The sequence below is a fragment of the Haemaphysalis longicornis genome, unplaced genomic scaffold (genome assembly GCF_048455015.1).
Source record: "Haemaphysalis longicornis isolate Haplotype H1 unplaced genomic scaffold, Haemaphysalis longicornis Haplotype H1 scaffold_15, whole genome shotgun sequence".
Lineage (NCBI taxonomy): Eukaryota > Metazoa > Arthropoda > Arachnida > Ixodida > Ixodidae > Haemaphysalis > Haemaphysalis longicornis.
The window spans coordinates 9,357,945-9,430,033 of record NW_027526257.1 but is presented as its reverse complement, the minus strand read 5'-3'; the positions used below and the strand labels follow the sequence as shown (position 1 = coordinate 9,430,033).

Sequence of the window (72,089 nt, the reverse complement as noted above, 5' to 3'; positions counted from 1 at the left end):
GTTAAACGGTGACACGCTATGGACAGAACGGCAGCCGATATTTCGTTCCTGACAGTTTTCACTTGACGGATGACACATTAAGGTTGAGAATAGGAGAAGAGGAGTTCTTGAAAACGTGCCACGCGACGCGACGGCGACAAAACCAGTACAAGTGATCCCGGCGAAAATTGAAGGTTTTGGTGTTGAGAAAGACAACCCGCCTTCTGGTAGACCTGTAATGTGAAGAGAAAATATTAGGAGCCTAATAAGCCTCGTCGGCACGAGTTGTAGCTGCTTCGGCATACTCAGTAGTGGTCTGAGAAGGTGGTAGAAGGGAGTCAAGGGGTAAAGCTGAGTCGCAGCCCTAGGGCAAGTAGAACAGTGACGAGCCTGCAGCCTCGATACGGAATGAATTGTAAAGAAGCATTACGTGAGGTAATACGACGTCCCAATCGCGATGGTCGTTGGAGACGTACATGCACAACGTGTCTGTAAGCTTCCTGTGTAGCCTCTTCATGAGGTATTTGTCCGTGGTTGGTAAGCAGGTATGACCTTGTGTTTTGTTGCGCGCACATGAAGAAGGTCCTCAACAGCGCGGGACAAGGAATAGCGGCACTGATCAGTAAGAAACCGGTGACGTGCTTCATGACGGAGAATGACGTTGCGTAAAACAAAGTCCGCAATGTCGGATGCACACCTGACGAAATGAGCACGGTCAAAGGCGACAGGTATCTACGAGTTGTCGAAGGTAGATTCTCGAAGGGACCAAACATATCGACACCAACACGATAATAACATTGTGGTGACATTTACGTATGGGTCTTAAGATGGAAGACGCCATAGCGTTGCTTCGACTCATAGGGAAACGTTTAGGATGCAGTTACTGCATTTACGATACGAGCACTGAAGGTCCGCGAGGAGAGACTAGCAGCGAAGGGTTTTACGCGCCGTGGCCCAGGAGAGACAAAGTCCTTCTGCCTGTCTGTTGCTTAAGATGTAAGCGTAAAACGTTGCGGCTGTGGGTTGATTGTTGGTTAGTTTAGGCGGGAAGGTGTCAGTGTCAGTGTCTCAAAGTATTTATTCTGTGATACTTACCCCGGACAAAATATGTTTGCTTTTTGTGGAGAGAGGCACTGCCAAAGAGCAATGTGTGTATGAAGATATTTATAACCGAAGAAACAGTTGAGCTGTAGAAAAAGGAGGCAAAGAGATGGTGTGGCGCTGAACGGTGAAACCAGATGTCTGGGGCGCCAGACGAAGCCTTTCATTCCCTTTCCGTCTCATCAGCTCGCGCTGATATTGAGTAACAGGCTGCTCAAAGCTGCCTCCAGCGTCTTGATAGAAATGGAATTTGGCATGTCTGAGTTTTTCTCCCATGAGCCTACTGTTGGAAGTAGCTAGGATTCATGGAAGAGGAGGGATATTTCTCTGAGTTTGGCATAGTTAAGTTAATGTGTGATGTTCCCACCAAACATATTCACCCACATACATTTCTAGATACTTATGTTGGTTTATCCTACACAGAGTTTTGGATTCTTCATCATTGAGACCTCCATACAGCAAGGAAAAATTGTGTTCTTAGGCGTACGATAAGAAAAAAATTCTTGGCGTTTTTTTTGGAGGAAAGGGCGGTAGTCGTCGTCAAAAGGAGAAACGGTATGTGAGTTCCCGTGCCTCTTGGTGGGTGCTTCGTTCTCCTCCAGACCGTTGTGTCTTAGCTTCTAGGTGGATTTATAATTTTCTCAATTCTGGAAGGGAGTGGCTTAGGGAAGCGTTTAGGTATTCTGTTTACATAAAATAGTCTAGTGGGCTTTGAGAGCCTGAAACAATGCTTACACCTCTATTCGATACTTGCGCAAGCTGGATTGCCAAGAGGATGTCTCCAACTTCCACTTATTTGTTTCTGTACGTATAAGGGTCATGCAATCACTAAGATTGGCTATGTATTCAACTACGACAACTGCTGCCTCGTTCTTTTGTACGTGACGGAGTCAGTACTTGCTGCGGTCTCATGAGTTTGAAACATTCCTCAAGTGAACTTGATCCTGACATATGCCGGTTCTTGTGTAGGCTTGGATGTGCGCATTTGGCAGAGAAAAGATTTTATGCGGTGTCCTTGAAACGGTGGCCTGTCTATAAAGGCGCGCAGGCATTTCCTTTCAAAGGGGCAACCTGTGTTTCATACGATAGCCCGTCCTAATTTCATTCTCCCAGCCGCTCACTTCACGCTAGGAGAGTGGTCGCCCAGATTTTTTCAAGAACATTAGGAAGACCAAATTTGAGGGCCTATTCATAGTCAATATCATCAACATCATATTGTCACGATGCCAAATACGACGCATTGGTCTTGAAGGAAAACAAGTTTATTGGAGCGAACTTGTGCTCCCCTAACAACTCAAAGTATACACAGGCGGCGAAGCAGCGCTCAGCGAAGTGACGTATACCCAAGCGAGCGTCGGCGATCGAATGTCACTGCGTCTTTTCTGCAGGGTTTTATCTTTCAAGTTTTCTGGAACCATCGATTCACATCCAGAACATTGTAGATCACAGAAGATTGATAGCGACGTTAGGGCGAAACAGTCTGCTTATCTGAATGTGATAGCCCGTGCGGCATAAAAATAAAGAATGGAAGCCGCGCTTTGCTTGGACCGCAGATTACACAGCCGGGCGTGGCCCTGCAGTAACAACAAACAATAAATAAACAAACCAATACATGGTTCGCGGCAATATTTAGATCAACTGCAGGACTATCCTCTTCAATTGACGTTCGCCACTCTTGTCCTGCGCTGCCCGAGTCTATTATTTGCCTCCCAATGTTGCTATTTCTTCTCTCCATCAAGTAATGGCCTTCTCGCTTTTCTTAACCCATCTCTGGCTGTCCATTTTGTCTGCCTGGTGGACGACCGGTAGTCAGTTTGTCTCACGGTCAAAATTTCGACGTTGAGGACTGCCCTATTTGCTGTCCCGATGATGGTGTTTTTTATTTTCTTTGTTGCGGAAAAATTTGTGGTACGGTAAGCTCTGCAATATCCAGCTGATGATCAGTGGCTGAATGAGTTCTACCCCTTCTTCTTTTTTCCTTTCCGGTCTCCTCTTGGGTAGGTGTTTTATAATGTGGGTATTTAGCTACAGACTCTTTTTTTTGCGGAATGTGAGTTCGGCTCTGCCCCTTTACACTAGTGCCACGCTCACCATCCTTAAGTGACTGTTCTCTGGGAGGACATCCGTAAGTATTTTAGGGTGATTTTAAACTTGGCCGCTCAGCGATCTCTGTCGTTTGCCAAACGCAGACATAGCCACGAGAATGTTGCAACGTAGTTTGAAAATTCATGTGATTAGATACATGGGTTTTATTTTGGTTTGTTTTTACTCATACTCAAGCCCTTCCGTGAGTGCAGAGAGAGAGAGAGAGAGAGATAGTGAATAAACATTTATTTAAATTAACAGGGGGGATTGTACTGAAGCTTGAATGAGGCGTCTTCAGTCCAGAATGCCTTTAGCACGGGCAGCATCCACAGCCCTTTGAGCCAGCCGAAGCTGGTCTTTCAGGCTAATGCTCGCCAAGGCGCTGTCCCAAAGCGCGACAGTAGAAAGTTGCAGGTTGGGAAGAATCAGTGGGGATTGGTCACACCCTCCGACCATACGGCGTAGCGTTCCGGGTTCTCCGCAAAATCGGCGAGACTGCCGTTACTCATCTGCCCCCGTTTCCGTCAGGTGACAAAATGCTGGTGCTAGCATCACCCTCACTGAAAACACTCCAGGGTGGCACAGTGGGTAAGGTGTCGCGCTGCTGAGCCCGGGGATGTTGGTTCGGTTCCAGGCCTGGGCGGCCGTCTTTCTAATGGAATCAGAAAATTGAAAGGGGTCGTGAAGAGAAAATGCATTTGTCTTTGCTTAATTTTGTCTGCTTGAACGACCTTTTAAGAGCATAAATCCGAAATATTTTCACAATTCATTGCTTGTGGAATTTAGGAGGCGCCGTTGAAATTCTCGTTTTGAGACGCATCGCAAGCGACCATGCGCTCACCGTCGGTCGGCAGCGCAACTAGAATGACATCACGTCAAGTACATTCGGGAGTTCAACGTGGTTCAATGTTCTTTGTGTATAATGTTCTGCAAAGCTGCCAACCCGATATTTTAAAAATAATGCATCCTTTATTCGTGGTCAAAAAACAGTTTTCTAACTGCGTGAGTGGTGCCGTGACAGCTTCAGTTGTCTGGCAACCATTGCAGCAGAACTCAGACCTACTGGGTGTTTGTACAGTTTGTAGCCAGTTTCCGTGCCAAATTTCACGTTCTTTTGCCGAATTCTCTTCGGAACCTTATATTTTTTCTATGAAATGGCCCAAGACCGCTAAAAAAATTCCCCGCATTTCCCCGAGGGGAAGAATGTGAAAGTGCGAATGCACGAGTTGAATTTGCGCGGTTCGGTAATGTTCGCGAAAGAGAGATCACACACACACACACAATTACAAAGAAAGAAAGATGCATTTATTCACAGACACCTATTTGTGTTGTCGTTGTACTTGATTGCTAGAGCGGATCTCAGCTTTGAAATTTCGTGTCAGTACTCCTTTAAGCGGGTGCATTAGCCCTTCTCAAGCCCGATTCTTGGCCAATCCCCCACGTGGGTATGTGCCATGTCAGCGGCCAGGCAGCGCGCGCCCATCTCCCCCCGTTGCCAAGGAAGACGAGGAGATTCCTGGCCAATCCCCCACGTGGGTATGTGCCATGTCAGCGGCCAGGCAGCGCGCGCCCATCTCCCCCCGTTGCCAAGGAAGACGAGGAGCGCGCGCACCCGCAGCTGTAGCTATGCGGACGGCGGCGGACGCTTCAGGCTCGCTTAAGAAGTGCTTTCGCACTTAAAAAAAGGTGCCCCGTGCGCGATTCGAACTGGCGGCCTTCGGGCCAGCCTCATGTTACGGCCACCCCAGTCGGTCACTTTATCCACTGCACTATCGACGTGAGAAGTGCGCGCAGCGAAAAACTGCTGCGTAAAAGCCTCTTCGCATTTGTCACCCAGAGGTCTGTCGTGTTTACATAAATTCCGATCAACCCAGAGCTTTAACCGCCAACTTACTGTTGAGCGCTTCTGCAGTAAGCCAAAGCGGAGTGTATACAATCATTGATTTGATTGATTAATTGAAGGGTTTTACGCGCCGACGCAACGCAGACGATGAGGCGCGCCGTAGTGGAGGGCTCCGGATTAATTTTGACCACCTGGGGCTCTTTAACGTGCGCCGAAATCTCGTACACACGGGCGTTTTTGCTTTTCGCCTCCATCAGAAAAGCGGCCTCCGGGGCCGGGAATCGAACCCGCGACCTCGTGCTCAGCAGCGCAACGCCTTAGCCACTGAGCTACCGCGGCGGGTGAGTGTATACAATCAACAAAACAGCGCTAACAGCATTGGTTATTGCAGGAAACAGGAAAGCAATCGCCGAATTGCGTGATGTTTGCGCGGGAGTCGGGGTCGGCGCTGTATCGCTGCTTCTCGCTAGTTATTTTTGCGCTTGATGAATGAATGATGGATTGGTTTTAAGTTCCGACTATTCGAAGTTCCTCCGATAAACGTGTTTATGTAATAAACCCTAATTTAAAGAGTTCGGTCATGCATCTCGTCAGGTCAGAAGTTTCACGTTCGTGCCACTCACATTACAGACTACGTCAGGCAGACGTCGGCAAACTTGTGCAAGAATATCGGCTAGCAAAACGACAGTTTAGACTCGTGGAAAACAGCGTAAACAGTATACGAATGCCCAGTTTAGATTAAACGGAATTACTTCTGCCTGCGCCACTCGCCGGTGTTTTTTACTGAAAGTTCGACCATGTTGATCAGTCGTATCAGAGATCAGACATCTCCCGTTCAGTTGCACGGCGAGTTTCATCATGGCGCCGATGTTGTAGCTTTATCTGACCCTTTGCAAGCCCGCTCTATGCCGACATATTGTGCAGACGGGGGAGAACTATGATTGGCTTCTTACTGACTTACTGAAACGTCACTTCACCAGTCGAGGAGGAAAGGCACGGTGAAACCGTAACTGCATTTATTTACCTATTTGCCGATATCGGACGACGAAATGGGTATGCATTGTTTGTTTATCAAGATTCCACGGTTATAAGCGCACACACAACACAGTGTTTTTGAAAATCTGTTCACGACCCCTTTAACGTCCCTGTGTCCACTCTTGAGTGCACGTTAAAGATCGCCAGCTAGTCAAATTGTTCTGGAATCTTACGCTACGGCATGCCTCGTAACAATGATGCAGGTTCGGCTCATGAGTTACCGGAATATTGTTCTTATCTTCCGGTGGAAGGAAGGAAGTATACTACCACCAACTTGGGGTTGAGCTAACTTTACTGCGCAGGCGCGGCACGCGCTGAAAGTGCGTGTTCGTTCTTTCGTCTCCGCCGTAGTGTTACTGTCCTCCTTTTGACATTTCAGTGGCCCCGGTTCAGGCCAGCCCGCGAATCTTGTTGCTTCAGTCGTAGCTTCCGGCTTGCAGCGATGACGTATTTCAGTGGACACCTGATGAGCACGGCGGAAAGAGGAAGGATAGCAGCCACGGGGAAGTCGAAAAATGAGCCTAATACCGCTATCGCGTTAAAATAGTTAAGTAGGAATGTCCAAATGGTTTAAGGAGACCCGGCGGTGACTCGTAGGCTTCTGGTAGTGTAGGCGTGGGCAACACGATGCCACATGAAACTGGCAAAAAGCGAAAAGTCCGGGCCAAAGAATGAACGATGCACGCTGATGTAAGTGAGGAATATACCGAAATGCGAGCCGCAGCTAGGTAATGAAGTTATTGAGGATGTCTACGCAAAGGTGGTCCGGAACAACAACATAACCTCAGGGCCGTCTGGGCGGAGATCCCGGCGGAAAGGCTGTCATCTTCTCGTCGAAGCAAATCCGTGGTAGCTGCAGGGGTGCGTGTGGTGAGACGGTTGATAATGTATTTCAACTAGGGGTTGCGACGCTGCTCATCACCGATATGGAGCAAGCCTGATGTAGAGAGCAAGCAGGATTGGGGCAGATGATCGGTCGGGTCTACCGGATAATGAGAGAGACAGTGGGCGCGATGATGAAGGCGACCAGACTTTTAGACGTGAGAGAAAGAATAGTCTTAAAGGCGTAGTGCTGAGCTACCAAAGCGTGTGGTGGGATCTTTCAACGCGCAGAGCCAGCATAACATATGATGATCCGTCAATGCAGATAGGGGAGAAACGTTTACGGCGCACACAAGTGCAAGGCATTCCCACTCGTTGATAGAGTGGTTGTGTTCGGCAGGGGAAAAGAGTTGGCGGGAGAAGGGCGATGACGTAGACATGGCCAGCCTCGCCTGGACAACGCCGATGCCATGACTGCTGGAATCGGTTCGGTAGGTCTGACCGCATTGAAGTCGGATAAAATGGTGAGGGCGCATGGAGGAATTGTAGCACATGAAGGGCCTCAGCTTGGTCCATACCCCAGAAAAACTGGACGTCTTTCTTGAGAAGTTCAGTGAGGAGACGGACAATGTCAAGAAAGTATTTTTATGAAAGGTAGAAAATAATAACAAAGCCCGAGAAAGCTGCACACGGCGTCTGTAGAACACGGATTCGGGAAGTTCTCTACGCTGTTGGGTTTCCCGTGTCCAGGCGGAACTTCTTTACAAGCGACGAGATGGCCGAGAAGCGGGATACGGCGTGGAGCCAATTACGATTAAGTGGAGTGTGGTTAGAGTCCGGCAGGTCGGGAAAGGGAAATGATGTCAAAATGGTGAGTTAGGTGGGTTTCGAATAATGGCGAGAAGACAATAATATTATCCTTGTAACACAAGAAGTGGAATATTGGAATCCGGGGGGTAGAGAATTCCTCATATCTTTGAAGGTTGGTGGCGCAATTGACAACCTAAAGGGCGCCACCTTTAATTGGTAAAGACCATCGGTTCTGACAAAAGCGGTTTTTTTCCCTGTACATCTCGCCTGCAGTAAAGTGTAAATGGCCTGAGCGGACATCGATTGATGAAAACTGCTTGGCAATATCAAGGCAGTCAAGGGCATCGTCTATTCTTGACAGTGGGTATGCATCCTCCTAGCTTATTTTTTGATGTGGCGCTAATCAACGCAGAAGCGACAAGGGTCGTCTTAAGGTTTACCTAAAACTGCCGCATACGCCCAAGATCTGTAAAAATGATCGATGATGTCTTCATCGAGCATTTTACCTGCCTCATTATGAATAACTTCGCGTTCGGCATGGTACACTCGGTAAAGGCGCCTGTAGATTGGCCTGTTATCGCATGTGTCTCTCCAGTGCTTCACGTTATGTCTTTACCGAAGGGGCTGTCGGGAAAGTCAAAAATGTCCCAACAGCGAACGAGCACCTTGCGCAGTTCTTGGGTGTGTCCTTTTGAAAGTTCGGATCTCATCTTGAAACCAAATTTCTCCGTTAACTACGGAGTTGATATGAGGTCACGAGAGGAGGGCAATAGAAAAGTTTGGAAGGGTAGCGCTGAAATTTTGATGTCGTGCAGTGCCGAAACTGACGCAATTTCTTGGGAATTTCTTGGGAATTCAATTTAAAATTTACAAATGGAAGGAAGGCATGGCTCTCCTTTAAGATGAAAACAGAGTTTAGCAGGATTACAATGCGCGTTAGGTGAACGTTGATAGACGGGTCTTAAAATACAAGCCATCAGGTAGAGAGTGGCGAAAGGTCAAGGGAACATATTGCGCAGACGGATGAACTCACGTGAACATAACGACTGGGAATCTGCGACGTCGGAACCACAGGGCGATAGCGGCACCTCGAGGCGAAGTAAACCTGCCACGCAAACAATTTCTGTAGAACGTTCCTACAAAACGCCAAGGACCCGGATGAAACCGTGCGTGCACTTTTCTAAAACTGAGAACAAGACTATCGTTGTGTCACCTGCAATGGTTACACGAGCCGGGAACATTCCGGTAACTCACGGCGTCACTCCAAAGGCAATGGGAATATGCGACATGGCGGGCAATAAAATTTTAGGGAGTTGGCGACGAAAGTGAGTACTCAATACCGAGATATGATCAGGAGTATCTCTAAGAGCGGAGACCGGAACGCTGTCTATTTCATCGTCAATTAAATTGACTCAAGTCGGCAACGTCAAAAGAGGATTTTTGGGCTGAGGACGGAAAGCTGCGTCACCTTCTGGGCACTGCATCCGGTAGATTTCCGGTGACCATCATGGAGATGGTGCTGACGGTTAAACGTGTCGGGGCGGAGGAGAACGTGACTGGTGGTTAGGCGGCGGGGGTGAGCGTCCAAATCGGGAGGCAGAGCTGATGGCATTGCAGACGGATTCCAGCGGCCGCGAAGGGGCAATATAGCGGGGCACGTCAGTCGACCTACGATTTGCGGGAACTTCTTCCTGCAACCTCAAAGGCAATGGCTCTGACAGTACAGAGCAGCATGCCCACACAGCAGCAGTCGAAAACGATGGGGTTGCCGTCGGTAGATGTCCAGTCAACGGGATTCGGGTAACTCGGAGGGCCATACACTTTGAAGTTTCCGGGTGGCGCTAAACCATTGGGGATTGCAGGACGGCTCACTGCGATTTTTGGCTGGACACATATTTCTAATTACGATCCGGATGACCGCTAGAATCGGCGTTATGGCTGAAACTGGGCTGTCGACGGCGCGGGACATAGTATCGGCCGGAGCAGTCGCTTCCGATTCTCAGCACACTACACTTTGGACGGAGTGTACGAGGGAGTCGTGGTAAGAAATCTAGGGAGAATATGACTGAAGGGATGGTGTATGAAGGAAGAAGACGCAGTGGTGTATAGAATCGTTGGAACTGATGCGTGATGGGGTGACTTTTTGCTTGCTCTAAGCGTTAATATTCCTTCAAGGTGGTATCGACTGTTTCACAGTCCTTCAGGGTGTCGAACCAGAATTATTTTGGGTTCGGTTCGGGTTCGGGTTCCAACCTTTCGGGTTCGGTTCGGGTTTGGTTCCAAAGCACCATTCCCTTCCGGTTCGAACCGGTTCGAACCGGTTCAAATGGGTTCAAACGGGTTTGAAGAAAAAAAGCAGGCGTGTTTTTTTTCTGTTAATTTTTTGTGCTCGTTTTTCGTTTCCTTATCAAGGCGGCATAAAAACAAAGTCATATTGAATGTTTCTGTGTGCAAATATTTTGTTTTGGCCAAACTAAAGCGACCCTACAACACTTTCTTCAACTTTTTTCTAAATCTTGAGTGCTTGCAGAAAGTAGTCAACCAACACATCCCGTACTTAAACTAAAGGGTCGCAAAGTGCCTCAGCCAAAAAATACTGCTCTCTCCTCACCACATAACTTAGAAATTTGCTTTAAATATTTTTCTCTCCTTCCCGGTCTTGGCGTTCTGCGACCGCTGAGTTACGTCATTAGAGCGGTGTAGCGGCTATTTGCCGGCTTTCCTTAAGCTGCAGAATGGAACGCATTTATAGCCACTTCCAAGAGAAAGCCACAAAAGCGAAGCAGAAACGGAAGCTGCATCCGCAGCGACGAGCAAATCACGCACTGTTGCTCCGTGATGGAAATAGCTATGGTTTTCTCAGTGCTTCCAGATGCGCAAAGACTGAAAGCGTTTATGGAAAGTGTTGGTTGAATAATTGATTTTTTCGTTATTTATTTATTTATTTATTTATTTATTTTTTATTTATTTGTTTATTTATTTATTTATTTATTTATTATATTTATTTATTTATTTATTTATTGTTGGATTTAACGCGCCGACGCAATGCAGGCAATGAGGCGCGCCATAGTGGAGGTATCCAGAATAATTCTGACCACCTTGGTATCTTTAACGTGTGCCGAAATCTCGTACACACGGACGTTTTCGCTTTTCGCGTCCATCAGGAAAGCGGCCGCCGCGGCTGGGAATTGAACGTGCGTCCTTAGGCTCAGCAGCGCAACGCCTTAGCCACTGAGCCACCGCGGCGAGTTTATCTAAAGTGTTCAATAACTCCTTTAACTGTACAAGCTACTGCAAAACGTTTTCTATGGTATACTGTGACCAGTATGTGGCGCCCCCCCCCCATCCCTAATTTTCGTTGTCCGCTAAGATCGGTGGCCCTGACAGGCTCGTTGGGAAACATTGTACACGGCTGCCAAATGAACACCGATGAGCACAGCCGCTCGTCGCGGCCAGTCACCGTCGCCACCAGCACGCTTTGGTTCGTCACTCGGGGGGGGGGGGGGGTGCTACGAACCTCCCACGTTCACGAATGCGGACAAATCGTGACGGTAGGTCAACGATTACAACCATAACTGCAGCGAAACAAAAGGTTCGTTGGCCCACTTAAGGCTGCCTATTTTTATGAATGTGTAAGCATTACTATTAAAGGGACACTGAAGTGAATTTGTCAAGCTCCCGTTTTTGCTTGCACTGTGTAGACTGGCTCAAATTAACACAGTATTCAGCGTTTATCCGGTTGACAAATCGGTAATTATTTTACAAAGCGCGAAAGAAGAAAAACTACCATGCGCGGTTTGCGGCGGCCGCACCAACTAAAGGCTGTGACGTCGGGAGGTGGGGGCACCGTGATTGGACGATGCCCTAGGTTAGCAATCAAACAAGTTTCGGTTTCGGTTTCGGTTCTGTAAAACAACATGCTTGACATCCGATGGCGTTGTTGGATGGCCATTCTCGATATCTCAGTAATCGCCGTACCACGCTTCTGCCATGTTGTCGGCTGTCAAATGTCTAAGATAAGCCTCCCAGGGCGGCTTGGAATCGTAGAAATCATTAGACGAGGCCTACGCAGTGGATGAACGCCCTCCGCGTCACCACAGACTCTCAAATGCCATGCGCTTTTCCCGCATATTTGGAGCTTGCCTCACTCATGCCTGTTCGTAAAAAGCTAGTTCGCACCAGGCCAAGGGTGTGTTGATTCAGGCCTGGGCCCACTGCCCGCAAGCAGTCGGTGCTTGTGGCAACAGCACGCCAACGAGAACTCGCTAGCGCGTCATTGCCAGTATGCGCGCGTTCTGCGATCTCGCTCGTGGAGCAGTGAACGTTACTGCCCAAAAAGGGTGAACTCAGTTCAGAAAACATCGGCCGCATACGAAAAAATCAACTTAAAAAGTTAAAAAAAAAACATGCACCCTCAGAGATTCGAACTTGCGACTTCCGAAACAGTAATCCCAGCGCCTCAGACCACTAGGCCACGAGCCGGCGCAGGCGGGGCTGGATATATAAGGTCCATAATGTATAACCACTTTACACTTTTATTTATTTTAAGCATTTCAAGTATTTTATGTGACTATTTGTTGTATAGCGCTCCTGCAGTAAGCGTCCCCCAAACTTCCACAATATCTCACGTCCAGCAATTGCATTTCTTTGACGGAAAAGTGTTCGCAGATGTGCGGTCGTGCTGCTTACTGCTGTGCTTGTTTACCCAGCGCAAAAAGTGCTTCCCGCACCCTATTTTTACGCTGTACGGTAAAAGTTTCAGTTGATTTTATTTTCTTAGTCACTATATTGACTTCGCTGACTCTTCTCCCGCCTTCAATTGGCCTTAGATTTTCCTAATAGCGTAAAGTCAGCGAAGCGTCGCATATGCACTTGTGCAGCGCTTGTGTGGAGCGGCCCGGACTCTGAGTTTGACACAGTGTACAAACTAACAAAGTAAAGAAAGGTACATTCTTTCATTCACAAAGGTGTTGTGGCTTAGTTTCAATTGAGCGAGCGAATAGCGACGACCCGTCGGCGGCCGGCGGACGAAACGCTGGGCCGACTGACTCGATCGGTAGGTCGGCTGGTCGGCGAACCGTGCAGTAGCGCAGCCATTTTCCAGCTCATCTCCTGCTGACGTCACACGAAAACGCCACAGAAAATGGGCGAGCGTAAAAAGAGGAGGACAGCGTTTTCGAATTCATTTTTCTACTAAATAAATTCGCGTAAACGCGGCCAGAGTGGTCGAAACAAGGCCTACGGACTCCGAACTACAATTTGCGCTAGTAATCCCGCAATGTTTACAAATCACTTCAGTGTCCCTTTAATGGCCGCAAGTTTAGCCTAATTACTTTAGGTTTATTAATTTTCATGATTTAATTTTATTTTAAGCTTGGCTCATACCACTGGAATTTTATACACCACAGTTGTTTTCTTGAGGAAACAAGAAATATGGCAGTCGATTACGTTAGTCGTTAATACGAAATTTGAGCACAGCGCGAACTGTAATCTTGTCGGCGACGCCGCATAGCTGCTGTGTCTTTTGAAGTTATTGTGTCCTCAAGGAATGCACGACGGCATGCGGTACACTCTGTCTTTATCTCGTAAGGCGTTGCTGCCGTGGAGCATGTCTCGCGCGGTCTGGAAATTTCGCCCTCCCGTCCCACTTTCGCCATACTTTCGCCCTCCGCTTTTCTGCTCGCTCTATCTTCGGTGGTGTCTTCGTTCTCTCGCTTACAAAGAGGCCGACGCTGAGAAACTACGCGAAACCACAGGAGCGGGCGCTTAAGGGCTGCGCTCTAACGAATGGCCCTTCAGAGCCACCGCTGTACCGCCCTGTGAACCACTCCCTTCGCCGACCAGTGACGCGCCACACATCGTCTCCAAATAATGCGTCCTCGCCACAGTCTTCTCGAAGGCGAACATGTACCCTCCTGGCCAGCTCGCAGCGCCCCGTTTCCCACAGCGCCTCCCCCATCCGTGCATCCTAACCAGAATCTTCTGGCAATGGGCAGCCTCCCTGCAGGCTGCCTTTAGCCTCGACCTACTAAGCAGACGAGCCATCCATCCACAATCGTTTTTGGTACCTTTGAGTGTCGCCGTGGTGGGGCATTTTGCGTCTCCATTCCTCCAGCCCTCGCCCCCCCCCCCTACGGCTCGTGACGGGCCGCCACTCGAACCCAAATCATGCATCCTCACCAGAATGTTCTGCCTGGCAGGAAGGCATGCAGGCAGGCAGGCAGGCAGGCAAGTGGGCAGGTAGTTTACTGGCAAGCGGGCGGTACCTTTGGCGAGCAGGAGAGCCTACGCGCCCGCCAACTCTTTTTGGATCCATCAAATATTACGCACGCACGCACGCTCGCGCGCACCCCTATTGTCGCCCAATGAGGCAAAAAAATTTGCATTGTAAATAAATTAGTTGGTCTGCTACGCTTTTCATCTACCCCAAGTTTCAACGGCGCTTTAGCTTCAACACGAAATCATTAGCAGTGCTAGGAATACCAAACAGTCCGGCGTCAGCGTTAATTTCCGACTGCTAAGCGTGGCAGGTGGCTTTTAGAGCAATTTCTTTCTGCATATCTTTTATCTGCTAACATAGCTATAGAAAGAAAGAACGGCTATAAAGGCTCGTTAGACGGCGTGCATAGGATGGCACTGGGTAGGGAACCGCCGGAGATAGGAACTTGCCAATGGGCCTTCAGTGACCGGTGACGGCGATTGGGCTCTAAGAATGATGATAGTCAAGTGAAGTCACAAGCAGCAGTAGTGATCACTTGTAGAGATAGAGAGAAAATGAAGTTTAATTAAATCCAGGCAAAGGTGCAGAGAGGCGTCCTCATTCGAGGGGGCGGAATCGACAGCCGTTTCCATCAAGAGGAACTGATCTTGGAGGCCAGAGCTAGCCATGGCTGTCTCCCAAATCTGTCTCAGGGAATGTCTGAGGTGACGATAACGAAGACGAGAAGGGAAAAGTTATTCACTCAGTGTGTTTACAAGCCCGAGAGTACCGCCCAAGAAGGGCCGTAGATCCTCTTCTACTTCTAGCTCCGTCCCTGAGTCGCAACGTGCTAGTGTAATCCATCTTCCGGCTGGTACGCGCTACATGTACGAGTGTTGGCAAAAAAATAATGCCCTTCCACCCTGTGAAGAAGGATGACCTGCAAAGCAGGACGCATTAAACGGAGTGCACGAAAGAAAACACGTTTATCGTAATGTACGATGGAGCATATTTCCTAGCCAATTACCTGAATAAACGTCTGACGGATCCCAGCTTTGTTGCAGATAAGCATGTAACTGCCTGCGTCCCGCGCGCGTCGTAAGCATCTTAGTGTTTGTGTAAGGCCGAGTACAGAATGTTGCTGCAACTGTCGTAATAACTTTAAAGAATGATGTCATTTCACGTCTCAGCCAACCGAACTGCGTGACATGACAATTTTACGTCCATAGGTATAGATACGTGTATAGCGTCGGTAATCTATACATTGCTTAACACACAAAACCAATCCCCATCACCTCTAGCACTACGGAGTCCGGACAGGCTCAATTGGGCCTTTTAACGTCCAGGTTTAAATCTCGCAGCCGCCCAACGGACATGCCATTCATGAGTACGGGCACAAAACTATAGCTGCGCGTGCGCACCTCTCCTCCCTCCCACTATTTTCCACTACCAAGCCGCGCACGCATACACCGGCAACCGGTAATGTGCACGTGCTTAGAAGTGACAGACGCGGTCTAAAACATCCACTGAACGCCCTCTAAAGAAGTCATATTGCCTCACGCTGGCGTTCCAAGCAGGCATGGTCATCCAGGAGGGATTCGCCGCTACTCGACGAGTTGAACTTGAGGCGGTAATGGCAGTGCCAGCAGCTTTCCATTGTTTTCCCACCCTTTCGTGCTTGTTTTCGGGCCAGCACTTCGATTCTTACTCTTCTTCCTCCAAACGAAGGGCATGCATCCGTGCCCTAAAGATTTAAAATGTCGACGCCCTTGAGCTCTATTCTCGCGTACAAACATGTGGCTGTCTGTTTTCCTTCCCCTCGTATGCATCTTACTGTGTGTGTGTGTTGTCCGTGCAACCCATCAACCCACTCCCGAACCACTCGATTGATGAGGACAGCCGACTAACCGCATTGAGCCATGTAATTTCGACATCTAGATACCACCACAACCGGCATTTCATCGGTAGCGGCATGGAGCCTAGCTGTGCGTGCACGCCCCCTTTTTTTTCTACCCGCAAACAGTGCACGCATAAACCGCCAACTGGTGATGGCGCCTACTTAGGCGTGAAAGACACCGGCGAAAATGTCGCTCGGGAGGCCTTCTAAGCCGGAAAAGAAATATGGGCTCAAGCCCGCGTTCCAACAATGGGTTTGTCTTCTACCGGGAAGGATTTCCAGCTACTAGGTGAAGTGAATTTGAGTGGAAACGGCGACGGTGGGTTTTGCTCGTTTTCGGGGAAGCCCTTCGGCAGCCGTTACCTGAGCTTCGCGGGAGCGGTGTCTGTTTATATGAGCGTAACGTAGTGAGTGAACGCAGCAGCGAGGAAAGAAAACGGGGAGTAGCGTCTAGGGAAGCCTAGGAAGCCTAACCTAGCGTCTAGGGAAGCCTAACCGCCTAACACTTTTCACAGACGCTGTTCCATTTTCCGCTAATCCAAACCACATGGCGTTTGCACGAGAGGTTCAAACACGATATGCGACAACATGGTGGCTGCTCACATGTGCGGGGGTAATCCGAACCACGTGACATTTGCGCGGGAGGTTCAAACCCGATTTGCAACATGCTGTCCGGTGGTGGCGGCGGCGCACTGCAAGGTAGCAGCAGAGTAGGGCACGCCGCCGTACGTTCGCTGATAACGCGAACACTTCCTGAGATGCGCCGTGACCGAGAAGACTGCAGCTGGCGCTGCGCACAAATTTCTTATTATGGAGTGTTGTAACCGCATTTGTACGCCCACCCGTGCTTCTGTTTCTTTTTCGCAATCAAGTGATAACCGCATACCGCCATTAGCTGCCGATGGCGCGACATGCCAAAGGGGCATAAGTGGAGGAGAGGGGGAAAATAGTTGTGGAAGAGGTGTCAGCGGTGGTGAGGAGGAGCCCCGGAGCGGCGCCGAGTAAATCGATGACACCGGAATGGGGGTGGGGTTAGACATATACTGTTTGCAGTATTATAATAGGCTACGTACTATGTCTTGCGGTTTTTTCTCTTCAGCTGAGACAGCGTAGCAGTATAAACAGTTCCTTGTCGTGTTGGCGGGCTTTTCACTTGCGCGCGGGGATCTCTGGCGGCAGATGGTGGGTTCTGCCGAGCCTGACCCACGCGCTCACCCTAGAACAACGTGAACGCCTCTGCAGGAGCAACCGCAACTTAATCTTTACGACGAACACGTTGGTAGAGGGGGTTACCGTTGTTCACAGACGCATTATCATCCATTCGGTTTGCCCAATCGGTCCTTGTTTTGTGTTTTTTACATGACTACTGAACTCTACGTCCTATGTCTCAGAGCCTCACACGTGGACTCGGCGTTTAAGGGAAGTGCTGCCTGTGTTTTATGATTACATAAAAATTTCCATCCAACGACAGGCTAACAGCTTCGCTGTAAAAATATTGGGCAGTGACATTTACAACTATCTACATAAAAGAACGCCTAAGCCTCATAGTCAGGTGGGTTAAATGTTTTCGAATAATTCGCTTGAGAGGGCGATTGAAGGAGCGGGTGAGGTTCAAAGTGTACGAAGGAAAGAAGGTCAATTGATAAACGTTCTAATATTAGGAACATAATTCAGACGCAAATTTATCAAACGGGGATTCGGTTGAACTGGGAGAGTGCAGTTCATTTTTAATTCATATTGAGAAAGAAACTGCTCCTAAAAATAGCATTTGTGCTGGCGAATGCAAGGTCACGTACTTTGCGCTAGCTTATACTGATTTCCGAATTGTTTGTTATATTCGTAAATGTCAATCATCTTGTGTTATCAAGCTAAACTGAACTATAGGTTAATGTTTCCCCAATGAAGTTTCCAATACCTTGCAGTGCGTTGTACTGTGATTTTTTTTACTCTGTGTCGCCTTTTTTCTGCACTATTTTTCGTGATGCTAAGAGAACTCTGGGCCGGCTGAATTCGAGTTGCGCATGCATTCCCCTGCCAGCGCAGCTCTGTTCTTCTATTCAACTCAAGTGAGTCCAACTAAACGAGTTTCGGTTTTCGACTTAGAAACGCGAGATATAGATGTTCATTGCATGAGCATTCTGAAAAGGCAAATTTCTGAAATATTAGTTAGGGGAGTACCAGCTTACGTTCCCGCTGTGCGTCTCCCCAATTCGCGTCGCCTTATAAAGGGGAGATATGTGAGAAATGGAAGATATATATGGGAGACGTGGCAACCTCACGTTTGTCGTGCCATCATGCGACATCCCCTGAAACCTGAGATTCTTTGTCAAGTCCCCAAATGACTGCGCCCGAGCAGTGCAAATGCACAAGTACGTCTCGGACTGGCGTTGAGACCAGCGTTTTGCTTACAGCTCCAACTCGGTGATCCGCAGCTTGACGTCCAATCTGTTTGAGGAAGCTAGGCACATTGTAAGGTTCAGAGTAACGGCTACGTAACTCCGAGCCTTACACATGCTGAGACTTGGGTGTAAGAGTGCTGATTGTCAATGGCTTTCGATCCCACTAGTGGAGAGAAGAGAAAAACAACAAGCAAAAGGAAAGGGACGACAGGGAAATTTGAAGGACGCGTTCGGCACCTAGGCATTGCTTTTTAATTCCCTGTATCAAGAGGAATGATTCGGTGTCCTCGTAATTATTACTGTAGCTTCATGCTAGCTAAGATGGGAGTGACATGTTAAATATTTGAAATTCTAGTGTGAATAATTCATTTGAAACGTGCTCATGTGCGTCTTGGTGCGATAAATAGGGCGATTCACGTCATTACAAGTCAAGATCGAGCAATTCTCCAAGAAGTACCAGAGATCGGTAAAAGTTCGGCCAGTAGGTATATAAAGTACGTTTTTAAAACTACTATCTGGGGTTTTAGCACCATAGCATCCTATGTATATAAGAATTGCTTAACTCAAAGAAACTTATGTCCTTTTTCGGAAGACGAAAAATAAAATATTCTAAAGTCGCATTTTTCCCTTAGTCAAAAATTAACTTTAAATGGTCGTCTAAGGAAATAATAAATTTTTATAAAGCAGGTATAATGTTTTTAAGTAGTCATATAAATAAACGCACGTAACAGTTTGTTACGTGCTATTGGGAGGGTCGGTATACAACAGTGACTGAAGGGGTCCCCTCTATATTAAACCTCGAACCGCGCTTCGGCTGTCCGAGGGACGTAACTTACCGCATTCTGATGATGACTACGCCATGCAGCGGAATCCTGCCTGATTAACTCTCATTTAGCAACACATTCTGTCCTTCCCGGTCTCCGTCAGCGTGATCAATGTTTCAGAATTTGTTGTTATACCCATCGATAGGAAACCAGTTTAAATTTGATGTGTGGGCAATGTACTGCTAATTAAAACACAGTGGACGTGGGCTTTGGTTTTCCAAATTGATATAGCAATTAGGAGGACACTCAAGCCTTTCCTGCAACGTGCCGCCCCCAAAAATGTTAACAGTACAAAATGACAAGGTGCCAGCCGGTGCAAAAAGCGGCAGTGTCACATGACACGTAGGCTAGACAGACATGGTAGTGCGCATGCGCTGTAGTCTCCAGGTGCAGAAAGTCTGCCCAGTGAGCTCCGATTAGCAGCTGAAGAATATGCGCCAGTCGCTATCGTAAGCTGCCGTTCTGTGAATTGTCTTGCCCCCCTCCTTTACTGTTATTAGCACATTTGACTACTGTAACTATCGCCGGGGAGAAATCTTACTGTCGGCCTGCACGTGGCACCCCCCGCCGGCGGACTGGGTTGCGTCGGTCGGTTGCGGCTGTCCCGCTTTGGTTCATCGCAACCACAGGAGTCAGTGGTGCGCCAGGCGCACTGTATTGGGCATTCATTTTCCATCGGAGCTTGAGCAACTCCCGAAGAAGGTTGAGGGTAAGTTCCTTCCAACGACACCGATGCGTAATGCGGACGCAGGCCCTTACAGCCTGGGTGGCTACCGAGGTTGGCGCTTGGAATGGTAATTCGATCATAATTTGTGATGGCAAATTTCTGTGGATCAACTATGATTGTCTTTGGCTGGGGCGGTAACGCGCTCCTGTAATCCAGTGTGGGTGGAGGCCGCAAGGTGAATGTTGCGAAGTGTAACTTCACTCAAGCGGCATATTTTGTGTTATAGTGGTGAACAGTTGCTGAAGCAATGTGAGCGCTACTATGAGACCGGGGAAGTGGCCAACCCCTGTAACCGCAGCTAGGAAGGGGCCTATAAACACGAACCGATCTGCTCGCCGAGGAAGGTGACGAGCCCTTGTAACCCAAGTCATAGGGGTACATGCGGTACAGTTGGTTTTATCGTGCAATGCTGAAGCATGGGTACACACAATGAGGCCGGGGGTGTAGTGAACCTCTGTAACCGGAGCATGGAAACGGCCTTTATTGCGAGCTGGTCTGCTGACCGAGGGAACTTGATGAGCCCTTGTAACCTTCACTCTTGGGGGCCAGAGTGCGGAGCTATTGGGAGTTCCTCAGAGGATCCCTTGTATTTCGAAAGATGGTATCTGTGGATCAACTATGACTCTTTTGGCTAGGGGAAGTAGCGAGCCCCTGTAATCCAGTGTGGGAGGAGGCCAAAGGCTGGGAGTGGTAACGCGCCCCTGTAATCCAGCGTGAGAGGAAGCCAGTGGGTCAATGTTGCGAAGTAACTACTGCGCTCAAGCGGTACAGTTCGCACGTAGTGTTGGCGTACCATTGCTGCAGCAATGGGTAATCCTCTACCGAGCCAGGGGCGTGCACACCCTGTAACCATAGCTTGGGGCTCGTTCGGTTGAACTTGCGAGCTGGTCTGCAGGCCGGGGGTTGTGACAAACCCTTGTAACCTAACGTCATAGAGGCCAGAGCGTGGAGGTACGGAGAGTTCCACAGGACCTCCTCGAGGAATCGGGGAGGCCGCACAACCCCTGCCCTGGGAGCGTGCAAAACGGCCGCCACTGCGGAGGTTCCTGGTCAATTAGAATCAGGTCCTACGTGGTGTTCGGGCGGTCGGACGTCAACAAGGCAATTGGCAATGCGGTTGACGTAGGAAGACGTGTCGAGATCGATCAACTATGACATTCTTTGGCCGGGGGAAGTAACGTTCTCCTGAAATCCAACGGGAGAGGAGGCCGGCGAGTCAAGTGGCGAAGTAGCGAGTGATGCCCGCGTACAGTCGTTTGTAGTTGGCAGTACCAGTCTCAATGGTCGGGAAACCACTACGGGCCTGGGGTTGGTGACCCTTGTAACCGCAAGCTTGGCGGGGACAGCGACCTGATCGACAGAGTTGTCGGGGGGAGTGACAGACCCCTGTAACCAAGCGTCATTGGGGGCTTGATGTTGTTCAGTCCGTAAGGGGCCGAGGCGGGGGGGTCGTACCACGCTGTAACCTTGCTGCGAGAGGCCTATAGGCTGATCTTCTCTAGCTGAGGCAGAAGGCAGGCCTCGTCACTCAAAAAAGCCGCAGGGACCAGCTACCACGAGCTACTTGGTGTCCTGCACGGGCAAAACGAGGAAAGGGGAGGTGAGTACACAGACCGGGGAAACTCTTCTGGCTTAGTAACGGCTAGTAGGCCCGGACCGATCTCTTCTGCCATATACAAGGCAATGCCCGAAGACTCTTGTTCCTATGAGCGAAAGAGTAGGCAAAGAGGAGGACATAAGAAAAAGGCTCTCACCACCCTCTCTGTGGGGACCTTGCGTACGTCGAGTTCAGTTAACGTTCGCATACAAACTTCCGGTATCCGCAGACCGTGAAAAGCAGGTGTTGCAAGTACCCGATTTTAGTGGAAAGCTTCACTGGTGATTCGTTAGTACCTGGTGTGGGACCGTCGATCGAGGCCGTTAGTACGCAACGGCCGCAGAGCTGGGGGTCGAGGGGGGGGGGGGCTGGAGGGCTGGCCATCGCCACAAAATAAGGTACTTCCTGTCTCCAATGGTTCGGGCCCAGTTAACGGACCCAATGGGTGAGCGTTTACCCGGGGCAGGTGCCGCATATTTTGGCAATTGGCACGGCCTTATGCCCTCGCTGAGCAATCAGTCTTGAAAAAGAGTCGGATATCTGGATCACAGCAAAATTGCTCCCCCCTTTCCCTTCCCTTCTCCAAAACCCGTCCTGGTAGCCACGTTTTCGTTCCCAACTACCCACCCCATCCGGCTTCTTCCTATGGGGGACACGGGGGGTCCTCCCGGGCCCGTCCCCATGGTTAGCCTATTTTTGTACTGTTGCAATTGGGTTTAACCGGTTGTACTACGGTGGTACCGGGGAGCTATAAAAGCTCAATTTACTCGATGTACCTATCGCGAAAGTATTGTCGAAATTTTCAATATTGTTTTGTTTTTGTTCCTTTCATAGCCATAGGCTTAGTGAATGATTAGCGAGTTCAATACATCCAGGTGTACCCATATATAGCAAGGTGGACGAGTGTACGTATCGCGATAGCATTGTCCAAATGTTCAATATTCTGGTTGTGTTTTCGTTTATTTCATAGTCTGGAGGCTCAGTGGATACGAAGCGAGTTCAAACTATATCAGGGAAGCGAGTTTAAAACCCCGGATATAGGCTACCAAGGAAGGGTACACAGGATCATGGGGCAATGATTTTAATGAGTGCCTTGCCGCAAATTTAGGCCAGCCACCATAAGAGGTTTTTTCCTAAGTTCTTGAATCCAGGGCATGTCCTAATAGAAGGGGAAGGTTTGCCGGATTCGTTGCATGGAGAAGGATGGGCACCCGCCACGGTGGCTCAGTGGCTGCAGCGTTGCGCTGCTGAGCACGAGGTCGCGGGTTCGATTCCCGGCCGCGGCGGAAGCTTTTTTGATGGAGGCGAAAAGCAAAAATGCCCGTGTGTACGAGAATTCGGCGCACGTTGAAGATCCCCAGGTGGTCAAAATTAATCCGGAGTCCTGCACTACGGCGCGCCTCATCGCCTGCGTTGCGTCGGTGCGTTAAACCCGACAATCAATCAATCAATCTAGAAGGATGGGCATTTCGCTTGTGAATATTCATCGCCATTTTTGGGCGCCTTTTTCTTCAGGCCTTTGCTATGACTTAACACATACACTTTTTCGCATTGCCCAGCGAAGGGGACAGCCATTCAAAAATGTACTTTGAAATCTTACAATTGCTGCTTTTGTGATCTGCAAGAATAAATATTGATTCACGATGGCCTGCGCAGAAGAAAACAGGACAATAATAGAATGGACGACTGGCTGCGGTGTCTCAGTGGCTAAGGTGCTGTGCTGTGGAGTCCAAGTATGCCGGTTTGCTTCCCGCCATGGCGGTCGCTTTTCTGATGGGGGTATAGCGGAAGCCGGTCGGCAACGCAGCGCAAGCTGCTCCCGCGAAACGGGGCTTTTCCTTTCTCTCCTGTCTGCCGCCGGCTTGACGACAGTGCGCCTTCGTGGAAGACGCGCATTGGCGACGTCGTCGATGGCTTACTACGGGAGTCATTTCCCCGCTCTCTTGAACGGTCGCCGTCGAGGGAGGCATAACTTGTTGTCCGGCCGACTCCCGGCATTAGTCCTCACGCCGTTGCCGTCTGCTCGCTTGGGGGGCCTTTTTCCTCTCTGTTGAAGGACGCCGGGGTTCCCCTTCTTACCCTCGTCGGGGGACGCTCTCAGCGTACGCATCTTTGCAAAATAAACAGTCTCGTCTTGACACTGCAAGCCAGCTCTACGTCTACTTGCTCACCTCATCCAGCAGCCGACGTTCCTGTCTGCTACAATTTCATGTTATGATTCGCACCTAGTTTGTCGTTTCGCACTGAGGGTTGATATTATCGTTCTTACTCTTTGTATGTACACTAACAAGTTTCGTTCTCTTGAATATTGAGATCGGTTCCCTCTATGCACAGCTATACCAGCATTTCTATGACCGTTCATTGTTTCAACTATCTTAATGCCACCATAATAATGTATTGATTTTATTCAATTGAAGGCGCAGATCTGTGAGATATACGAAATTGATTCTGAAGGACATAACGATAGTGCAATTTGTTTTATTTTTTTATGTAACATCGGCGCACGTTTGGGTATACGCTTTGCAATAGGACGGAGGCACCGGCAGAAAAAATGCTAAAAATGTTTCAGCAGCTTTTAGCAGACATGTTTCAATATGCCTCCCAACCAGACGGGCTTCCGTCAAACGCTCTACTTCTTGTCACACGCTTGTAGTCAGACATTGCAGACAGCCGTGGGAATAGTTGAATGCCGGCCGATAATCTGGTAACAAGAATTCATCGTTCAAAAACCACAGTACGTTTCCTGGAGCAGGCTTTTTTTCTACCTCAGATGAATCCATTGCATTAGATCATGCGGCATTCGCTAACGTATTGTGGGGTTAATAAAGAAAACATCTTCGTGTAAAACGTTTAGTAAGGGTAATGGGTACATTTTACCGGTGCAAAAGACGGACCACACGAGTAAGAAAAACCCAGGACCAAACCACAAGCCCAACTTTCCGTCTTTAATTGTTTGCTAAGGGGTGTGCGAAATGAATCCGTGGGTATTGGAGGGATAGATGAAAAGTTATATTTTCTTCAGACGCAGTTTGTTTCCAATAAAACTTGTTGCTTCAGTCCTTAATAAAATTGTCGCAAGACAGAATTAAGAAGCGTTCTAAGAGCAAAGGCATGACTAGTTTGGTCTTTCGCTTTTTTAAAAGTGGCCAAATAATCTTTCTTCTAATTAGTGTGCGTACACCTGATTCGGAAAACAAACCCTGCTCTAAGTCTTCGCTCGTGTTTCTTTCAGATATATGGAAGGGAGACTCCTGACAGGCTGGGTTCAATGATCTCCATACCTGTGTTGCACTGCGTAGGCGTATTTACTATGCATCCTTATACGCTTGACAGGATATACTCGATTTGATAAGCGCTTTTATTTCACTTTGTCCAATTCGTCTCTGCTACTGTGTCCTACTACATCGATAGCTAAGATTATGCTAGAGTTTAGAGTCTCAAGACCCTTCTTGTGCTTGCCGGATAATCACAGCTATCATGCACTACACAATTATTTGTGGCAGGCGATCCTATGCGGAAGCAAAGCAGTACCACATCTGGCTATTATAGACAGTTCCCCGTTAGAAAATGAAACCGGGAATAATTTTTGCCACGAAGTCAGTAAGAGCGCTTCCATAAAGTCATGACGTCCCCACTGCTGCCGTGAAGGGCACTAATTTTTGACTGCATCGTTTCGATCATATCGGGCGTTACAAGTCGCTTCCAGATTGCTTCTTCCCGTCCAGACTGCGCGGTGCTTGCGAAGCGCTGTGCAATCATCTCAGGACTTTCCACTTTCAAAAGTCTCTTCATCCATTCCGGCTTTCTTTCCTCCGGGATTGCGGCCACCTCCTCCACAAAGAGTGTTGCGTTCTTCACAATATTTTCGCACATGGTCTCATAGCTCGTATCGAAGCAGATCTGGTCCAGCAGCTTGCGATTGTCTCTTAACTTATCGCCGTACTCGGAACCAACGCCGATAAAGTCCGCAATTCTCAAAATCCACGTTCTGTGGCCCTCTATGAGGTCTTCGTAAGTTAGGAAGAAAACGTTGTCGTCGAATCTTCGCTCGTACCAGGAGAGTAGGTTCGCAAGGTAGTCACCGCACGCTGTTTGGCCGTTGACAAACTGCTCAAAGAACGCAGGGAACTGCTTGAAGCCCTCATCCCCGCTCGGGTGATTCTTTAACGCTTCGGCGTAAAAGGACGCACAGACGTCGTAGGGGTTCCTGGCTACGTAGATATACTTTGCGTGCTCTGAATAAGGGACAAGGTTGAACGGTAGATGTGTTCTCATGCATCCTGGTTTGGGAATGGCTGCTGCAGCTTCAGCACCCTGAAAGTAAATGAAATCATGCGTTAGTAATTTAAATCTAATCGAAAATTTGTCCTTAAATCATTTCCACTAATCCAACAAAAGCGAGTTAGTTAAAGCGTCAATTATCCATTAATATATTTTAGACATGCATTTTCTCTCGCAGAGTGATTTCAATCACATCCTTTTTACTTTTTCGCGCTGCGATCCTGACTTCAAAACATTTCCGTGTTTATTCCTTGCCTGTTGCGTGAAACAGTCTGTCACGGATCCAGGACAGCCGAAATGTGAAAAATAGGGGACGGCTGTCATTTTGATAGTGTAAGCCCTATACAGGAATTATGCCACTGACGCTAACAAAGTGACGCTGTGAAACGCGTTGAGGCAGAATTGTAGTTGTATGCTTAAATATTCCGGGAAGAAACGTGTACTTATAGTCACATGAACAGTGCATATAAACCGGCCAAATTACTCAAGAGAATCCCAAAGGCTAGGGATGTGATTAGCGCACTTGTCTACAGCCCTGATGACGCGGGTTCAAATCCCAAAAAATCCGAACTGTTTATATTTTACATTTCAGCCACTTCGTGAGCAATTGTGTTTCACCGACGACGGCAACTCCTTTCTTTTTGTGTTTCTATTTCGCGCTAAAGGGATCTTGCAAGGCTTCTCTGAACTTCTTTCAAGATGCTAAATGCTTGCAGGAGGTAGTCAACCACAATATCCAGTACTGAGATTATGTGGTCATAAAGTAACTCAGCCAACAATTACTGCTCCACGCCCATCAAATAACTTGGAAACTGGTTGAAAAGATTTTTACGGCTTTCCTGGTGTTGACGTTCGTTTACCGCTGGAAGTACTCCATTACTGCGGTGCAGCAACTATTAGCCTCGTTTTCTTCAGTGGCAGCGGCGAACGCATTCAATACCCACATGAAACAGAAAGCCACACAAGCAAACAGAAATGGAAGGCGGATCTGCTTTGACAGAAAATGATGTAGTGCAGTTCCGTGCTTGCGACAACTACAGCTCTCGCAAATCTTCTCGACGCGATTGATATAGGTAATGAGTTTATTAAAGGTGCGACCGACTTCCATTATACTATATTCGGCACGTCATCACCTGATTGTCGACCTCGCGAGCGACAAGGCACCGGCGCAGCAGCAGTGGACGGGATACTGGGTCGTGAGCACAGAGATTTCTAGTAAGCATACTAGACAGGAAAGTGCACCTGGGAATCCCTGTCGTCGTGGGGAGTCATGAGAGACCACAGGTTATGGCTCAGGCTTGGCTTGTCAGTAGACTCTTAAGCGGTTCTGTTGATTTGCTTTCGTCACTATGCATTAGCACGTCTACGAGCTACAACGTAGCCGAAATCATTTCCTGTTCGGTGGCAGCCGTGAGCCGTGGCAACCGCGTCTTCAGTGAATGAGCAGGCAGCCCGGGATCGTACCTAAATTTGGTGATGGCAGAGTTGAAGGACCGCCTGACTGAGTGGGCAATATGCGGGCGCGAAGTAGAAGCTGACGAAAAAAAAAACCAAACAGTACATCGATGAAGGCAAGATACGGCAGATTCGGGCGCCTCATCCCTCTTATCTTGTCCTTGTCTGTGGCCGTTTAATGCCACGTTTTCCTCTTTCTTCAACTATGAACCAACTCGCTCAGCAACACGTTTTCCCGAACTGTAGCTGACGGTCGGTACACCGAATCACCACGAATGCGACGTTTTCATAGGCGCGGTCAAAAACACTTCCAAGGTCTTCAAACAAGTCATTTTGCCAAGTATAGGTAAATTGATTAAAAAAAAGCGTCTGTAATAATTTTCCCTCAAAATATTACTATTTTATGTGAACTAACAGCTTTCCCTGCAGAATCGTTGCCGCATTCATTCCGGCAAAAATACAATTTTCTTCCTTGTTTTTTATCTTTAAAACCACCTGTTTTACATTCAACTTATATAATAACACCCCATTTGTTGCGTTTTTGTGTAACTACGTTTGAATATACGGCCACTAAAACGTTTCAATCCAAGGCAACGAATAAAACAAGGGCGAGCGCACTGTATATTGGCGGTCCATCACGACACAGACGGCCTTGATACGAGCCGCACAGACGACAGCGCCAGATTCCTTTGTAATGCATATAGTAAGAAACTCTATGGTGAGAATACGTCTTACGTTAAGGGGTAACCTTGCGATGAGTGACGCGTTAGTGTGGTGGGTCCGTCGAAAAAAGCGCATATTCGTTATTACGCACCGCTAGCCAAAGCGCAGCAGGTGGCGCTTGAATTTTGTAAATGTTGTCTTACCTGAAGCTCGAGTAGTGGGAGGTGGGAGGCTCTCTCCAAAAGTGTCGAAGGTGGGCCATCTTCGTTCAGAATGCGGTATACGATTTGCTGAACCCAGTAAGACCCGCACATAGGGAAGCTGACGGCGAATACTTCCCCTGCATTCGGCTTGTAAGAGAGCGCCGACTTGACGGTCTCCTCGGGATAGAATTTGCTGAAGGTGACAAAGCATTCCGTGGAACGGTTCTCTGGCATGAATTCTTGCTGGAAACAAAAAAAATGTCGTCAAGGAGACACAATGAGCTCTTAATATGAAATTTGCAAAGTTGAAGCTTTTGTCATCTCTTTTTGTAGCCGTCTAGCATGTACTGATGGTTACGCCAAACCTGTAGTGTAACAAATGTATGTTTCTTGCTCAATGGCAAGTTTCTGGTTAGGCGGTGATATGGGATTTAATGTACCATAGGGTCCGGTAATCAGAACACGTGATCGCAATTTTTGCAGACCCTTCCAAAAGTCCACCGTGTTCGTGTGTCAAATCAGCTACAGAATATCCCCAGAGAACTGATGATCCCAGAAAAGAGACAGGGAGCACTAAATACCTGCCTTCTTTCCAGTCTTCGTGTTTGGTCTCTTTGAAAAATCATAATTTTGGTACACAAGGCAAGAACATGGAGTAGTATATGCACTAACCAATGTGAATACATTTTACTCTGCATTTTCCCTACATTTTTTAAATGTTGAGTTTGGTCTGCTTTTTATCAAACTGCAATTTCCTATGTATTGCACAGCCGTTTGTCTGAGTTTATGGAAATCCCAATTTGAAGGAAGCAAAATATTGTTTTGAAACATTCGGGCGAATGAAAATTGATCGGTGTTTTGTTATGCTACTAAAGTTGTTACTGGCGGTATTTCTACGCAGCAATGATTATTGCAGCAAGTGAGCGTAATATTTTATTTTTAGGTGCTAACAATTCCTGTTGACTTGTGGGGTATATTCTATTAGGAAATGTTGAAACCTTGCGCAATTGTAAGAGTACTGGCGTGCATTATCAGACTTGGGTGAGTAATGTGTGCTAATCAAGGATTTAAACATTTGATTTTAACACGTTACTAATATAGAACATTAACGTAATATAACGGACGCATGATTGACACAGAAAATGAAAAATAGTATAAAGTGTTTTGGAGGAGGCGAGGTTTTTGACGTTCGAATAAAGCTACTCGCACGACACAAACTTTTTCTAACGCTGTTATTGGAAAGATGATGTAGTTCTATTTTCCCGCACAACTTGCCACGAATTTTATTGTTTCCGGTGAAGAGGTGCGTGATACAACTGCCGGGATGTTACTTATCTTTATTTCACCACACAAAATAACGCCGCCAAAACACAGTGCTTATTTTTTTATATTTCTGGCTCAGAGCAAACGCTTGTCAATTTCAGCTCATCTCTTTCCGGTTTTGCAACGCCGTAAGAATTTAAAAACAAAGTTGAAAGTTTTTCAAACTTTTTCAGTATTAGGAACGACGGCACCTCGTCTTGGAAGTCGTGCAAACAAAAGATTACGCAGGACAACACGCACGTAGAGAACGGAACGAGTGGCACAACAACTCACCCAGCGTGTTTGTTGCCCCGCTTTCTCCTCTATGTACGCGTCCTACAAGGCTAGGCTCCGTTGTTTTTTTTTTCATGTGTGTTCCAACAGTTCTAGCACAAACCTATGCTCACTTGTGCTGGTGTGATGATTCACTACTCTTTCTTGTTGACTTTGGCTTCGAAGGAAAAAAGCTTGGCCAGCTACACCTAATGCTGCTTACATGTAAGGAGACTAAACGTGACAGTCTACAGGAAAAAGTGTTTTGAATAATGGTTGTACGTGTGTTGCCTACACAGGGCTACGTCGATGTTACTGCAATGGGGCGGACATTGCCCGTGTTTTAGACCAAATTCTTCGTAATTTGCGATACATAACCCGGTATCGGTAAAACATCTTTTTCTATGTCTATTTCTTGCCTTTCGTGTCTTTGTCTTCATGTCAATATCTTGTACATACCGATTAGCGGAACTTCCCACCACCGCTTCTCCCTAATCAGAGCTGTACGCGCTTCTACTCATACGGTGACAATTTTCCGTTTCACTCAATATGACGTGTTGACGACTATCACGTGTTGAAGACCACATGACCATCATCGGTGGATATGGGGACCCCACAACCACCCACTCCTTGCGTTTCTTCGCTAAACTGGATTTCACCTATACTTGTAACATAGTGTTTATGCCATCGTGTATACTATCGCAATAAACCAAATGACGTCTTCCCCGCTCAAACAAGGCTATCTCTTGTTCCTGGGCTGGGAACACGCGAATGTGGCGAGGTTGGACAGCATGGTGGGATATCCCATCGCAATTCATTGTATGCGTAATTTAGTCATAACACAATTTGTTGAGCTAGTTGGTTCATGCTTATTGGAAAACCAGCATAAGAACGTGTGCGAAAGCCTTTTGCAGATGCTAAAACATGGCAGAAAGATGCACACGCAAAAAAAACACGAAAGTGCACGTTACACCATACGTGCATACACTATCGCACAATATCAAGAAGGTCATGGCCAGATACAATGTGCGTATTGTATTCTCGGCCCCTCGCAAGCTGGCTAAGATTTGCCCTTTGATGCTGAGTAAGCCAGCAGCAACGTGCACTAAGAAGCACGCTACCCGCTACACAGATTGTGCTAGGCAAAGTCGTGTACAGTATCCCGTTTAGATGCGGGAAGGTGTACATTGGCCAAACGGGCCGCTGCTTCAACGACCCGGCAAGAGAGCACCGGTTGGCTGTTAGTAGCAACAGCGGCGGACACTTGGCGGATTACTGTAAGACATGCGGTTGCACGCCATTCTTAGACCAGACCACCTTCTTGAAAAAAAGCAGGAAACAAGACGGAAACGGAGATTATCGAGGCCTACTTCATCAAAAAAGCGGGGGATGACTGCGTCAGCTCGCCGTCACTATGACTTAGTGATAAAGAGCTGTCTTTTATAAAAGACAGGCTATAATCACCCATAGCAGAATGTGCGGTAATCGTCATGAGTATGTGTATGCTGTATCAGTAGTGCGTGTTTTGTGGCGTCATATCAAATGATGTTACTGTTTTATATGGTAGCCGTCAGCAAATGTTCATTCCTGGCAGTAATCTCGATTGTGTACTTCTGGCCTGTATATAAGTAAGCGTGCTTTTCATGAATAAACAGTTGGAAGTTGGCGCCTGCATGTGGTGTATATTTTTTCTTCGTCTTTGTCTGCTTAGCGCCCCCTTTTATTATTTCCAATACGTACTTTATTCGCGAACATTTAGAATATTTATCCCAATAGTCCACATGGCGAAACATTGCTGGTGATTCTGAAAGTTTTGCAAGTGTGTTCAAACCAAATTCCTTTGTCCGAGAAAGTCAAAGTTGTTCCCGGGTACAGAAAGCGGTCAGTGTTGCAACTAGTAAAAAGGAAATGAAAAAAAAAATGCGCCAGATCATATGGCAATTCAACCCGGCTTCCAACATTAGTAGCCTAGTGCGATACAACCGCAGTACCTCAGCACGTAGCGAGTGATGCAAAGATAGTTAGCCTACTCAGTGGGCTTCTGACGTCATATGGCGTGACAAGGGAACTTTACGGCAGGTGAGTTGAGCATTTGTACGCCAGCTACACCGAACTCTGCTTCTAGCACGGAAGGCTGGGTCCCGGAAATGTCGTCAGTGTTCTTGTACAAGAAACTCGCGCTAAATGGCACAGAATAATCTACAACAAGGTCTCTGATAACTAGCTCCCTCTGAAGCCATAAAGCCATCATCTCAAGGCAGGTGAAAAGATTCTCTCAAGGCAGGTGAAAAGATTCAATTACCCAATGATTTTTTTTTTAATATTGCAAGCGCTGAGCACCTTCTGTAAAGAACAGCAAGGCTGCTTCTTCCCATAACAAACCAATTTAGCCAATTGCCCCTAACATCACACATTCTCTAAAAATAGAATGCGTATGCTTCGCTGCTTTTCGGCAGGACCAACGTACTATTTTAAATTGTTATTGCTCCAGCATGAATATGTATAAAAGGAGAGGAAGGAATTATATGCCTAAATATTGTAACTGAAAAATTATTTCGAGTGACAATGTTTTTGCGCTACTTATTTATCCTATTTTAGAAGTTTAACTACCGTTTTAAACGTTTCTGTGATGTCACTAACGCCTTCCTGATACTCACGGCTGAAGACTCCTCTGCACGCGGCAAGCTCGGCGTTGCTTTAATTGGTTGGAGCGTGCCGCTGCGCTGGTCAGCCAAGGCGTCACGGATGGACCTGTACAGGGCTCCCGCGAGCAAGATCACTGCACCCTGCGTTGAGTGGCAAGATAAAATAAAAAAAGAAACATTTCACGAAGTGAGAAGGAGTATCTGCACATGAGGCGCTATATTTCTAAGAAAAACAAATCTTCCAAAAAACTGGCCGCAACCAACTGTTGAACATACACTGCGTGTTGCCGAACCAGGCAGTGAATTCGTGCTCTTTGGTGGCAGAAATACAGAACTCAAGAATCAAGATTCATAACTTTTATTTGACTGACTAAGTGATGTCTACAGCCGTAATTATTGAGAAATGCTTAGGTACAAGAAATAATTTCAAACTTCGAGAGAACAAGCCACACTGCATGAACTTTGCTGCAGCCGCAGGAAAACAGTCCTGTCCTCAAAAACACTTAGCTCTGTTGTTTGATGCTGTCAAGTCAGGCTCTTCTGGTACAATAACCGCTGTAGGTCTAGCGGTGATGTATCTCGTATACTGCACAGTTCTCACAGTCTATTCAGCTCTTAAAGGCTTACACTAAAGACTAATTGCTAATACTCACAACTAATGCAAAATTTTGGGCACTTCCAAATGTCTAGCGACAATCGATATTGATAAATCGTGCCAACCCTGTTCTGCAATCGCCAATGATGACGCCAGGTTGATGAAGTAAGAAATTCATTTGGAGGGAACTGGTTCCCCTCAACACAATATGAAAACACAAGCGTAGAGAAGCGATCGGCGAATTGACGGGCGAAGACGAGCATTGGCGAATAGGGCGCCGCGGCATTTTCTCTGCATACATTCATCTATAGTGCTATCAGTTCTTCTACCATCGACTTAGAAAGAGCCCGTTTTCAATACAGTGGGGAATTTCGGATCGATGGAGAACAGTCTAGTATAGTGGCTGCAAAGCAACAGCCCTAGAAGAAACATGTGCTTTCGTTCAAGGGCAAAAAGGATAGCCAGGCATGGTCACGCCCTGGCAAGAAATAATCAGTAAGAAAACTACAAGGCATGGTTTGTGGCAATATGCTTGATTGGCTGATTGTTAATGGCAGCTCCTTTGTTAGAAGTCGGTGACTTGTGTCATCTGGTCCATGCATGGAATGTGTTCATTTTGTACTTCTGTTTCTGTTTTAGCGCTGCTGCTGGCGGCAGGCTGCATTCAAGTGTTTTCAGTTAGCGATGGTATCGGTGCATATTTATGTTCTCCCTCTAGGTTCTCCACTAGCATGCCAATCTTCTTTGAGTCAGCTGTAGGTATATGTAGTATAGTCTGTTGGTGTAACCTTTAAACCATAATGATTTGGGAAGCCGTACGTGTTCCTGAAGTGAATTTGGGTAATACAGCCACATTTTGACATAATCTCCCAAAGTATTTCTCTTTCTTTTTGGCATGCTATACGTGCCGTACCTTTCTGGCGCGTTTCGCCACAATGCGGTTTGTTCTCAAGCATGGTGCTCTATCCTCAAAGCTTTAAAAGAAAAGTAGTACCCTTTTAGATACCACAAATATTTTCCTCTCAAACAAAATTTCTCTCCTCTCTACATCTCAAACAATGTTCTCAGTACCGTTTTTTAAGCGAAACAGTATATGTCTTTCAAGCCAGTTTTCATTCCGGTGAAGTCGATTTTCTTGGCGCCGCTCTGGGTCTCGTGCTTGTGACAGTCCCCCACTTTTATACAACAGTTATCACAACGGTTATTCCCTTCGCAACACACCATGCCTCTTTCACAAGTTTCGGAGTCGGCTGACAGCAGCCGTAGTGCCGTTATCAGATGATTACAGAGAATCAACACCAGCGCGAATGAATGTGAAAACGCCTGAAAGCCGCCGCCACTACCACCACCGAGAATGTAGCCGCGTCCGCTGCCGCATCCGCTGCCGCATCAAATTCCACCTCGCCCACTAGCTGCGCCTCCTTGCCGGCTCAAAGCAACTTGCCGCGTTGGAACGCTGGCGGGAGCATATAGTTTTTTAGCTTGAAAGCCATTCCGCGCGACATTCTCTCATCGGCGGCCCTTGTTGGCCGGTTGGTCATAGTTCTAGCGGAAGAATAATAATAGATCTTAGTCTGGCCGCATATAATGTCTCGCTCTCCCTTTCCCAGTGTACTACGCGCCTAATTATGCGCCTATCCCTGGTTGACGGTTTAGGTGTGAATGGGGGGAGGGGGGGGGGTCGAGATAAGGGGAATGCACGCCCACTAGGGCTTAGTGGCGCTACCGATGACATACCCGTTGTGTAGGTTGGAAATTGAAACGTGGGAATCTCATGCCTCAATGCGCCCTATAAGCTGTCCTCCGAAATCGAGCGGTTTGAGTCTGAGCTTGCTGCGTCGCACAGACAATAAGATGCCTACGACTGAGCGACGAAAGAAACACCAACGTGTGTGTCCGCTAGAATAAAGGTTGATGCCTTCGAGGTGTTATCTCGCTATGCGACCTACGCACGTCGTTCGCTTGGGAAAGAAGAGCTGAAACTGAAGAAGAGTCAGCCCGAACAGAAAAGTGAATGTGAGCGAAAACAACGGAAAGCTGCTGCCTCCGTCGCTGCCGCCTCAAGTTCCAGCAGGTAGAGTAGATGCGATTCCTTTTCTGATGAACAACCACTGTCCTGCTGTGAATGCAGGCGTGGGTCAATGTCACTTGTTTATCTTTAAAGGACTTTCACAGTGTTTTCACTTCTAAGCACCCGCTGATGGCCGGTCGCTGGTTTATGCGTGCGCGGGGTGGAAGCAGTGTTGTACACGTTCCTCCAAAATAGGAACGAAACCTCGTTCCTCGTTCCTTGCGAATTTTGAAACGAGTTCCCGTTAAAAGTTCCTTTATTTCGAAAGGAACGCGTTCCAGTTCCACTTCGAAAATTGGAACGTTTCGTTACATTAACGTTACAATTAGGTTTTTAAATTAAAATATAGTGTGGGATAATCCTGGGTTGAAATTATTTGAGACATTTAAAACTCACATCGAACTACGTATATTACACGAATATTAACACCGACGGCAGCAGATTATCTGGAGATAAAGATTACCAAAAGAAACGCTCCTAGGCGAATTTTTTCAGGGAGCACCGGACAAACTCCAGACGGCTCGAGGGCATTTAGGTGCAGGATATTTGGGTGCGGAAATTTCGGTGTACGGACATATCGGTGTACGGGCGTTTCGGTGCACGCACATTTCGGTGTACGGACATTTCGGTGTACGGACATTTCGGCGACCAAATTATCCGGTGCTTGCCTGTTTGCGACAGCCGTTATATTATTATTTCCGCTTAACGTGGGTTATGGACAACAATCTGGAGCAGTGAATTTATTTTTTTTATTGATGCCATGTTCGATCATTGCCAGGTAGTTTTAGAAATTCTACATTTATATATTTTAGTTTAATACCTCTTCCTGGGGACACCTGTTATGCAGCCGATTGAATTCTTTAGCACACGTTTTTTTTTCATTTATGACAGGTTGTTAATTTATATTCGCTCTTTTTTAGCTAAGATAATTACCCGTATTTACGATGGTCTACCGCCTCTTTTGTATTTTTTTTAAATTACACACCCTCAAATTACATAAATTACATGCACACTCTCAATATCCAAAATGTAACAAACATTAGCTAGCCCCCCAGAATGAAGAAAACCTTATGAAGAGTGTTACGTAGGCTGGGCTGCCTTGCTAAAATGAATTCGCGAACACGGGGCTAGGATATTGTCGGGGAGGAAAAAGGGGCCTTTTGGAAAACAGCCGCAGATTCTAATGTCCTAAATGCTGATTAAGCGCGTACCGGTTGTGCATACAAATTCCACCCATTGTGTTCGGCACAACCAACCTTCGTTTAATGTTTACAAGCCTATATTTACCACATTTTAATTCTTTGTTCTAGTGCCCCCCTCCCACCTCCCGCCTGTACGCTCGAATCTCGACCAGATTTCTTTTTCAGCCATATTATTTTCGGTTTCCCCTGAAAATCCTACTGGCGTGGTGGAGTTCAAGGTCTCCGAACTCCGAAGCGTCACCGCAGTGATTTTTTTTATTTTTTATTTAGAACATACTGCTAGCCTCTTAGTGGAGGCTTTTGCAGGAATTGGGTGATACATTCAGAACAATTACATAGCACACTTCGCGTTTAAAACAGAGAAAGAGCTTTACCTTCACCATGGGCGCACGAAACCTCTATAATGTGACACAAAAAGCCACCCAAAAAGCCGCTGAGAACACAACAGCCACTATCGTTAGCTGGTTACGCCCTTCCGCGCGTCGCGGTCATATCGACGGCGCCCCCACTCCAGGAATCGCTCTTTCTGCGCCTTCAGTCGCCCCCTTGGGAATCAACTCATCAAGTCGCGCATATCATGGGCACCCCAGATATACATCGCTTCCTCCCATTATAAGGAGAAAAAAAATGAATAGGCTAGTGTGACGAGAGCAGCAACAGTCGTCTTGAAGTTTTCGAAGTTCAGTCGACGCAATGGTGAAGCACAAGTGACACCCCTCTCTCTCTACTTAGGGGGATGATTGCCGGCGGGGCTCAGCTTTCCCCTCGCCTAAGTAACGCCATCGTAAGTGCGATCGTTAATTTGTTAGTTTTAAGTAGAACTGACACCGAATGCAACGAAGGCGAGATTGATTGAGATAATAATTAAAACGAAATGCACACGCGCCTAATCGACCTCGTTTTCCTGTTGTTTTTTCGGGAAATGTTTTGCTGGGGGGGGGGGCGGGAGAGGAATAGACTAAAAGCAGCAGCGTCTTTTACCGTTGGGGGAAGTGAAAGGAAAGCGCTTTGGTAACACTTAAAGCATTAGGGTTGTTCACATGAATGTTTAAATAACAAAAAATGGTTGAACGGATCCAAATTAACCACGTTAATTTTTACCATCTGCTACAGAAATTGGGTTTCACGTGGAAATGCTCCGCCAGGGTTTAGCGTTCGTTTCCACGAACGGCGGCGCAAGCACAAGTCTCGAACTTAAATCATATCAAGTCATGAAATTACAATATTAAAGCTAAAATGTTCAAAGAATGCCTGGGACATCCCCTCACACAAAATGTCTGGGCCAAGACGTCATGCACCAAAATGTCCGTGCACAGAAATGTCCACACCGAAACGTCCTAGACCGAAACGTCCGACACCGAAATGTCTGGATCGCGTTAAGCAGTCCGTCCGTTTCGTTGGCCACGTTGTTACCGAGTTGACCGGGACCAATCTGTTCCTGAGCGCGCGGAAGGGCGAGTACGAAGGGTGCGGAGGCACGGACATGGCGAAGGCAGGCCCGCGGAACTAATCCCCCTACCGCGACGAATGCCGAAGTGCCCAGCCGGGTCCCGGTCAACCCAGTAACAACGCATACGACAGAACGGACGGACTGCTAAAACTCTCTATTCTTTCCCCGCCAGGGAACAATTCTATCGGCCAGACGCGCATTCTGGCCTCCCCAGACAAACGATGAAGGGTGAAAAGCATTCTTGCGGCTAAACTATTCACCCGTCGAACGCCGCGTAAGCAACCAGCATGAAAGCAAGCACAAGCTGTGGCCCGCTGCGTGGTTATGCTTCTCCGCCTTTGACCTTCGAGGAAGCACGTACGGCTGAAGGGCGGGCAAACTGACCATCTTATAGGAAGAGAAACGCAGTAGCGCTTTGTGGATTTTTGTACTCGAGCCTTGGCATCAAAAACAGCCAAATCCTAGCGATGTAACGGCAGGAACGCCGTTACTGCCGTTCCTTCGAAAATGTAACGAGTTACCGTTACAGTTCCACCGACCCTTAATGGAACGGTGGCGTTCCTCCGTTCCTCCAAAAAGGAACTAGTTCCAGTAACGCCGTTCCTTGTAACGCCGTTCCGTACAACACTGGGTGGAAGTGGAGGGATGGGGGCTGGAGAGGAGCGGCCACGCGCAGTTATAAGTTCCACGCCTTTACCGATAACATGTCCGTTGTGTAGATTGGGTGGGCTTGTTAAACAAACAATAAGATGCCTACGACAGGGAATGAGGCAGCTCTAAGTTGGTCCAGTAGAAGAAAGCGCATGTCTTTCCGTATTTCATTGAGTTAATTGGCTAGAAAGTGTGCTCAGCCGTAAATTAAAAACAAACTTATTTGGTTTTATCCAATCCGGGGGGCGGGTGGGGGATGATTCGCAGGTCATCTGTTTTTCACAGAGAGGAGGCACCTTCGTCGCTTGCTTTCATTCTTCTAGGCGTGCGGACATCACTATATTGCAGTCTTGGCCGAGGACATGTTTCGCTATTGTAGAGGCCCGTTTTAATGCACGCCGATCAACTGGTCTTGAATACGATGGAAAAAACAAAAAAACTCGGGAGCACCGCACCTGTTTTACATATGCAGTCATTACTTCAAGCGGCGCACAAACCGTCATTACCCCTCGCTTCCTGCGTTACTCACTTTTGCCTGGTAACGATCCGCCTCCCTTCGCTTCGGCCGAAGGTGTACAAGATTCCGTTTGAATGCAACAACCGAACAAATTTCAACAAAAGGGCATCCAAAGAAGTGCATTAGTCGGGACACAGGGGTTCACTAATAACGGTTCACTAATTAATCTAGCCAGTCTAGAAAAGCTCTCTCCGATATATTCTACTCGCAATCCTGAAACCTGGAAAGTAAAAAAATGCCGAACAAATTACGGGGAGCAAATGTTGCGACACGCATTGCCGTCTTCGCTTAATAATTATCAAGACATTTCTACTATTCCTTTAACCATCCACGCAGCATCTTTTCACTCAACTCATGATGTTGTTATTAGCATAGATATCTTTCTCTTTCTTGCTTTTGTATTTCGCAAGCTTACTACTTTTCGAAACCTTGCTCAGTATGTATTCTGAGTGCTGTTTATAGTCTCTGCATATATTGTATATACGATGCGTTTTTTGTTTGTGTGATTTTTGTTAATATTAGCCAATGCCGTTTGTCGCCTGTCTGCACCGGGGGGCTGGGGCTCGTCAAACTGTTATTACTGCTTTTTTCCGGGCTCCCTTTGGGCGAACGTGATTTGTTTGTTGTTTTTCCGCGCAAGAAAAAAAAATCAAATCAAAATCAAAAAACTAAAATAGCGTCTCCGTCAAAATACTAGTGTTGTCCCGAATCGCACAATAATGAGGTTTTTCACAAAGACGAAATAAATTTGCGCAATGAAATCTTTTTATGTCTCAATGTCTATAAAATCACCCTGAATTGCGAGTCCTTTTGAATGAATTGGTGTTGTGTTTTCTGAGAGTGTTAGCCTTTTGCAATGTACGTAGTTTGATAATAAGACGCCTGTAGAGTTACATGTAAAATCAGCACAGATGGGTTCACTCAAGATATTTTTTTTCTCTAATCTGTAATAGATTTGATCTGGTAGGTACTAAACGCGGAGACTGCCTGACAAGAACAAGATTCCTGGGGAAGAGACAGGTATATTGTTCTAGTAAGCTCCAACTGAACGTGTTGTTTAAAGGAACAACACAAAAGCAAAAAGAACTAAAAAAGCAGCGCTGGCAAAATAAAAAGCTGGAAAACAATACAAAACAATGCATGGTCTTTGCGAACACTCGCAAGCTGTGATATTGGCCAGAATAGTGACCCGAAATGGCCTTGAAAATAATCACTTTTTAAAATCAATGTAGGAGCACTAAAGCAGACAGGATAAGTCATCTAACAGCTTCTTCGTACTGTACCCCTACTTGTTCACGCGGACAATAATGCAGAAAATGGCGGAAACACAGGATATGCAAGTACCCTGGTCCAAACATTTCGCTGGAAAGGCGTACGGGAACAGAAGTTGAAGTACGTAATTCGCAATTCAAGAAACGTTTAGGAATATAACAACCGCTGCCAACTTAACTGAACGTAGCAAAAATAAATGTATAAATATGGAGCAGACATCAGCAAGTTACAGTTGCATGAATAAACGAAGCGAGATTTATGCGAAATATTTAGTTGACAGCAAATTCTCGCCTTCCCTGTGCTTGGCAGCGCGCTGCACCTGAAACGTCTGCAAACCTGTACTTTCAGAGACGCTTATTATGCGGCGCTTCACTTGCGCGCACAATCGCCCAATACTAACTCCACTTCGGGTGCAATTGAAAAATGGCTGAACGCGCACGTCGGGGCTCTTCAAATGGCGCGCCATGCCAGGTGGCCTGAGTACCGTCGCCGATCGAGAATCCCTGGGGAATAAGGCCTCTACGGCTGACTCTTCTTTCGCGCCCCAACGCGGCAACAGCCGATGCCCTTATTCCCCCGGGCACGTCACTCCACTGTTACTCTGGAATTTGCTGTGCAAAATAAACAGTCAGCGCCTTGGGCCTTTTTCCGTTTCTTCATTAAACACCGCGCACGAATTTCACATTTGCGGAGGGCATTGATGTTGGGTGATATAGGGCACAGGGCGGGATCTCTGAGAAACTTAGTTCTCAACAGTGCTTTTACTGGGATGGTGTTCTTGGCAGCCGAGTATACCGCACGGATGCAGCGCCAGTGGCGGCAGAGCCGCACGACTTTGGGTCCGTCCCGGCGCCCCGACCGCCTTTAGCTACTGCGACCGCACCTTGGCAAAAACGAGTGGACCAAACTAATTCGCGTGAACATCTACTAAATACTGCAAAGAAGCGGTGCAGAAATGTTATATCAGGGGGAAGCCTCGAAATGGCACGGGGTGGTGATAGAATGATCTTGCTTTCTTGCTGATCCGTAGGTTGACACCTTTAGGAAGCGCGTGTTCAAGGCTTTGTATTCTCCTGCGAATTCTAGTTCTCCTTTTTTTTGCACATACGAAGCCGTTGTTACTGCCCCTTGAAAGCCCACACTAAGCGAGTGGAGTTGATTCAGACGTTATGTACAGGCATCTTGTTCCGGGCTTTTTAGCAGCCGGGTTAGCATGCCGTATATACACATAGGTCCGCGTTAAATTTACTCGGAACGACCGCCACAAACACATAAAAGCGTAGTTTATCAAACAAATGTTTTACTCTGCATTATCAAATATTTTGTGTGCTGATTATATCGGTGTATTCAATACAGATAATTACATATGGGGCGCAAACTTAAGGCGTTGAGGTTCGGAAATGTTTCGTCAGCTATTGGATAGCATGGAACCATCGTCTCTTCTTTCAAACGAAACTAGGATATTGTTTAATTATGAAATGAAAAGCTAAAAAATACAAGTAAGACGTACAGCATTAAAAGTTGGGAATATATGAACGCAGGACGAAATTTTCGCATTCCAGCAGGAGATTGAGGACAAACTTTCTCCGATCCTTTGGGATTGCGGTCACTTCGACTCAGCGAGGGGCATCCTCATTGAACTAGTCTTTTATTTTGGTGATCTTTGCGGCAAAGTTCTCGACAGTAATAAAAGCGCTACTGTTTCTTTTTAACACAGGTCTACCGCCGTATCCTTAACCGAGGTCTCACTCTGTATTCGTTGTGTAGAGAGGAAAAAATAACCGATTATGAATATTCTGTAATTTATACGGATCTCCGTATAAGATGTTGTGTTTACCCCTCCATATACCCCTCCGTGACCAATAGAAGTGCCTTCTTGGGAACAGTTGGTTTGTTCGGGGTATGTTTCTATACAGCTGGTGCCCTGGACTACGCCTGGAAGCTCATAAAGTTTCCTGGCGGAGTGTGTATCATAGACCAAAAGCCATGTCTTTTCTCCTACCGGCAGGCTAGGAAGGGGGATATTATCTGTCTTGCATAGCTCCTGCAGAACCGAACGACGATACATAAAAAGAAAATAACATGTTCAGCTTGATACATCGTAGTAATATTTTGGTGATGTGATAATCGATATTGTGAATTCAAAATAGGCATTTCATTTCCAAAATCGGCATTTGATATCCATTCCTCGAGTCTTCGTATATGATCGTAAGTTCCACTTAGTAACATCAGCGTTTCCGCTATACGCCGACAAATGAGAATTCCTTGCTGTAACATGCAAGGAATATAAAGATCATGTGGTCCAGTTATTAGTACTGCGGCCCCTAGTATACTACCATGGATGGAATATCCACGCGGAAACGTCGCGCAACGTATAATATACTTTTAAACAAAGCCTCTTTGGTGGTTTTGAAAATATAAATGACGCTTCCCTGTGAAGAAAAACACCAAAACTTGGTAAAGGTGCACCCGCGGGCTGGCTGTACAAGCGTTTCTCTTCGGGCCGTCATGCCCATATCACCATTATTTGCTTGCCCGCATGCGTGTTCAACCAATTAAATCCTTCTTCAGTCACCTTAACTGTATGGAATAACGACTGTAGAGTCTCGTACTTCATTTTAAATCCGCAGGGACGGCTAAGATGCTTCATCAGCGCTGCAAAAAGAGGAGCGTGCCATACCCACAAATATGCTCATTTACGGGGACCGACCCTGTGGAGCACATATCAGCCTATGGTGACCCTGGGTGTCGCGGGCTCCATGTCGCGCTCCGGGCGCTGTCCGGTGGCTATTGGCGGTGAGCGCTACCACGGGCGGTGCTGGGAAGCGCATCTCGCTAAGGCCCTTACATCTCGCTGAAGTCGGCTTAGGGTTCTCGCATTTGTCGTCTACTTCACTCGGGCTCGATCTTCCGGCTGTTTCTTTCCGATCGGTTGACTTTTGATGTTTTTCCGCACGAGATTTTGCGTATGCCCAAATTTTTATCAGAAGAAAAGACTCAAAACCGCCACCCTATTTTAAACACGCTCAAGGAGTGATTTGACATACAGTTTTTGAAACCTCCCCCGAAGCAACACTGCCTGAATTAGTGCGAAGCCGCTCCTTCGCGGAGCGCGAATAGTAGGAGCTACACGACAATTTCTGTATTCAGCAATCTCTTCAACAGAGGGTACAGCCAGCGTTCAATAACCGACAACAGCGAAAATGCAAGACCAAAACAAATTCCAGCCTTCCTTGGCGGTCGGGGTTAGCAGAAGGCATTACGATTCCCGGTGTTCGTACGTAAGGTATAACAGTTTTTAGGGGCGACGCCACTTAGGCGCTGGGGCCTGTTAGCGTCTCCTGTCGTTCTCGTCGCTATCGTGCTCGTCATCGCATTTAGTGAGGGTACTAAAACACCGGGAAACTCATTTACTCCTTGCGCTAGTGACTAACGCGTACTAAAAGACACCGGGACACTCGTTTACTTACTCTTCACGCTGGAGGGCTTCGTAACGCGTACTAAAAAAACACCGGCACTCCCGTTTACGCCTCGCGCTAGAGGGCTTCGTGCGTCGAAGACAAGAGACTTTTACAGCAAAGCTGCATGTCTACCCCACAACGGTTTCATCTGCGTTGGAAAAAAAGCCAAGGCGCCAAGATTGCACTTATACACTGCATGCTTCACCCATCCCCATATTTCATGTTAGAGGAGATGGCACGGGATTTTTGCAACCTTGCCGAACGCTCGAAAGTATTATGTCACGTCGCTTCAGATTATCATGGTTTAAGGTATGCAACATAGATTATAAGACACAAAAAGTGTAGGTTGCGTTCCAAATAACCTACTGTGTGTATAGCACATGCTGGTTGTATACCAGGCTTCCAACCAGTATGGAGTGTTATTGAGCAAAATGAGTAACGTGTACAGGTAAAATAGTGTCACTATGTTTGTTCAGACCTAGACGAACATTTCCGTACATTTCCCACAGCCAAATGTTCTCAGTGTTCAGTTATGCGGTATATTAAAGCTGCACTCAAGAGAATGAGGAGCAAGGAGGAGGAGAACATTTTATTTAGCAGTATAATCGAAATGGTTTGTCTGCGGCCTCCTCACTGCAGGACAAAAGAGAAAAAGTAATTTTCTTCAATTCATGAAATGTCGTCCCGAGATGGACAGGATTTGTTTCATTACGGCTTAAGGGTTCGGAAAAAAAAACAAGGAGCTGCTTGCACACCAGGATCGGTTTGGATTCTTGTGGTACCGAAAATTGTCCCGTGCACTATTTCGTGAGTTCGATAGCGAGTTTAACACGCCTTAAGCACCATACTCCTGTCATGACGGTTCGGGTTGGGATTCGGTTCGTTACGGCAACTATGGCCACGACAGAAATTCGGCGCAGAAAAGCCGCCTACGAGCACTCTGGACAACGACGTCTGCGCCGTTTTGCGCTGTAGCAAAAACCTTCTCATTGAATTTGTATCTGAATAAACAACGCAAACTGCGGATTTGAACTGTCCGGGATGCAGCTACAATGGAAGCTAATTTATGAAAAAGGTGCTGTATGCCTTTCGGGACGAAGGAAATATCTACATGAACTTTGTGAGACTTCCAAACATCCCCAAGCTTTCCAGTGAAACGTTTGCGATGATGCAGAAAAATTGATACGTTGGACATAAAAAAAACATTTATCTGATACAAGTAAACAAAAGAAATAGATGACACTGCATCCGTTTTATTTCCTGCTGTGCAGTGCGCCCGTAGAGACCCGCTTGTTGGTGCCAGCATTACACTGTTGAGTCGTCATAAGAGCACCTGAAAAATACTGTAGGGAAGCTTACGAACATTGAATACTCATCGAGGAGATCTGAGCACTGAGCCTCGCATATAAGAAAGAAAGGACAAGTTGCACACTATGTTCTGGCGGCTTCTCTGATGACAGTTGATCTCGCTCTCCTTCAGTGTTGCGAACTTGTGTAAGATACAGCTTCAAATTATTCAGACCCGTCACGAGCTGGAAAAATGACTGAATCACCGGAAATACGCTTTTTAATGCAGCAAAGCGTCAAAGAGGGCGATTTCTAGCACAGTCACTGATGCCCCTCACAAGCAGATGACAGCGGCGCGAGTCCCTAATCTAAAGTCCGAGCCAGGGGCCGCCACTAAAACACTGATTAATTGAATTTCAAGTTTACAGCGCCGACACAACGCAGGCGATGAGGCGCGCCGTAGTGGAGGGCTCCGGGTTAATTTCGACCGCCTGGGGATCTTTACGTGCGCAGAAATCTCGTACACACGGGTGTTTTTTATTTGGCCTCCATCAGAAAAGCGGCCGCCGCAGCCGGGAATCGAACCCGGGTCTTTGTGCTCAGCAGCACAACGGCTTAGCCACGGAGCCACCGCGGCGGGTGCCACTAAAACCTCTCACCACAACCAGGAACAAAGGCGTTGAACGCACGCAGCCTTTTCGAGCGTTGGCAATACGAGCTTTGGCGCCGTTAAATTAGATACTTTCACGACTTTGAAGGGCATGCGTTGCAACACACCGGTGTGGGGAATTCCTTTAGGCAAAAGTAAATAATGGTAACGAGCCACTTTTGTTTTAATATTTCTGGGTAACATTGCAAAATTTGGAAAATACTCGTACACCGAGGCATGCTACATCATACCAATTCTTACGCTGAAATCAGGTTTCAGCATACTACGGTTGAGTGACGTGAACAGTGGTAACAACTTTACGGATACTTCATGACCGCTACAATCAATAAGGTTTTTAGAAAAATGTAGCTTAACATTTAGAGCAAACTTTTTCAACGCTAAGGGACACAGGAAACTGTTAACGCAGGTGATATCACATTTAAATGAGCTAGTGTAACTGTATATGGAAAATAAAGTACTTTCACTGATATCGGTATTCTTTGAAACGGTTAGGAATTATTACGTAGTGAGTGCGGGCCCTTTCCAAAGAGGAAAAAAAATATGGACCTTTTCTCAACACCTGTCTCGTCCCGCGAAACCTTGGTTTAGCGATGTGTTTGTTGATAAAAGAGATGACAGAATTTTAAAAGCGAATATGTTCACGAGTCTAGATTAAAAAGAAAGGTATCAACAACTAAAGCAAATCACAAATGTGCTGAGATTATTGATGCGTTATTATTTTCTGCGGGGTCAATAACATCACACTGTAGCATCAGCATGAGCGCTTACTACACAATACCTGTGTACTCTAGTACTCTGAGGAAGTGTCTATGTCTTTGAAGGAAGAGGGTTACAAGAAGACACTTTTCAACGACCTCGGTATTTACCTAAAATTCGAACAAACGCTCAAATCAAGAAGGGTCCAGTGCGCGGTTATGCGCTAGTAACGTAACTTCAAAGGGGTCATGAAGACAAGATAAAAGTTTTATTCTGAAATACGGTTTGGCCTGATAAAATGGTATTAATTTTATGGCAAACTTCAAACGAATAATACACAGGGGAGTGCACCAAGGGAGTAGTGGGATGCCGTGGTCGCACAAGGCACCTGAATTTCGAGCTCTGTCCGACTGTGCTTGCTAGAGTGGGGCGCCTGAATTCTACCATAAAATGTCTATAAAATAACGAAGTCAGGAACTTTCTTATATATGGGACCTTTCTGTCCTCCGGAATACGAATGAGCGACAAGCAAAGAGGGCTTTTTATTATTTTCTTATAGCAAACAATTATTCTCTTTCCTGATTTCCATCGAGGTGATTGTCGCGGAAGAAACTCTCCGTTGTGTAAACTTTGAAATCGTGTTCGTAGCTTGAAGATTTGCGGCAGAAGCTACACATGGACTTTGATGAGAAAATGAGGGAGTAGTGATGATTTCGGCCACCTGCGAATCCTTAACGTGCATTCAAATCGGTAGACTCAACAGCTAGACGAATAAGTAGAAACCGCTAGTGTGAGCCATACAGATAAACATATACCGTAGATGTAGCTCACTGTCGCCCTCAGATTATCATAGGCCTCTCTGTCGGTAAAAACAAATACTGGGTGTAGACCTTTGCTTAGTGGCTCCTTAATCTAGGGATTATAAATACACCTCCAGCAACATTTTACGTGTTATATTTGCTAGAAAAAACGAATGTACGGTGCCAAGAGGCTAACTTTATACATCTCATGTTGAAATGCAACTGGCGAAGGTTCTTTTGCCCGTATTATAATACGTAGAACGACTTGAGAGCAAATACAGCTTTCCGCTTGAGAACAATGACTTACCATTTTAGTTATTCCTTGGGGATCGGGCGAATTAAAAGTGGCCAGCCGTTGTTGTAAGCCTTGAGTCCGTGAGCATTTTCTTCCTCTACACTCCGATACGCCCGAACGCGAGCCCGTGGCATAGAGAGGAAGCAGCCAATGCCCGGCACGCACATTCGCTCATCTACCGCACACATCCGGTGTGTTCGCATCGGAGGCCACTCTGCTCGGCACTGATAGAACGTTTATGCGCCGCGGGATACGATGTCGCCGGGCCGGCCTTGTGCGTTGCCTTCGCGCAGCTTTTCCCGACTGACGTATCTAGTGGTGTAAAAATGTCACAACGAACTCCGTAGCTGCTCCAAGGTGCAACACAGAAGTCTGTTTATATATGTCACAACAGAATCAGAGGGGGGCATTAAAAGACACATTTATGAAGTTTATTCAACAAATAGCGTAAATGTACCATAACGACTGTGACCTGTGTCGCTATTACGAAAGAACAGACAAAGGCCAGCATTTAGTACAAAACAATTATTTCACCGAAGCAGCAACCCGCATGTGAAGCGCGTGTTTTTTTCTGTCAAGGGCCGAAATTATATCTGAAGTAGAAATCACCTTGCGTGGTGTCATTATAATGTTGTCACGCCAGGCCGCTCAGCGTCGCGTGACATGAATAAGGACATTGCAGAATACCTTTACCTCAAATGATCCCGCAGGGTAGGTGGGGAGGAACGTTTGTAATAAGATGCCACGTCGTACTACCGCTGTGATAAAACACAAGTCATAAAAGGAAAGCAGATATAACGAAATTTGTTGTGGCAGTTTTTCAGTTAAAGACATTTGAAGTTTATTAGCGTCGTCCTTCGGGTGAGCCGCAAAGCATCCCCTACCGCTACCGAGATTGCAGATGTAGGAGCTACACATCCTCTCTTTAGGGTACATCTCAACGGCAACGGGTCACATTCCCAGACAAACAGGTCCTGTGACACACTTTTCACACGGCATATTACCACTCTAGAAAATAGGCTGGTGCCATTTAAAAAAAAAGAACATTTATACCGAACATTTGTCTTGGCACGATCATTCTGGCGTGTTGTGCTCTGCGGATTTGGAAGCCTCGAAATCGCAGGACATATCAACCGAAGGTACCGTCCCAGAGGCTGCTTTGTGTGCCTCCTCACGATGGGAGGTGCTTGTCCATTGAGGCGAAACCGCTTCGAAGTGGTCGCGCGTGGCCACCATCGTCGGGTTCCGTGGCCTATTCTAGAGCGCGCACGACGGGAAATTCTGTCTTTGCTTTCGCTGGAGCATTTTTTCCTTGGAGTGGATGATTTCCTAAGACAGTGGTTATGTGGTTTTTTTTCTGTACAGAAAAGGTGAGTAGCCCGAAATCTCCAACCACTGTAGCATGATTCGCCTTTATAAAATGCATTCTAGTATTTTTTGTTAAGAAATGTACATTCGGTTGTATAGTTATGCAGTAGCATTCCCTGTACTGCACGTAGTTATCGTGATTGTCCTGACCATTGTTAGTACCATGCACGTGTAGGAATTCTGCATGAATGTTCTGCGTCCTGCGTTAGTCTTATATTTTGCGTGTATTGGGAAATGAACCTTTCTGAAAGGTGTCTACTGTGCCGTGTTTTATTTTATTCAGACGAGCGGATAATGAGCGCTCTGTCGTATCGTTCTTCAATGTCGGCCTGCTCACTGTGCCAACACAGAATTCAAAACCCAATCAAGGCTCCAGCCCGCGTTCCTCCTTTTGAAATACGAGAAAATCTCTTTTCTTGTGTGTGTGTGGGGGGGGGGGGTGATAAACAGCGAGTACTTTGGAATTGCCAGTCCCTTACCTCAGATATTCACGTTTCAGTACCATTGACCAACGTTGGACAGTCTACTTTTCGTGGGCCTTCAACAAGATGACTGAGGAACTTCTGCCCTGGCTGCTTGTGAACGTTCTGTATTCCAGCAGCTATAAATGTTGAATATGATGGAAGGTTACCGCTGTTTATGGCCTGCCCTGTGTGCAAGAACATCAAACATTCGCTGAATTCATCTATCGTCGATGCACCTGTGATCGAGCAATAGCAGTTGGCAATATGCCTGAGGTAGCGGCAGGCTTGAACTTTAGCACTGTATTGCACAATAGGCGTACAGTAATATTGAAAACACGAACTAAACTTTTCCCGGGTTCTCGACGGGACCCTGCGCGGGCACGCAAAACTTCTAGTTTTCCTTAGTGATGACATGTGGCATCAGATGTACGGTCTTTGCCTTTCTCGCGATTGTAATTTTGTGGCTTTGTATTCTTCCTTCTTTTGGCGTGCTTTCTTTTCTATTTTCATTCATTTTCTTGGTTCAGTGCTTCTTATCTACTGTTCAATTTAGTATTTAAGGGCAAGCAATAACGCGTTGTTTCACTGAACGCGCGAGGTACGAATATAAATAGAACACGTATCCGCTCACTACGATGCTAATATCGTAGAAGTACTACATACAGTGTTCTTCAGCCCCCGCAACGTCCCCATGTATACTCTCCTCCCTACGGCGCCCACGGCAGACGCTTTCGCACTTTCGTCTCAATACAGCCATGTCAGCGCACTCGAGGTTGGCTAAATTAAATTCCATTTTGCTATTTGCCTTGGCGCTAGAGCCGCTAGATCTAGGGTTGAGCAAGATGACTTTTAAACACAGCGTTCGTTCTTGGGATGCTTATACTTGCAAATTGTGGTCTGTTGCGCTGCTCAGCATGAGGTCGTGGGTTTGATTCCCGGCCGCGGCGGCCGCTTTTCTGATGGAGGCGAGAGGCAAAAACGCTCGTGTGTGCGAGATTTCGGCGCACGTTAAAGATCCGCAGGTGGTCAAAATTATTCCGGATTCCTCCACTACGGCGCGCCTCATCGCCTGCGTTGCGTCGGCGCGTTAAAACTTACAATCAATCAAACTGTGGCTCTGTCTCTCTGGTCTGTGTCTCGATGCAGCCTTGCGACCAAGAGTTGCAGAGCACCAGAACGAGTGGTTTATACGGGCAAAAATTTTCCTAACCATTATATCGGCAAACACTGTTTATACGTGTTACATTATTCAGCAGCAAGGGAACGGTAGGCGTATTTGAGGCTAAACACCAATACAAAAGTGGGACTTGCAGTGTTCTTTATTTAAATATACGTGGCTGCTTGATTCTTCAGATAGTAAATCAAAGAAATAAAAGCTGATCCGGTAAACCTCTGTCGGAGTGCGAAGTAGTGATTCGCCACAGGGGCTATGCCCCCTCTATTGTCCATTTTCAGTATCAGCAGGGCGTTGATACTGAAAGTAGTAAACACAGGGCACCACAGGTCATGAAGAGGTCTATAAAACATTAGATTAAATTCCCATTTTTGGGGTAAGTAATGCGTTAATACATGACGTTTTCGTTTGTTCCATACTGTTGTGTATTTATTTACGCTCTATCAACGGCAGCCACCATGAAAACGAAGCAGCGCAAATATCACCCCAAATACTCTCTGCATTCCAGTAACGTGTGCCCATTTAGAGCAATCGTGTAGAGATCAACTTAGTAACGCGCGGGACCCTGGTTCGTTTCGGACCAGGGAAGTTATTATCTGTCCGAAGTTTCTGTTTGGTTGCAGGATGCTGTGACCCTCCGAATCCCTAACGGCCTACGGCGAGAAGCCGGGACACTAAAGTGCTCCGCATTTAAAATACACGCTCAAAATGTTGTTTTGACCGAAAAATAGAACTGCGGTCGCCCCGAGTCTATACTTCATGACCGCATTCTAAGACGTCCGACCAGAACAAAAGTTTTTGGTAGATGGCGCTTAAGCATTAAAACGTCGCAGAAGTGACGAGGAAACCTCCGTCATGAAATGGGCGAAAAAGGAGGGTAAAAGTGTGGCAGAGGAGAGGCGAGAGGCATTCACTCGGCAGGGGCAGCAAAAGACTTTTGCCTTTATTCAGAGTTTGCAGTGAATTGAATAACTGTGCGCCAAATTTTATTCTTTGTGCTTAATAAACACGGTAGTATTTGTTCGGCTATTTCAACCGCAAAATTTTGCTTTTAGGTCTGTCTGTCGCTCCCTCGATTCAGCCACCTGAACGAACGATGGCGGAGTTCTTTACCCAGAAGAAGGCACAACATTTCCAAACCATTAAATCCTTAACTACGCTTAAAACTTGGAAACATTCTGGAGCAAAAAGTTAATATTAGCATAGTGCTTGACAATTATTCATCTTTGAGGCATACTAGGCATGTTTAACGCTAAATATTATTACGTAACTAAACCTGGCAGGGCTGGTTTAATTACAATGAATGTGTGCCTGATAATTGCGTTAGCAAATTAAAACCCCTTGAAGAAAATGTGTGCGCCAAAAATACAAAAAGCACTGGCCCCCCTTCCTAGACCTCCTGGTGACATTCCAGTGCACATTAACAGTTTCCAATATGGTTAAATGCCTTGGCAAAATCTCAATATGGCGAATATCCAATTGACTTGAGGAATTTCTTGACGTGTTTATTGCGGCAGGCGGGAGAGGGGAGGGAAAGGCTAGGAGAGGTTGGCGGGAAAGATGAGAGAGGCATTTATATTATCAAGGGCGGCAGACGGCAATCGTATTGACACCGTATGTGCAGCGAAGTGAGCAGATATACGCACGCAATTTTTTTATTTACACTTTAGTACGGCGGCCATTCTTTCGACCGGATAGCTAAAACAGTAATAGCCGCAGCAACAACAACAATGCCCGCAGGTATCCAAACACTGGCTGAGGTACAATACTAACATTGAAGTGAACTAGGACTGCTGGAGTTCCTTCCCTCGGGCGCGTGGAACAGAACAATAAAAATGGCTCGAATCCACCATGTCAAGAGGCGGGTGGAAAGCAAAGCTGTAAACGACACCCACAACAGTTGCCCATGCGACGTCACTTGAATTCATACACGTGACTCCACAAAGAGTGAAACCAGACATTCTGCCAGCCGTTACCTGGAACTCGCCGAGGCGGTGTCTCGAATGCAGCAGCAGCGTCGCCAATGGCCGAGCTACAGCTGCGGATGCCGCCGCTGTAGTCCGGCATTGAGTCGGGAAAAAAAAAACGGAGGGGCGCGTCTTTCGAAGGGTGAGACAGCAGAATCTAGCGATCGTGATGTGCTGGCTTGGCCCTAAACCACCACGCTACACAAGCGCCGACACCGGAACAGTTCGGCATGTAAGCTGAGTGATTCCCATTTATACCGATTTAAACTGTAAGTTTAGTAAGTTCCCGAATTGCGAGAAAGCTGAGGGAACTTTTATAATCGCTATTTATCAGAACCAGTTGCTACTTTCGTATTTTATAATACATCTTAAAACACAACCGAATTGCTATTCAGCAATTTAGAAAAAAAGTTGTATTCGTTGCAAGCAGTACGCAAAAGGTAGCGCTTCTCTAGCTGGCAGATGTCTGCATGTGGTTTGTACATTTTGTTTTCCCGCCCTGCCAACCAATCCTTAACGTATGTTTTCTGTACGACCGCTTACTTCCGTCGGGTGCGGGTTACCCTGGAGGTGCTGTCGAACAAGTTAATCAAGCCGTGCGAAGGCAGCGCTCAATCCGCCTTTTTCATTGCGGTGTGCTGCCACCTAGCGTGCCTAGCGGAAGTTGAGGCGGTAGGGTTTGCCGGCGTTTCCTCCGGCTGCGTTCTCGTTGTATGCACGGCAATCCCACATTACGGCGAGGAGCAGCCGAAGTTTTTCTTCTGTGTTGGTGTTATAACGCCTTAAGATGACAGCCCCTGGTCATCACAAAATACCAGGCGGCTTCTTATCACTGAATGAGGGCTGGCAGAGAAATGTCGGACAGATCCGTGTGCCGTCCGAGTAGAAGAGCGAGCAGTACTTGGAGTCGTCTGGCATGAAGTGCGATCGCCAGCTCAACAAAGGCCGGCAGTTCGCAAAATGCCTTTAGGCGCTGGACACATGTACGATTGGTACACGCGATTCGCATGCGACTGATCGTTACGACTGTCGCCCCGACTAGTCGTACGTGTGAATTTGAGACGGCCCGATGCGCGCATGAGATGCGTCGTCGGCGTCGCTCCGCCCACTGCTTTTGCTCCATGGTCAACTACGATGATCGCTGAGCTGAATTTGTAGATTCTGCGCGTTTGTTCGCAAGAAATGGATAAAGCAAGCAATCGTGAAGCGTTTTCTGCCTTCGGAAACAGTCCGCGCACACGCCGGCCGCGCCTGCAAGCTCGGCACACTCAGCGGCTCGAACCCGCGCAGACCACGGTAGCAACCGCGCTTGTCGCTGCTCTTCTGAATCAATCTGATTGCTAAAAAGAAGTTCCACATGCGAGAAAGTAGGTGTTAGTGTGGTGAAAAATTGTGCTAAGGATTGTTGTCAGGGCTTATTTTAAAAGCGGCGATCAGACATCTGCCGCGATGCAAGCCTACGCTGACCGGTCGCCGCGGCGCCCGGTGCGCTCAGCGGCCCAGAGATGGCGATACCTGCGCGGAAGCATCGAAACAGGCTACGCAGATGTCTCGGTCACCGATCGCTCAAACGGCAGTTATAGCTTAAATAGAGTTCCTCATGCGAGAAAGGGGATGATAGTGTAGTGAAAAGTTGTGTTGCGGATTGCCATTCACAGTTGCACAGATAGCGGCGATCAAATATCCGCCAGGATGCTAAGCCCAAAGTTCCGATCACCCGAGCCGACGCGAGCGACGCAAGCCGCCGTAGCCGATCGCGTGCGGCCGACGGGAAGCGATAGAAGCCGACACCGTTCCCTTTTCGGCACTCCGAGTTACAGCGGAACGCAGCACAAGTTGTGGGCATTGTTCCGCGCACAACGAGCACACACAAAAAATCAAACGATGTAAATACAACCACGACCCCTTACCGCTTGTGCGGGAGCTGTGGGGAATGTCGTCTGCTGCCCCTGCCGGACTGCTTAGGGACTTGGCCGCTAGGGTATTGCGCATGCGCAGTGAGGTTGTGAAAGAGGCGGATTGACGCGAAGCTTAGCCGAAACAGGCCCAAAACAACCGTGGCTAAAGCAGATGACAGAGCCGTGCCTCCGACGCCGCCGCCGCGGCTGAGCAGGAAGTTCCGCGCGGAAAACGCTTTTTAAATTCACCGTGCCGTCCCACCCACCACCACCTCTACCGCGTTTGAGTTTCTTGTCCAACACACGACAAAGGAACCGTTGGCTGGCAAAGATAGAAAGCTTTTCTTGAAAAAAAGACAACCAAGGGAACATAATGAACGGGTTTAATAAAAGTCAAAAGGAAGGGGAATAAGTCCCCCGTGTCCTGAATTTGCACATAAAATTATTTGCGGTAACAATGAAACAAGCTATAAGTCATACAAGAACCACAATGTTTTGCTTAGAAACGAATATGATTTTAAAACAAGATTTCAGAACGCGGGCTGTAGGGGGGGCCAAACAGAAGTTTTTTTATGTCTGAGATGTTAATTCCACTATGCCGCGTTTATGTCTCTTTGCTAGGACGACTGCTGAGAACACGCAGTTTCATTAGCTAAGAACCTTCCATAATGTTTTTCTTCTACGCCTACTTCTATATAACTGCGACAAACTGCACATAAACTCGGTCAAGATTTCTTCAGCGAAACTGAATTTATATACACGACGTGTTTATTTTCAAAAGTAGGCTGTTGTTGATGTCGATGGTGATCTAACAAGCGGGGCCGCTCTTGTGGTCCTGACTGTAGATTGGCGCCGCTGCTCGGGTGTTCCGTAATGTAAAATGAGAGGCAGAGAATAAGACTTCGCAGTTCAAAACTGTTCTTCGGGACGAAGGGTCAGTAAAGAACTTGAACTATGCTTTCCGTCGGTGGATTCTTTTTTACATCGGTCTTATACAAAGTGTTTCTATTTCAATAAAAAACAGAGTGGTGGTTATCACAATGTTGCGAAGCAAATATAAACCGTGACGGAAACGCAGGAACGGCGGCGTTCGTATATGTGTACAGCTGCGATGGGAAGGCCGGAGGCAAATGAAAACAAATCTAAAGAATGCGAGCGGTTGTACCGTCCCAGTGTAGGCCCAGGTGTTTTTAAGGAACAAGAGGATGAGCTGTTAAATATACATAGTTCCAGTTTCCCATTGCACGTATCCCGTAGAGCCCGTATAGTGGACACCGGCTGCCGCCGCATTACGGATCTTGATGATATGCAAGAAAAGTTCTACCCAAGTCATTACCACAGGTAATTATGTAATGCCCAACGACGTGCATCTCAAACTCGCTAGATCAACGGCAAAAGATGTGATTGCACTTGGTAAACCATACCTGGATTTCAACCGGCGTGAACAAACAACTTTAGACATTGGCTTGATAGTAACAATGAGTCGAAATAATAATTTCGGTCAAAGCCACTTCGGATGGCAATAGTTTTCATGCTATTAACATTATGCATGTTGTGTCACACATTTCCCTTCCCCAACTACACTCTTAATCTGGTTCCATATAAGTTCCAGTTAAAAAGGGTGATCCATATATTTTATGTGGATCCGAACGAAAGAATAACTGGAACGAAGCATATAGGTGGATCTTATCTGGAACCGTCAGCTTGTTTTCTTTATGTTCGTGGTTTGTATCTGGAACCGAAGAAATGGGGTCATGCGATGTCGGCGGTTCCGGTTACTGTTCCACTTATGTCCCAGTAAACGGTTGGGGAGAGTGCGTTTGTATATTTTTTACTCGTGCCTTGTTCCACATAACTCGTGCATGGCAGTGAAGTATGCACTCTTTCATGCATCAACTGGAACAATGAACCGCATATATATTAGGTGCTTCTTGACCCAAGATGCACGTGCGCGTTTAATATACACGCGCACACAGCACATAAAATTTAATGAACTTCGCCGACATCTATAAAACTGCCTTGCAGCAGTTAACTTTCATAATACGGCTAAGCTGTAGTTTTAGTGATGTCCTTTGGCAGAAAACGAAATCCCACTTTTTTGTCAACGCCGTACAAAGCATTAAAAATGTCGAGAGGAGGATATCTTAGGCCAAAAGAAGAAATTGCAAGAACCCATTTCCAGGTGTTCTGCGGTACCCAAACCGCTTTCGTGAACATCGTATTTTTCTAATTTGAGGCGTAAAGTACGAAATCACCAATGACTTTAATTTGTGAAGGACTAAACGTCTTCCCTTTCCCCGTCCGCCGTTCGGGTAAAGCCATAGCTGCTATAGCGCTGAAGAATTCGTGGTGCTTTTGTGAACATCTTCATTACGAAATACTTGTTGAGGTCATTACATTTTATGCATTTGGTTTACAAAGTTTCGCAGAAACGGCAGTTTTTGTTCAACACTCAGTCATCATCTCGCTGTGGTGTAGTACGCGCTCAATGGTACTTAGTCCACGTTACTTATGTTGTGATGGGGTACATACATAATGGTAACCGACTGCGTTACATTTTACACCGCACATATCATGCTACGCATGCAGTTATATGCTAAGCAGTTCGTTTTTGTATTTTGTCTCGTCCCGGCTATTAATTTTCACAAGCAAAAACGAAAGCCTCTTTGCAGGAGGAGAACGACACAGAACACGGAGAACTAAATCTACCCCGCGGCATCTGCCTTACATTCTATATATTTATACTGAAATGTCATTCTTATTTCAAATTATGCATTGCAGTATCGCGAGAATTCGCAGTGTTACCCTAATGTTGTTACTTGCCATAGTAATTCAAGTTCACCGAATGATCTGCCTTCTCCTCCTGGTCCCCCCGTTGCTCTTTTCCTGCACTATTGGTGTTCATGAAGAAAAACTGTTGGAAAACGGGCAGATGTATTATTACTCGCGAATTAGCGAGTAATCACACTGGATTCACTATACGGAAGAAGTTTTCTATAACGTGGATATCAAAGAGCGTCGCAGTATATATTATTGGTATTGGAAGACTTGTTGTCAAGAGAACGCAGTCAATAAAGAAGCGTCGTTTTGTTTTCACTGCAAAGAACGAAATAAAGCTGTCATCAAAGTTTATGCACACATGCCGCACGCGCTCACAGCCCGCGGAGAGAAACAACTTTAGCCCAACTAACGTGTTAAATTGGCTAATATCTGAGCTCTTTGTTCCAGCCTCAGAGCCGCGTAGACGTCCGCTTAGAGGCCCACTCCCATTTTCCGAAGCAAATATAAGCGATCAAGGGTGCCGAGCTTGTGATCTCTCCGCGGACTGGTCACTGGCCACGGCGTGCATCGCCAGAGGCACGGAGGAAGAAAAAGTTGGCCGAAACCATTACGAAACGACCGCCACTTCAGTGCGGCATGCCGTGCGCATGCGTTGACAGCCGCAAGGCAGCGCCGCTTGCATTGATGCATGGTATAGTGGGAGGGCAACGGGTACAACGACGATGAGGGAAAAACGGGACTGCGTGAACACTTTTAACGACAGCAGCGCCCCTACGTCTCAACGTTACGCAAGCTAGTTTTTGTTCGTCCGCATGCAGCGCTCCCAGTGGCCTTCTATAGCGGTTTTCTTGATTGCTCGCGTTGTGCGCCTGATGTACTAAATGATCTGTCGGTCAGACTGGCGGGAACGGTTACCAGTTTGGTTGTGGCGTGAAACTGCGGATTTCTTCATGTCCTCGGGCTGTATTTACTGTTCGACGAAGTGAAGGTTTGCCAGGAGCCGCAAAAAAGGTCAGTGCTGCTTATTTATGTTCTGGTAACGGCTGTTGTGCATTGACTTGGTCATTACTGCGTCCGATAAACGTGCCGCTCCGCTGCCTGTTCGGTGCGAGAAACGTTTGCGCCCGTTATTCACTTTAAGCTTGTGTGTTTGTGGGTCGGAGTCTGCTTTACATTTCTAACTGCGTACGTTAGCTAGTGCTATTTAGAAAGTTGCTGGTGTGCGCATTTCTCGAGTCTGCATGTCCCCTTATGGTGTGGTGTTGCTTAGTTGCATATTGACGGTTGCTGTACCTGTCAGCGGTACTGAATCTTCTCGGGTTAGTCGCACGCCATTGTCTCGCGCGTACACACTGCACAACTTGTTTGTCAGAGCGTTTGTCTTTATACTTATCGGCATTTTCAAACTTTCGTGTTAATTGCGTTGTGTTGGTCTGCTGAGAGCCATAAATTTACTGTGCTAATCTCGCTATTCCGCCAAATGTTGATGTGCGTTCAAGGCGTTAGCGGCAGCACTGCTTACGTTTATCTGTGCTGTGTGTGTAGTTTTTCCCTGTTTCTTCCAATGCCTTCGATGAATTCAGATGGTCTATTTACCCTAGTCAACTTTAGTTGGCTCCCTGACGTGTAGTGAAATGCAAGAGAAAGTGGTTGTCTGAGCAGCAGCGTAGTAACAAAACGTTCTTTTTGTGGAGGGGAAGTCAGGTGGAAACACGCAGAAAGTGTGGAGCCGTTTCTATGCTGTCAATGTCAGTGGTAACCTGAGACCTCAGAATAATTACCCATAAAGCTCACGTGTGGACTATTAGAAGTTTTAACGTCACAATGTAAGTTTAAAAATAATTCATTCCTGCCATTTTATGCTATCAATGTCAGTGGCAGCTAGAGAGTTGGAATAATTTTCGAAACGGTCAGGTGCAAAGTTGTTGCATCATGATGTGCACCAAACATTAATCCATTTCTGTTCTCCTTTGAACGTAGCAGATTGCTACATTCTGTATTCATACTCTATGACCTGTTCAGAAAGAGTCTGTGGCTGACTGTGGAGACATTTGGCCCTCCACTGATGGGTTGTGATAAATGTTTTTGTTCCTCTGCAAAAAAAAAATGAAAACAAATCATTTCCATTCTTTACATGCTCCTGCGAAGTCATGGCGGCATGCTGAAGAGTCGTCGGGGAGAGTGTGGTGGATTATGAATGCCCTGTGGAGCTCATAAGCCACAAAAGAGTACCTTTTGAGTCGTACATATTGTGCATATTTTCACCAGTTCGCATAGACCAAGGACAGGTGAGCTTAAAGTATGTTCAAATATTTTTATATCTCAAATTGTTTAGCAAGAAAAGATTACCAGGGCTTCCACTGTAAAAAAGACATTCGACTTTCGTGGAACGAATCAGACATTGTTCAATATATTCTCGTGCTCCCTGGGTAAAGCAAGGCATAAATTTATTCTCTGATATTTTTGTACTGTTTATTTTCTAGGCAATAGGGCGAAGATAGACCTAAAACAGCTGTACAAGGAATGCATATGGCCATTTTAATTGTATTTGGACCCCTTCTTGGAAGTGTATCATCAGAAAGCAACACATTAAAACTCTTGCACGGGATGAAATCTTTGCATTCTACAAGTAAGTACGCACTGCCATTTTTCGGTCTTTCATGGCGCGTTTTTAGGTAGTTTCTTTGTAACTAATGGTTTGAAACTTTACTTCTTTTCAGTGACAGCTTGGCCTGTGGCTCAAGGTAACAGTAGGAGCTTTTCGGAACACGTTAGCGAAACTTTCCTGGAAGTGAACTTTGAGACGTCCCTGGCAAAAACACCCGGGTCTTAATTTTGGTTGGGTAAGCTGGCATTTTGTTTTTGCGGGACTCAATTTCTGGGGCTGTTCATCCTAATTAAATCTCACTGTTAAGAAGTTATCGTGAACGCCAATATTGGCCATTGTGTTCACATTCCGCCTATTACGGATGCTCCAACAGTGGCCAAAAAACCACTATTTTGTATTTAGGTTTTGTAAATATTTAGCTTTTACACCTTGAGAGTTGTTGCTGTGATTTGCCAGCACCACGGACACGCCCAACGTGGTTGCTGCTACAACAATACGGTGGCAACTATCGATATAATTTCGCGCTTTTAATACGCCCGTAGCACCAATAATATACTCCCAAATACAGCCGTAGCATGAGTAATGCTTGCATTGGATTTTGACAGGTGGTTAAATAAGGGATAATTTTTTTAAGGGAATTGCTTAGAGCACTGAAAGTGTCGTCTGCAAGAAAATGTGGTATAGTGATTTACAAGAAAATTGTGCAACAGCCTAGTTCAGCATTAGTCAGCTCAACTTCTGCCTCATACCACTACGAACCATGGAGGTAATACATATCGAGAGGGAAATATTTTAGGTGGAACTAATTGCCCAAAACATTTCTGCCACAGTGCGATATTTATGATTTCCTACGACTGGCCATTTATTTCTTTGCGGTAGAAACATCGTTTAGCTGTAAGTTATATTAAGCCAGCCTCACTACAGCATTCTAGGGAGTACATTATACAGTACAGAGAACATTTTTTGCAGAGAGAAGGTGTGTAAAATATAATGCCGAAAGGTGATTATAGTAATTATTATTTGATTAATAAACGAAACCTGTCAAGGATAAAAAAAACTTATATTCAGGATACCGAGGCAGCAAGGTGGGATACTTTACAGAATCAGGGCAATTTCATTGATTGTTTGTGGCGATATTGTTTAGCGCACTTTCACCTTTAGCAGCACCCCCAGAAAAAACCCAAGAAATTACTGATTTTAAATCAATTACTGTGTTATGAAAGGGCCTAAGCAACTCACTCATTTAAAGCAACCATGTAACACAATATTCTTGTTTCCTTGAAGGTACATGAGGTGAGCAGTAAGTCTTCTCGAGACCCGGTTATTCTGAGAGAAGGGACTGGCGCCATCAATATTGCCCGCAAGAAACACATCACGGATTCGCCGCCTGCATTGTCACTTCAGGATGTGGTCATTCTCATCGCCGCATATGTCATCTTTTTCATCGGGTCATCATGTTCTCATGGTTGTGTGCCTTTGAAGAGTTCTTGGGACTTTTGCAGGGAGTTCTTGGAAAGCATGAGAAATTTGACAGTGGCCTGATGTCATTTAAGTTGGAGTCTGTTGAAATACTTGAAGTGTTCAGCTCTACTTGGGATTTTAAATTATTGGTAGAGGTTAAAGTATCTCTTGAAAGGCATGAAGGAGGTCAGACGAAAGGCATGAAGGGGGTGAAATCAGATGAAGGGGTTTAAGTTACTGGCACATGCAAGCTTCATGTCAACTGAACACTGAAGTCGTGCCTTATTTTTCATCATTGGCACAATGCGCAGGCTGTCTTTGAATCTATAGTGGGTGTTAATGCAGTTCATGGCACCGCATTGTAACGTCCTATTATTCAAGTGTAGCTCATGAGATTTTTTTTTCGTGGCAGTGCTGCTGCTGATGCAAAAAGTGACAGTGCTTATTTACGCAGATGGCTTCCGCCTTCATTGATAAATTTTAGTGCTGTAAGGGAGCTGACACCCATGCCGTAGAAAAATTTAAAATGTGCGTATTTGGCTTGAACAAGTCTTCTCCTTTGAACAAAGTTGCATTTCTTGCTTGGCAGAAGCAGGGCTTTGGTCACAATTACACTGACAGCAAGACGGGGGGGTTTTTATAGCACGGAACTGTGAATTTTACCTAAGGTAAAACGTTGAGGCTGGAAAAAAATGCTTTCAAGTCTGCTTTGTAAAACTGGTCCCCGGTATGATGCAACGTTGGCTTGTTTGCTTCTTAAGGATGTCTGACTTGTTCCCGCAAAATTGATGACGTATATAATTAGTCTGCTTCTTAAATTTTAATATGTGTAGCATGCTTCCAGCTACCTGGTTTGCAAAATTATATAAGATTCACGCTGGCTTTTGTGAGATTTCCTGGGATGAATTATTTTAAACAACTACAAATTGTTTGGTCAAGTAACGTGCCTTAAGTCAAAGGCTTTTTCAGGACGCTCATAAAGTCTATTTTGTCTACAAATAGCTTGATGTTACACTTACGTCTGGTGTCAGGAAACTACTATCTTTAATAATCATGTTTTAATTGTGGCATACTGCCGCATGTGACCTCTCGTGTCAAAATGTTTTATCGTTAATCTTGGCTCGAGCGTTGTTTTCCTAAACTCTTGCAATGCACTGTTGTAGGTTTGTGATAATACAACCGTGTATGGCTTGTTTTTAGGCCTTTCCCTACAATTTAATAGCAAACTGCATTTTCCCAAACAGTTATGCGTAAACATAGTATGGCAAGCGCAATGAGTAATTCCGCCTTTGAATTACCTTCGTTTATCTGATAAGACAGCATATTTGATGCTCACTGTTGTATAATGTCTGTGTCAGTGCCGCGGTAGACGCCCACGTCTATTTATTTGTGAAGCAGTTGACCCTAATACCGTCTTTATTAACCATGTTTTTGAGTAAAAGTGAATATGTGAAAATGCCACTTGGAGCCTAGTGCTATCGTTATGGTATTTATTCCTTGTACATTGGTCATTTTCTGTGCAATTTAAAATAGACAGCCATTCAAATCTGAAATGTATGAATACTAACACCCAATAAAGTTGTATAGTATGTTGAAAAGCAGTGTATGACTCATAATAGCTTGTTTTGTGCGTATTTTAATGCAAGTATAATGTTTCTTTTACATGCAGCTGAAACCCAGAACAGGATTCTGCAGGTGAAGCCAAAGACTGTGTGCCGCTCTAGGTGCCTCGGACCAACTTTTATATAGAACTCTGCTCCGATAGGCAACTGTTGGGAACTGTCAGGGACCACACTGCTGCGGTGGTTTCTGCTTTCCAATTGTTGGTATCACTGCGGGTCATATATCAAGGCTGTGTTAAAATGGTGCTTGCGGTCTCCTGCTGATACCAATGCATCCGCCAGCCTGGCATATGACCTCGGTGTATACCGACAGGAAAGCAGAAATATTGGAAAAGTGGAGTCCCATAGACAGCTTCCCAATGTCTATAGTAACACCGTTTTATATAAACAGCTGGTCTGAAGGTACCTGGAACGGCGCACCGGATAAATTCCGTAATCATTTTACATGGATCAATGTTCCAGTAACTTAAACTACCCTTTTATTTGGAACAGTGATCCGCATACTTTTATTTGGAACACCGATCCACATAATTTAGATGCAAAAATATGTGGTGCACTGTTCCACTTAATTTTCAGGATATGTGGAACACGGTTCCAATTATATAACTGGAACTTTTTTGCAAAAAAGTTCCAGTTACTAAGTGGATCTTACGTGGAACCAGATTAAGAGTGTACCCGCCAACTTTATCTCCAATACATCTCAAAAGACCTAAACTTAAGCCAACATCCTAGTTTAAATTAGGAGGTCAAGTTTGTCTTCTTTTTCTTCACTATTCCTGTCTCCCTCTCTCTATACCTCCCACCTACACTCCTCCCTCTTCATATTGAATGTACAATTGACCCGTATGACTATACGAGCGGGTACGCACATAGTTTGCAAAATTTTGAAGTCCTATAAAAACAATATATACTAATGATGACATTGGTACTTTGTAATGACAGCCAATGAGGTAACCAACACGTTTTTAAAAGGGAAAGCGCAGGCTGTAGTCGAGCTACATATATCCTTTAAGGAAACAGAAGCGTTAGCTATAGCGCTTCTTTTTGCTTAAGATGAATTCTGAAGAAAATTATGTTACCAATATTATTTAGGTTTGGCATTAAACGCCAAAAAAGAAGGAATATTTTTCACGTTATTTATCGCGATAAGACTACGAGTATCGGTAGAAATACTGTGATACATAATTAAAACGCTGCTCATTTGTCTGGGGAAAATTTATTAGAATATGAGTATTTGTTAAAGGGTCCGTTCTAGTACGAAGAGTTCTTCGGAATACCAAAGCCCTTTTTTGAGGGGGTACGACTTCACAATTTTTTGTCGGTCGCAGAAATCGCATTTGTGTGCGAAGGTTAGCTTTTACTTGGGATACCCCGGTGCGATGTCTCATTTCTGTGAAGCAAAAGTTGTGTCTTTCGAGGGCGTTTTCAATGGCATCGGCAAATTTAGCCCCAATGTAAATCGAAAACGGAACACAGCAACAGCGACTGAAATTGAAAAACGTGCATTAAAGTCCAATGCATTTTTCACTTATATGCAAACAGAGCTCTTATGTAGGCGGTTTCAAACTGCAATGGTATGCTTGTCTCTCGTCGCATAGCCCGAGCTATTTTCGTTGGTCGTGCAGACAAGCTTTCGGTTTTTCCAAAGGGCAATAACCTGAAGGCACGTAGTTGCAGTGGTGTGCTTTCCTGGTAAACGCAAGTCTGGCTGAAAGGTCGTGAGGCAATCGACGTCATTTGCGTATCTGTGAGTGGGAAGTTCCGTATCCTCTTGTGGCGGAAGCTGTCGTTACGCACTGCCACGTGCGACCCTAGCGGAACTGCGTCCTTCTGTGGGAGGTCAGCGGAAGTGAACTGTGATACAGCGACTCGAAGCGACGGCGCGGTATCGCCATTGTGTCACCACCGCCATCCCAAGGGGGAGGTTGTGGTGGGTTCGGCTGAAAGTTGATCGGTGCGACTGTATGCAGTGTCATGTTTACTGTGCGACGTAAACCGTTCAGATGACATTCAAAGAATATCAGCACTCCCATTAGCATATTCAGCCTAATCAAGGCCTGGGGTGCAATGTATTCTACCGCTGAGCTGCGGTATTTCAAACGCAACCTATAATTTTATGATATTTAAAGTTTTTACCTTCCCGGGTGAACAACTGTGTCACTGTTACAACATATGTTTGCATGCAGAGCCCAATGACGCGGGTTAGATTTTCTCGGAACATTGCTGGCGCCAGGCGGTACAAGGACGACGAATTACGCACAAATGAAGCGCACTGCCGTGGTGGCCGCACTGCCGTGGTGGTCGATTCCCTGCCGTGGTGGCCGCTTTTTTCTGATGGAGACTAAAATCGAAGACGCCCGTGTGTTCGATATGTATTTCGGCGCTCGTTAAAGATAACTAGGTGGCCTGCATTAATCCGGAGCTATGCACTTCTCCGCGCCTCATCGCCTGTGTAACTTTGGCATGTTAATCCGAATAATCAGTCAATCGGCATATGCTAGCACGAAGTTATACTTCTGATCGGCGGGGGTTACACGAGCAGAGAAAGTCAATGTAAGCAAAGGCTTTCAACATCTATCGTAGTATGACGGTGTCATTTGAGAATTAAGGAGGGTAGAAGCTGCGAGATATATTATATTGGCTTCATCACTAACAGATTAATAAAGGAAAAGGTTTCTTTGCGGGACAGATAGTGTTCTGTCAATAAACTAATGCATGTCCACACACACTTGCTGGTTGGCCGAAAAGTTCAGATAAAATGTTTCAACAGAGGGCGCGTGCTGCAGTCGGGCGTCCATTGCGTCAAAGCGGAGATTCGAAAATTACAGAAAGGAATGCTTCCACATCAGTGAATAAGCACATCGATCCTGAAGAAAGAGTACAATAAAATACCTTTATCTGATAAACTACGTATAGGTATGCAGCGGTATACTTTCAGAGGCAAGTTTAGAAATTCAGTTAGAAATTAGAATTCAGTTAGAATTCAATTAGAAATTCAGTTAGAAATCAGTTTTACCGTGGTTGAACATGATTAAACCAGCGTTTTTGCTCAGAGAGCATGCCTTGAACGCGCACACTATTTACCGCAGGACAAAATGAACATTGTCCTCAGCGCAGTAGGCGGTCTTGGCGTTGTCCCGCATTTAAAATCGGGTGGAGACCTCACCTCCTTGTATCATTTTGTGGGGGTGCCCACCCTTTCTATTTCACCCTAACCCACTCTTCACACCCTTGCCATTGAAATAAATGAGCGAGAACATGGCTTTACTAAGCAATTGGACGAGGTACCAGCCTAACATGAAATATTTTGAAGGTCAGAGGGAAGCTACGAAGAACAAGTCGCTTTTTGTATTCTTTTTCGTCATTAAATGGCGAAACAATAGGAGAGGATGACGCCTTATAGGAGCGCCGGCAACTCCTTCTCGCGTAAGGTACTGTTCTTTAAGACATTTCAATAGACTCAAACTTATTGCCCAGTTCTGTGAACGTGAGCTCTTCTGAGGTGTTCTTGCAAAGTTCATGGAGTCAAGTAGACCGCACACAATGCAGTGGAAACAAATTTGTCCTCGATGTCACTTAATGGATGTCAGTGATTATGCTAGTCACTTGATGTGGGTCAGGGGATATTCACATGAAACTATAGATCACAAATCACACAGAAGATCATAAACAAATCCCACACTAGAGAAGTGACGATATACAGTACAGAATCGAAGAGGAAAAACTGCACAACGACAAACGCAGTAAGAAGAAATGTGGCTAGTCATCCTTGTAGACTCGTTTTTTGGATTTTTTTCTGAAGCAATAGGGCTTTCGCTTTAAACTCCAGGGACATTTAAGGGACACTCCAACACTTTCATCGATTTTTTATATTATAATTGCTTTCAGAACGTAGTGAACAGGCACGCTCAGTACTCAGAAGGAGGGGTAACAAAGTACCTCCGCCGAAAAAGTACTGCGTTATTCTCATCAGATAACTTGAAAATCTGAGAAAAAGAGGTCTTTCTTTCGCGGTATTCGCGTGTTTTGAGTGCATGAATGCGTCATTACAGCGAAGCGGCTGCTAATGGCCAGTTCCTTTTAGCTTCAGCAGTAAACGTACTTGGTAGCCACTTAAAATTATCACGCGAAAGCAATATGCAGAAGCGGAGGCCTTATCTGCCTGCTGCGACGAGCAAACCACGCAGTGGCGCTCCGGGTTAGCGATAACTGAAGCTCTCGCAGTGCTTTCAGACGCGGAAGTTAGGGTGTTGCAGAGTCCCTTTAAGCGCTTATGAGTTGTGAAAGCTAGAACAATAGTTCAAACTGAACGCCTCCTTCCAGTTCTGCGCGGCAAGTAACTGTGGCTGTCACACGGCTGTTCCCATAAGTAGGATGCGTGTTTGATAAGCCATCAAACACAGCGCTCACAGACGAAGCTGCCTTCTACGTGGACCTGCGTTGCCTAGAAGCGCAGTCCGTAATTTGCGCTTTTGTTGCAATGCGGTGATGCTAGTTTGCGATGACGTTCTTGTAGCTGCAAATTTGGGGCACACGTGTGGGATGGGAGGCTGTTGTTTGATTGTAGGGTTCAACGCGCCGACGCAGTGCAGGCGATGAGGCGCGCCGTAGTGGAGGGCTCCGGATTAATTTTGACCACCTGGTGATCTTTAACGTGCGCCGAAATCTCGTACACACGGGCGTTTTTGCTTTCCGCCTCCATCAGAAAAGCGGCCGCCGCGGCCGGGAATTGAACCGACGACCTCGTGCTCAGCAGCGCAACGCCTTAGCCACTGAGCCACCGCGGCGGGTGCGATGGAAGGCTGTTAACTTATCTCCTGCGTTTATCTCAAACCACGCCGAGAAACACGTGCGGAATGCACGATAAATGGCGGTGGTTACACGTTAAAGCCGTGTTAACCTCGGGGCTCTCTACAATGAGTCGTGTCGCTTTCTCGGACGCCGAGCCACACGCCGGCTGTTTTGCACAAGGGGCCATTTTTAGATGCAACGAATCTCCTTCATCCGCCTTGTCCCTGCATCCGGCGTTGTCGTCGTCGGCGTCCGCCCCTCCCCCATTCTCCTCGCCGCGCCAGCTGCGCTCTCCGCCGCTCACCCCCTCTCCTCTCCGATAGCGAACACTCTCTCGCGAGGGGCATTCGATTGGATTCGATTAGATTGGATTTAGATTGAATTGGATTAAAGTGGATTGTGCTGGATTGTGTTGCGTCATAGCCGCGGCAGACGCACTGGCGCCGGCGCTTCCCCTCACCGTTATGCGGCTTATAAAAAGCGGTGTCTGCGCCGCTCCGCCCCATCGTTCCAGCGCCGTTCCTCCGCTGTCCAACGCTGCAACGTGAACCCCCTATGTGTCGCATCAACACAGGGGTTCCCGCAGCGGGAGGTGGGAGTTTCAGCTTCTCAATGCTACGGTCAAGTCCTTGAAAAGAGGTCAATCAAAGTGTCTTAAGCTTCAGCAAAAGCGCGCTCATGCTGATCTTTTCCAGTAGATAAAAGAACTTTAACTACTATCAGGGTTCAGCTCACGTCTTATGTGTACCTTAAGATGTTCAGTTATTTTAGTTTAAGGAATCGCTACATGCGTGAACGAAGTTGCAGGCTGGTCGTACTGGCGTCTAGGCTTCCCGACGTGCTAGCCAAGCGGCGCTTCTCGTTTTTTTTCGCACGGATTCATGTATTGGTATTGTGTACAGTTTCTTTGGGCTACATTGACGGCTCATCAAGACCGTTGGCGTCAGGTTACAGTTCCTTTTTTTTCTGCGATTGTTCTTTTTTTAATTTTCTTCCATCTGTCGCTTTTAATCATGCAGCTATCAAATACTTACAATTTCTGGTCACCCCTTCTTTGTTCTTGTTTTTTGTGCCAGTGTTAACTGCATTGCTTCGGCCGCGCAACACATTTTGGATAGCAGGGCGGTAGAGCTGCCCTCATGTACCACTTTGAGATAGAAAAAGCTTTTTTAAATACTCAAGAGAAGAGCCCCATGAACGGCCGGAATTACCGCCTCAGATGGGTGTGCACATGGTGAGGCGAAAAAAGAAAACAAAAAAAAAGGAAAGACGACGTAAAACACGGAATAAGTAGACGACTGAAATAAGAAAATAAGGAGCGTAAGAATATTAATGTGAGATTACGATCTAAAGATCCCTAGCTTAGAGAATGCGGACAGCCCCGCATTAATTATGAAAGTAAGGTACATACACGGTTCTTCGACCCGAAATGAGTCTCCTAAAACAAACTTCATTTTAAAGGCTACAGTTGCCTGACACTAACAATTTTAAGAACGTCTAGTAAGGCTCAAATTTATTTAAAAACAGAACAGCAGCGTGCAGCGGCTTTGCGTTTCGGAATGAATAATACTGCACAGAAATTTCCGCTATCTTTGGCTAATGCGTACGCACTCGAGAACGTTACGATTGCGATGTCATCTTCTCTGTTCATGTTTTGGCTTTCGGGTAATTTTATGAAGGTGCCGTTTTACGCACCCATCCATAACTGATTTCATTATCGAATTTCTTATAGCCACTTTTGTGTACTCAACGTTTTCTTTTCTGTTAAGAGAAATATTGTGTCACATGAGGCGAAAAACCCGCGTCGACGTACTGTACGAAGAGCTTCGGCTGTGGTTGGAATGATTCCAATGCTCTTTCCTCAATCGCTTCCATCGTCAAATTTGCGGTTGTGACCGAGATCGATGCCCCCATGGCCGTCCCAAACGTCTGCTTGTAGATGTCGCCGTTATACGTAAAATACGTATTGCTTAGGCAAAGATGGAGGAGCTTGCAAGGTACCCGTAGGGGTACCTTGATCAAGGTACCCGTAGGGGTACCGAAACGTCAAACCGCTTCTTTGACTTGGTCAGTGACCTACGTTTCATCGTCACAACCATGCTTTTACCTGACCAGACTGTATTCCGTCAAACTCTGGACTATGGGCTTGGGGTATTTACTTGCGTGCCCGTTTCGGCTTGCGGCGTCGCTAGTGGTGAGCTGTCTACCCCTCAGAGGCTCGTATGGTGCGTGCGGGGATGCTAGGTACTCGAAGAGCAACCCGGCATATTTTTGCGACACAAAAAGCGAAACTAGCCCCATGTCTATTGACAGAAATAGTCCAATTAGCCAAATCAGAAACGTTCACACGATTCATTTTAACGTTCACTCACACTATGGGCTCATCAACGCAAATGCGTGCTGACTTCTAACTCATTTATTTTTCAAGCGGACAGGCAATTTTACTCTTTAAACGTATCAGAAAAAATCCAAAGTCGTAAAATTTTAAACGTTGCATAGGGGCGATTGTGTGGAGTTCATTTTGAAAAAAGCGTGTAGAAGCTTTTTGTCGGCCACACATTGAGATTGACGGTTTTCTGATACTTTTCCACTTGCTTATGTGGCAGGCTTATATAATCTTTCTCTCGCTCTTACTCGAGGCTGTTACGGACAGTTCGTTTTTTGCGTTTTCACCAACACCGCAGCTTTATCAGCCACGTGACCTCCAAAATGGCTGCATAGTGTAAGTCGGTTGCCATCGGCACAGTCAATCTTTGAATAAAAAAATATTCCCGACATCTTTTTAACTTGTTGCTCAGCGCAATAGGTACTCTAAGCAATTTAGAACTTCATATCCTTTTTGGCTTTATTCTATTACGTTTATGCTGTAAAACTGCTAGGAGCAGAAGTAGGATTTCGCTCTCCATTTCATTGATGACTGGTGAAGACGAAATAATGAGGTTCTTGAAGAAGCTCAAGCTGAGACGACGATCTCGACTCGCTACGATGACCGACGTCCGATGCTTGAAGCAGGTGAGAGATGAGGACTGCCTTTCTTACGGGATATTAAGTTCATTTACAATATATACATTACTCCAAGTATTTACATCTAGACAGAATGACGGTTACATTGTCACTCAGCACGAAGCAGCCTGTACGGCCAAGATCAATACTAAACTGGATCCCTCTCTACCGACCTCGGACAAAAGCCAACACTCTGGTTTTGATTCCAAAAACCACGCCTCCAAATGGGGCGTTCAAGAAAGAGCGATATCCCTACTCAACTTGATTCACATGGAGCACAGATTGGCCACAAGAACCAAGAAATCCTAAACATGTCCCCCCACCTGTGGCCACATGACCCAACACTCTCTCTCATGCAACTCCTAGTGCGTTTTCCGCGTACATTATTGCGACCGACAAGCAAATACAAGACATCTGCCACCTAAACTCACTGACCGCGTGGAGTGGTCGAACCATTACGTTAATCGTACAGCGCCTGCTCAAAGCCAAAGCCGAACGCTTAGAGCGGTCTTCGCGCGGCTAACATCTTACATCGTCCTCGCCTTGCCACCTCGCACTTGTAGGCGCGCGCGCCGGTACTCAGAGAGTCGCAGGCTAATCCCTTCCCCAGACCAAGGGACGCCACTGCCAACCGCCTGACTACCGGGAAGAGCTTCTTCAACCCCGGGTGAGTATTCCCGAGGCGAATGACCCATCAACAAACAGCACCGACGCCGGCCTCGCAAATCCTCAAAACTACGCTGCGCGCCCTTTCGACACTATCTTTTCACTTCCCGTTAGCTTGTCATGACGCATGTCCGAGCCACCTCCCAATCTAGGCAACCCATATTAAAGGCGTGTGTGATGTCTGAGAGGGAACCCCGCGCGAGACTGTTTTCACTACTGCGCACCCATCCGCCGTTCACTAAAACCTCCCGGTTAAGCTGACCGCATACAAACGCAACAAAGGTACTCCAGCTAAGCACGCCCGTCTTTTACCGCACAAAAGAAAAAAAAACACAAAGCATGCAATCGGCGGCCCCCAACTTTGCATCCCTGCGGGTGCATGAAAAGAACCCAGCATGGCAGCTACAAGCGGAGGCAACGCCGATACATGCGTCCTCGGCGGCTTTCACTAATTAAATGAGGAGGCCGAACTTTCAAGCTTAGAACAAAATTGCGATTTCTCCGGTTATATTTTGCCAGCCTGCCTAAAAGTGACATTTTGTGTACATCTTTAGGGCGTTCCAAAAAAAAAAAACTGAATAGCCCAGAAATAGCCAAACAGCCAACGTTCTATTTTTCCAGCCAATCATAAAAACAAGTCGCCAATTTAGCTATTTACAGCCCTACCTGGCAACCTTGCGTGCGCGGCCTACTCATTTAGAAGTTCCTTACGACGGTGTTTGCATTGGACGCAGCTGCTACAGCGACTACCTGCCGCCGTTATCACTGGATGTATTAACACGTCGAGTCTGTTTTTTTCAGGCCTCGCTATCGGCTGGCACAAGAGGAGGTTTCTGCGTACACGGCAACCCTGTATTTTTTTTTCGCATAGGCACATTAGTAAATGTTTGTTTTAAAAAACACGAATACTTGCGCGAGCCCCTTCCCATTCGCGCCTGGGGCTAACACGTCTGCGCGGAGCCCGTCCCAGTTTTCGGAGCGGATCCCTTCGTGCCTCGTGATAGAAAGTGCGCAGAGGTCGGCGGCGAAACCACTTTTTGCGGCAGCTAAGCATGGTCCACTACTGATGTACGCAAACAAGGCTGAGGATCATAACGCATACAACCGTGGGCGGAAAACGAAAGTCTAAGAACATTTGTGATGCTCTCAGGGTGTCGTCTTGCAACTTACGTATGCAAA

General features: G+C 46.4%; 1 protein-coding gene across 1 annotated transcript; it reads right to left on the bottom strand.

Moving 5' to 3' along the window:
* Positions 1-23,787: 23,787 nt before the first annotated feature.
* Positions 23,788-47,349, bottom strand: LOC144165795 (sulfotransferase 1C4-like). The gene is made up of 4 exons (XM_077695572.1): positions 47,120-47,349; positions 32,153-32,281; positions 27,921-28,163; positions 23,788-25,632 (listed from the first exon to the last, which is right to left on the bottom strand). Exons 1-4 carry the CDS (start codon positions 47,120-47,122, stop codon positions 24,916-24,918), a joined length of 1,092 nt encoding a protein of 363 aa, XP_077551698.1. The 5' UTR covers positions 47,123-47,349; the 3' UTR covers positions 23,788-24,915.
* Positions 47,350-72,089: the final 24,740 nt, after the last annotated feature.

Bases quoted from the DNA above. Each gene is read 5' to 3' on its own strand.
- LOC144165795 (XM_077695572.1), bottom strand. The intron at 28,164-32,152 runs GTGAGTATCAGG...TTTTGTTTCCAG, and splicing joins GTGCAGAGGAGTCTTCAGCC to CAAGAATTCATGCCAGAGAA. The intron at 25,633-27,920 runs GTAAGACAACAT...ATTTACTTTCAG, and splicing joins TCCCACTACTCGAGCTTCAG to GGTGCTGAAGCTGCAGCAGC.